Below are 62,572 nucleotides of genomic sequence, written 5' to 3' on the forward strand. Positions count from 1 at the left end.
CATCTACCTTCTCGAACGAAAAGCTCCCGCTTTTGTTGCCATGGCCACGCCAGCTGTGGATGAAAGGGGTAAGACTAAGGCAGCGTACACATGTGCCGACGTTTTTTTTTTTTTAAGGGCAACTGCCTTTCGAACTTTGCCTCTACAAATATTCATCAACATGTCATAGGACAAGGTGTGCAATTTTGCAGCTAAATTCAAATTTTCGCTTCTACCACAATATTTCAGGAACGCGTACGAAGCGAAAATTAAGACGGAAGAATTTGCTTAAAAGTTTTCCAATACAAAACACTCATTACAATGTTTCGAGTGTATGTTTGAGCAGGCGCTACGCGCGCAGGATTCTGCAGCGCATGCCTGTGGTTGGGCACCACCCACATTGAACACCGCGTTCGCGCAGCAAGTTACACGTCTCTGAAGCCGATATTCTTACAAAACTACAGTGTAAGCAGGGTGTGAGAACCGAAGTAATCAGGCGAGCAGTAAGCCTTTCCGTGCCGTGCTTAAAGCTTTGCTGCCTTGCGGACAACTCAGCGCTGTTTTTCCACCTGATGAAGCAGGTGTGCCTCCTGCCTTCCCAGGCTATTCAGTGGCTAATATGCAATGGCTGTGGAAAATTTTTTTTTCTCGCACACCAAAAACTTTCGTTGCAGACAGTACAAATTACTTGTGCAAGGATGCCATATCAAAGCAACTAAAGCATACGCCTCATGTTCGGCAGCGGAGAGCATCGATCGAGTGCGCCGCTTCGTTTCGCAGTGCTAAGGACGTTCGCTGTTTGGGCATGTAACAAAATGACAGACTTACCACGAGGTACACGTCGTAAACGATGTGATCGCTCACAAAGAGTGCCTTGCGACTGATGACTGATTTGATACGTCGACGCTTCTCTGTAAAGGAGACGAAATGTACTTGTGGAGCACCCTTACCGCATGATAGCGCGCACCCTCCGGAAACCACGTGGGCCAAGGGCAGCCATATGACCTCGCAGGACCCACTTTTGATATAACCCGAATGCGATTAGTGTGGACAAAATGGAAGAGGACGTACGCAGACAACTCCGTGTTTCTGTCCACACGGAACGCATTATCCAAGTTGGATCGAGAGTGCAGTGCCAACTATACACATCCACGCGAAACAGCCCACCAGCATAAGAACTAGTAAAGAACAGACGAGCTATGCCCAGATATGTCAAACCAACTTGCTCATTAGTTAAGCAGACAGGGGAAGGGAAATAAGGGGCTAGTTTTTGACATATGTAAAAAAGAAGCCAACTGTCACCGAAACCAAGGAGCGTAAGGAAATGTTTTGATCTTATTCTTTTTTGATTTCTTGTTTTTGTCAATAGGTAATTCATTCTGCAATACTTTTATCTAACTAATTGCTTAGAAAATAGAAAAGAAAACAACCACATGCCGCCGGTTTGATTGGAGCCCAGGACCTCAAAACTTCGCGTCCAGTGCTCCACCAACTCTGCCCATCTATCAGTTTGCCTCGCCTAACTAGTCCCATACCTTGCACTGCGCTTTCGCGCGATCGCCAATGCCCCAGGCCACCTGCCTACTATCCTCTCCGCCCAACTGGTGAACGTGGCAAGTTTTGGGTCGCGATAATCTCTGCAACGTTGTACATCACACATTCTTGTGTGTAGCCATTGGTGGAGTTTCAAAAGGGTGGGTGGTGCACTATGAGCCTAGTGGCCGGAGGAGAGCAGAAAGTTTGTGGGGACAAGGTGGCCGCAGCTCGCACAGGACAGGGTTAATTGGAGGTCACTAGGCCTTTCTCCTGTAGAGTAGCTAGCAAGGTTGTTAATGTTGATGATAATGGATGACGAATAGACACATGATACTAATTTTGAAACAGTGCTCGGAGGCGAAACGCAAAGGCGCCCGTGTACTGTGCGATGTCAGTGCACGTTAGAGATCACCAGGTGGTTAAAATTATTCCGGAGACGTCCACTACAGCACCTCTTTCTTCCTTTCTTCTGCCAGTTCCTCCTTTATCTCTTCTCTTAAAGCGCGGTTCGGGTGTCCGCCGAAATTCGAGACGGATACTGCGCCATTTCCGTTCCTCAAAAGCCAATTTTCAATTTTTTCAGTGCTCGATTCCAAGCGAGTGAACTCTGTGCGATTACTAGAAACGTGTGTTCCTGAAAGTGTTACGCAAGTGAAGTATGACAAATATTAAGTGCTGCCTTCCATAGACGGTGTTCTACTCGATATTAAGGTCTCTGAAACAAAGAGGTACACCGGACTCTTGACAGCCCAGATCTGAACAAGGGAAGGGAAGGAAGCCTCATTCCCTCGACCGACGCCTGGACAACAGAACTTGCCCGGAAGAACACATGTGCAGCCATTAAACGTCGGTCACCGTGTAGAGGTTTTCCTTCCACCCTTAGCCGAACTTTATGCCTCAACGGATAGGTGTGGTCTTGAGCAAGCAGCTGTTCCCTGATGACAGCAGGAATGCCATCCGCGGACATATTTCTATGCCGCATCTTCTCACTTGGAGCTACGGACGCTTTGGACGAATTATTTAAACCGGCTAGGGTGCCTGATTCGGCTTCCCGCTCAAAGTGCGCGAGCATGTTTGTATATTTTGGGTTGTTTCAGTGGAAGTCTGACCAGCGATCTTCATTGAAAAATTGGATCGTGGGTAGGACGCCGTACCCTCAAACACTTGTGGCATATCATGTGGCTATGTATGCCGTTGAAAAAAAAACCTTCACCGCATGCGTAAGAGCAGCATTTTGTGATTGAATCTTAAACAAATCTCAGAGTACTCATTGCACAATTCGCAACCCCACGATCAATAGAGTTTTTGGTGGGAATTTAAGGCAAGGACATGGTTCTGTGAGCTGTTTCTTCGTTCATAAATATGCTGTTCGGTAAACTTTGAACGCTTTATAGCCAACTAACTCTGAAACTATTTAGGGTACTTGTAATAATTTTTTCAGCCGTTGCAACCCACTGTGTGTCTTTGGTCTAAGGGAAAAAATTGGCCACATCACTCGTGCGTCAATTCTAGTGGCGTGATGAAACGCTTCGCATTACCGTTCTTCCATCCAATTTGCCGCGATTGTGCTCGTTGATAACTCCGTCACCAAAAAAAGGAACATTCACTGAAGAAAATTAATCGCGAGTCTGGGCTTGCTGAAGAGCTCAGACGTGGAAACTAGAGAGAAAATTTGAAAGACTGTGAATAGATCTCCGCAGCACCTAACAACAGAGAAGAAAGTGGATGAGCGGGAAGTAGATCATCCAGGCATGACATGTTGAACGGCCACGAGATTCACTAAAGCCGTGGAAGCGCAAACGAGCAGAAAATGTAGAGGAACGTAGCCTTAGGCGCCCCGTCGAATCATTTACAAGCAGGTACTGACCAAATTCTGGTCTTTATTACTGCATTTTGCTGGAACGTTAAAGATCCTAAAGAAAGGGACTTTTGAAGTCAAGTGCGGACAATTTAAAGAGCACTTACTAGCCCACCTCTCTTGTTTAGTAAAGTTCCGTACAGGTCGTATTTTGGGCTCCGTTCTTACTTATTTTCTTATGTTCACTCTTCAACGGCTCCAGCAGATCTCGTCGCTGCCACTCTTGTTGAGCGGAAAACAGAATGCTTTATTTTCCGCTCAGTAAATCGTTTGATCGAGCGCTGGCCTTGTGGAACCCCTTCTTAATACCCCTTGTGTTCTTCGCTTTATCTCTGTCGTTACCTTTCTACCCCGAAGCGTAGAGTAAAAAAATAGCAAAGTTTTTGCTCTTCTTCGAGTGATAAATAGGGAAAGAGGTACCTTTAATGAACCCTACATTATGCCTTCCTGAGTGCCCTAACTAGCATGCACTCAAATTACCACGAATGAAGACGCTCGTGCCACTATTCCTGTAAAAGGTACTCTTTGTCTTAATAATGAGAAATCGTTAAATAGGTCATGGAGACGAAAATCTGGTGTCGCCTAAAATGGGAAGGCGTTACAAAACTCGCGATTGGTCGAAAAGGTCTGACCTCATCAAATGCGGGAAAGTACAGAACGTTAACCAGGAATAATCAGTAATAGTACTTAAAACTGCACCAAATAGAAAATAGAATATCATTGGGATAGAATGGGAATAGAATTGGAATGTTTTCACATTACCCACGCGTAGCTTCTTCAAGTTCGCCCAGTAATCTTGTTCGACCGTTTCTTCGTATGTTTTTCTGTGTTTTTTCTTTTTACAGCAATCAAAATACCGAACGCACCGCATCAGTTCCGGCGCCTCTGCAGTGCGGTTCGACAGCAGCCTTTATGAAAATATTGTGATCCTGCTTTGGCGCGCAAGCGTCGACAAAGTCCCAGGCTCTGCTTCCAAAGTCTGGGCAGAAGCGAGAGGCACAGGGGCTCCGCAATCACCCTTTCCCGCCTCCTACTCGTTATAGAGGAAGATATTTCCTCCGATTTTTCCGAGGTAGCTAGGAAGGAAGCCACCGAAACTAAGGAGCGTAGGGGCATGTTTACATCTTTTTTTCTTTAATTGATTTTGTTGATCAATGGGAAATTAATACGTTATTATTTTATCGCTGAAATATAACTGATTAGAAAGTAGAAGAGAAAAACGGCCTCATGCCGCCGATGGAATCCGAACCGATTACCTCTGAATTTCGCGTCTGAGGCTCTGCCAACAGAGCTTCGGCGGCGGCTGTCCAGTGCTCCACTTTCGATATCATTTACATCGCGTGTAACCTAGCTTTGAGAGTGTTCACCAGCGCAACCCTCGCCCATAGCAGCGGACGTAGTGCGTCCATTATTTCTGAAGGTGTCACGTGTACCGTGATGATTAATTATGCAGGCACTCTTTGAGTTGCATAGTCGGTGAAGTGCTTTTGCCAAAAGTGTATCGCTTCTTGGGGGCGTAACATAGATACCTTTGTCTAATTCCCAAGTGACGCGCGAAGCATGCTCATCATTTATCTCGGAACAGTTGTCCCCTCAAAATTGCGATGGCAAGAGACTATGCACCGCGCTGCAAGACCAGCCTTCCAGGAACTTAAAGCAACCTATCTATTGTGTCGTGCAACACGACGCTTGTTCAAGAGCACACAGCCAACCTGGAGCGGTGGAGATTCTTTATCGAGGACAATAAGGAGCACAATTTCCACGAACGCCGTCGTACGAAGCAGAAACGAAACAAATGCCGCGTGAAGTGCGAATGATAAGGAAATCAGACGACGCTTTCGACATACGCGCTGCAAAAAGGCATTTCGCAACGAAGTGTGTCGCAATAAGCAAGTACTTACGCTTTTTGAAAAAAAAAGTAAAAGCACTTTCATCACAAGCACCCACATAATAAACTGCTGATGAATGCCTCTCTGCTTCTTTTTCGTTCTCTTGAAATCTACTTGTCACGTTCAAGGTGTTTTTTTTTCAAGCTATGTTTATTGCCTCAGGGCATAAAGGTTATTAAATGAGAGATAAGGAGGATGCTTAAATAAAAGAAAAAGGTAGGTTGATGTAATGAAATCAAGTAGTGAACAAGGCCGTTTTTGTTCATTGATTGCGAATACTGTCGGTCGATAAAGGATGTTGCATGATGGAGGGAAGAGGCGATTTTTACACTTTGTACGTACAAAAACTAAACTTTCTACAAAAAAATGCACAAAGACAACATTATAAGCACAATACTAAGAGTACAAGGTTACAACGCGTACAATGTTATTCCACAAATTATGTTTAGTCCTAAATTCAATCGATGGCAATGTGTTAAATTCTGGAAAAGCAGCTGGTAAAAAATTCCGCTGTAATAGAATTTTGGGAGGAAGTTTGTAGGTGTACGAGGGAATTTGTGATTCTGGAGCGGGGTATTATCATCAATCCTACCCCACAAATTCTTGGAATTTCTTGCAACTAATGTGTATATTCAATACTGAAGATGTTATTGGATAATAAAAAAAAATCAAGTTTGTACCCAACCGATTTCCGGCGATAGTCGAAACTGAAGGTAAACTAGTGAATTGAACATCTCCGTGAGGAATCCCGTCATGAATATTTTGATGACAGTGGTGGTCCACTGCATCCAGGATGCCCAGCACAGGGGCCACTCACTTTGTTTCACAGTTGCGCATTTTGTACTCATGGTAATCCTAAGTAAGTAGCTAGAAACTTTCGTAGGTGCACCAGTTGTAGTTTCCTAAAAGGGCATCTTTTTGTTTCATGCAATATGTGGGCGTCTCATTTCCTCACGACCAACATAAGATATATAGAGCAGTGAAATAACTTGTGGAGTTTTCCTTCCTGTATGCCTTTTTTGGGCTTGTTCTACTCTAATGACATTGGTCAAAATCCATTAAAATTACAGGCATTAAAATTACCTAGTGCCCAGTTTGTTACTCCATATTGTGAAGTCGTGCACACCGGTTATGATTTCTTCTCTGCCCTTCTTGTCCAAATCACGAATCTGGCTGCTCCGCACTGCAATATCTTGAGTCTTCGAACTAATACGACCTCAAACGGCCACCAGACAACGCTGGCATAGTCTAATGCGGATCTCGGATTTTTTAAGTCAGCAGAAAATTTATTAGTGTTTGATCATCATTATCAGCCTGCTTAGGCTTACTGCAGGGCAAAGGCCTCTCCCATGTCTCTCTAATCAACCCTCTTCTTAGCCAGCCACAGCCACCATATCACCGCAGACTTCTTAATCTTATCTGCCCACCTAACTTCTGCTGCCCCCTGCAACGCTCGCCCACTCTTGAAATCCACTCCATTGCTCTTAAGGAGCAGCTGTTATCGCATTACATACCATGTGCAAGTCCACTTCTTCCTCTTGATTTCGACCCGGATGTCATTAACCCGCGTTTGCTCTCTCACCCAGTCTGGCCGCTTCCTTTCTCTTCACGTTACACCTACCATTTTCTTTCCATAGCTCGCTGCCTTGTCCTCATTTAAGCCGAATCATTTTCGTTAGCCTCCACGTTTCGGCCCCATGGGTGAGCACCGGTGAGGTACAGGCGTTGTATAATTTTCTATTGAGGGATATTGGTAAACTGCCATTCAAGATCTGAGAGAACCTGCCGCATGCACCCCACCCCACCCCATAATCGTCGCTTCGAAGTTCTGACGTAGGAACCGAAGTTTCTTTCTTGCAGTTCAAGAAATCTCATTTATGTTGGTGCGCCAAATTTAGTTATTTCGTATCGTTACTCATAAATCTGTGGCTGTGTGAACTTAATTATTACGGTAGAGCCCTCCATATAACTACCGTCCAGTACATGCTTAGTCTTGTTAGAAATCTTTGGACACCAGTTCTTTACTGGTTGATATTCATTTTCCACTTTTCATACGAGTTTTTCACCGCAACCGCAGCGTCGCTTATCAAGTTTTAGCCATGTTTGGTTTGTATTTTTTATAACGTAACCAATCATAGGCAAAATGGTCGCACGGTAACATCTGTACAAATATTAGCAGCGACGTCGCTAATAGCAATTTAAAATAAAATTGATCCCGTGACAGATCCTTCAGGGATGCCCCCAAGTTATGCCTATGCATTCTGACATACAAGCACTATTCTCGGCGTACTGAGGTCTACTTGGCAAGTGTGGCCTTATAAAGTCTATTAAATCACCACTACCAAACTGACTACATCCACTGCAGGACAACGGCCTTTCCCATATCTCTCCAATTAATTGTGTCCTGTGCCCGCTGCTGACCTCTTACCTTGCAAACTTCTCCGCCCCCCTAACATTCTGCCGCCCCTGCTACGCTTGTCTTCTCTTGATTGGTATCAAGTCTGTTACCCCTATGGGCCATCAGTTAACTTGCCTTCACATTACATGCCCTGCCCAAGCTCATTTCTTATAATCTATTACATTGCGACAGGTCCTTTCTAGTGTTACTTTTTCAGAGGTCAGGATGAGATATGATTTCAAAGGCCTTAGATAAGTCGAGACAAATTGCATCATCCTGTCCCTGGTTATCCAGTGCCCTGACTACGTCTCAGGTGGTTTCTTAAAGTTGTGTTATCGCGGAAAGTTTTTCACTGGATACGTGCTGCTTTGAAAAAAAAAATCATCGTTTTTCTGATAAGAGTAAATTGATTTAGACATTACATACTCCCAAAGCTTGCAAATGACGCATGTTAATTAGACTTGCCGGTAAGTTTTAATATTCTGATGTTTTTCCTGCTCTTTTTTTGCATTTCCTTAGCTTCACGCCGATTAGTTGAGCGAGGTGTTCGGAATAATCAGCACATACTGAGCAGTCCAATACACGTGCTTCTACAGAAATGCATTTGGTATCGCCGCATCTGTACTGGCGATATAAAATTTGATGATAATGAATGATTATTTTTTTAATATTGCAGAGAATAAAACATGCTCCCTCGCACGTCAATTATATGTCGGGCATTGCGGAATGCCCCTTTGCGGACGGCGACAACACAGTCGAGATTTTTTGCTGGCGCAGGAAATAAGCATTTAAAGAACTGATTGTAGGACGACGCTACAGGTGAACTATTAGTTATTGATTCATTGGTTAAAAGATTCTACGCGGACCAGGAACAGGCAAGAACAGGTGACGACAGAACTGAAGAGGAGAGGTATTCGTAAAGCTTGTTAATGTTTCGTCTCAATATTCTCTTTTAGTCTACTGGCTGACTACGCGGGAGACTCAAACAAAGCGGTAAGAAGAGAGGGATCTTTTGTTACATCTTTTTCACCGGCGACTTCATTTCAGTTCGACAGATGATCCCTCGATTAAATCACGGATTAGTGGGATTTATTTTTCTTAACGGCATAAATGTGTCAGTACAGTGGAAAATAACATTCTTGAAACGCATTCACAAAGCACTGACCCAACTCTCGCTACCGAATCCTTCGAGTGAAAATGGCAGCCACTGATGCATGCGCCATCGGCTCTATCAAAGCTTGCAACAAATAGAATACTTTGGTTTAAGCGCTGAAGTGTGGTTTTTTTTTGTATCAAGAAAACACAAATACGTGATCTTACAAGCCACGTTCAACTTTTACTTTATAGCTTTCTATTCGCCCGCCGATCAGCACTAGATCCAGCGAGAAATATTTTTTTCTTTTCTGATATCCGGGTGCTTTCGTTAACAATCTGCTTTAGGTCGCGCTTAAGGCAATGTGAAGAAACAACTTACAGTCGTGTATTTGTTGATTCAATTGTGAGATAATTCCAGTCAGTGCATGAGAGGTTAGAGTCCCCCGCAATGATTAGGTGACGCTGTCTCGTTCTAGTTTGATTTAGACAATGGTTCATGTCCTTGAAATATGCAACGAGAGAATTTGGTGTCCCGCATGCGAAGTAGCAAAAATAATGCCGTTATTTCTGCTACAATCTTGTCTTGCATACTAGCTAGTTTTACGGCGACAGCTCTTAAGTCTCTTCCTGGGGTTAAGCTTCGTTGTCGAAGTAGTAGAAGTAGTTTTAATAGGCGTAAGCGGAGGGTGTAAACACCTAGGAATGATGAGGACGGGGTTATCGTGGAGGGAGGTGGGTTTGGTGCGAGTGGAATAATGCGCAACCGGTCGTTGGTTTCCACGGGAAGGACCTGCTATTTGGTTGCCGTTGAAGGAATAAAAGTTGTACGTTGTGTCTGCGGCGGCTACTGCGAAACGCACCGCCCGAGAACAGGCTCAGGGGTGGTGGCGCCGAGTAATTTGAGTGGCGGACTGGAGAGGAGTGCTAGTCCAGGAACAGTTATGAGTGGAAAACTAAAAAAAGTGCTCCCTAAATACATATAAATGCATGTCACTCTGAAATTATTTGCCTCAGTATAATTCGAGTTGAAAGGCGTCAACAGCTTTCATTGAATTTCGCGTTACACAGTGGTAACCATCTTGCGTGCGTATCTAAAGTGGGGGGAGGGGGTGGGGGGAATTTAGTGTTGTTTTGGAAGAACGGTGTCAAAGACTTTCACTTTTTGACTTTGTATAAGTTCGATAATGCCCTACGTTTGGTGTTTAATGCTTTTTGCGGCATTTTCGACTTATCTAGGCCTCTCTGCTAGTTCTTATAAATCTGCTTGAATTCCGCTTTGGCCATCCCATAGTTTCTTCAAGAGCGCCTTCATGCTCTCCATTTCTGTCGCCCTCAGTCCTGAGTTCAACTCTACTTCCCTTGACAACAACAAACGCAGAGATGAAAACTGAAAAAAAAAAATGCGTTTGGGCGCGGCAGCACGACAGCAAATCATTCCTATTTTTTTTTTGTGACCACAATACGAGTGGTAACGAACCTGCTCGAAAACTAGCAGTCGGATGTTAGGCCACGTTGCTGCGGCGCTGCTGCCGTACCCACGTGCAGGCATCCTGGAACAGCTGTACGTCTACCGATTCGCTCAATCAGCGAACGTGACGATCAGGCCTAGAGCGCGGCCTTCCCTAAATTAGCGGCCAATCTCTCCACACCAGGTTTAAAGACAGGAGCGTACGCCTCTACTTTTATTTTTTCCTTCGGGCCAAATTCCAAACAAAAACACAAAAAGAACGAAAGAGAACGCGAAAGCATTGGAAGAAAGCCAGGGAGGCTAACGCGATTTCCAAAGGCGGTACACGCAGTATAACAAAGATTACTATAGGTGCAAACTCTTTTACTCTTGTAAAAATTCCAGCAAAGCCTACCGCATGTATTTTCAGGATACTCATCTGCTATGGCCGCATGAATTATGCCAGACATAACACGCCGACAGTAACATCTGCCCACATCCTGCGCTACCCATATGACGCCAATCTGTTTCGCAATTGGGCAGTGATGCGCAGCCAGGGGCACGAAAGAACAGCACACGACAAAGCAGCATGCGACAAAACAGTGCACACAAAACAGCACAGCAAAAGACAGCACAAGGAAATAATGGTACAGCGACAAAACAGCACAGGAAAAAAACAGCATGTCGCCAAATAGCACAAGGATAAAAGTGTACGCGTCAAAAAAGCATGCCGGAGAAAACGGCACAGCGACAGAACAGCACAGCGAAGCAACAGCACGATGACAGAAGAGCTCCGAGAAAAAATAACACGACGACAACAAAGCGCAGCGCAGTACGGTGCAGCGCTGCACAGGCTGCTACAGTGGTCGAGTGCTCCAAGGCAGCGGGAAGTGTAGCTGTTTTGCGCGTCTCTGTTTCAATTTGAGCATTTTTTCTACTTCATACTGTTCTGACGCAAAAGTTCGGAACATCAGAGGTGAGCATATGTCATGCGGCATGCGGCAGTTTCTATAAGGCTTCTCAAGCAACCTTTTGTTTTAAGCGAGAAAATAATTATTTTTCATGTTAAGGCCCCCTCTGAGGGGCATCTCCCGCTTCTTTCTTGAGTTCTATCCGACTATAGCCACGATGTTATCGTGCGTGCTTAAGAAAGAGGTAAGGTTCTACGCGCGCATTTGAGCTGTAAATTGCAATTAGACGATATCGGCTCTAAGCCCCTCTTCCTGTCAGGGACGGTCATTATTAAGCAGCCACCAAATGAGCTCATAATTTGCCCAGTTGTACCGAAATGCATAGCAAAGAACATGTAATAAATAGCTTGAGCCTAAAAAAAAAGTGTCATATGATCATTTGAAGACACGTGGAGGCTTGATGCGAAGTACTATATATCGCACTAAGCTTTAAGTACTCAAGAATACATTTATTACTAATTATTATGAATTATAAATATAAAATATTATTAATACAAGCGGAATTTAAGAACGACGCCTATGACAAAATTTCGCACAATGCTTTCGCAATTTCGCACAGGCTACGAGGATAATGCAATGCTGTTTTTCTGATCTTATTTTGAATGCAGGCAAAAAGAAATACAACATTGCTTGTCCACCATTTCTGCCATCCCTCTTTATGCACTGCAGAATTTGAAAGGTCAGCACTGCCTTTAATAGCATCGATGACGAGGACGATTCAAAGGCAACGGAGGATTTCCAAGGCGCTGCCATCCACGCCTCAGTCCATAGAGAACTCGTGCAGTTGGCTACAGGAGACGGTTTTCTGCTGTTCGATGCTCGGCCGGGAGACGCAGAGAGACTCATTCTTCTTGGAACGAAGGCAAATCTGGACAACCTTGCCTTCTGTCTGCACTGGTTCGCCGATAGAACATTTTCAGTGGCGCCAGCTGTGTTTTATTAGCTGCACACCGTTCACACCCTGCAGTCTGACACGGTGCTGCCAATGGTGTATTGTCTGGTAAAGAGGAAAACGACAGCAACCTATGCACTGGCGTTCAAGAAAATGACGGAACTCGAGCCGGCTCGGTCCCCAATGGTCCCCAATGAGTTTGCTCACAGATTTCGAGCAGGCAGCCATCCAAGCCTTTCGCGCGGTGTTTCCAGCCGCAACCCCTTCCACATGTTTTTTTTTTTTCATTTGATGCAGTCTGTCCGAAGGAAGGACCAATATCGGCCTTATCAGAACGTACGCTACCGACTCCTACTTCCGTGAACCAGAGCAGCTACTTCCGGCGTTGAGTTTTCTGGTTCCGGAAGACGTTGCCGAATGTGAGTTGGGCTCTTGCAGCCCATGTTTCTTTCGACTATTTGCTTTGAAGTTGAGGTAATTGCTTCCCAGCTCCAATGCACACGCGTTAGACGTACGAAAAGTTTCGCTAAAACGCCGACTTGGCGTGTGTGAAAGAAGGCAGTTCTGCTTTCATACGCTTAAAATGTGCTTAAGGAGATGCATTTAGAACAATTTAAAAAAATAAGTGAACGGAATGTCTCCTGTAAGTGCAGTTGTAGTGTGTGCGTTTGTTTTCTTTTTAATGGGCTTCCGATTTTTTCTGGCTATGAAAAGCTACAGGACCATGTGGAAGTCCTGGAGCATCAAGAGTGAGAAGTCTTTGACTATTTTGAGCGGACATACATGGGTGTCCCATTTGGAAGAAATCGAACGCGGAAGGACACCCCGTTTCCGCCCACACTTTGGAGCTGCCACGACCGCTTGCTGGATGGTCTGCCGCAGACCAACAGCGTTGAAGCAAGGCACAACCGCCTGCAGCAATCACTAGGTTTCCGCCGCCCATACCCCTACGGCCTCATCGCGGCCCTGAAGCAGGAGCAGTCACTAACCGAGCAAATGCAGGCGGGGGCTAGACGTAGGATTTCAGTTCCCCAAAGGGCAGCCTATGCTAAAATGCTGAGCGCTTGCAAGGCGTCTTGGCAAACGACTCAACGACGCCTTTTGTAGATGGTATGCTAGGCTGCCGGTTTGCTTACGAGTTGTAAACCTCTACACTGTGAGCTTCTCGCGAAATAAATGTTTTCTGCAAGCGTCTACTTCTAGTAGCCGTCGTGTTGGTTTCCCGCAGCAGTCCTGAAGCATGCGGCGGTTTTGACACGCAGTTATTTATATCATCATTTTTCTGGATTCTGCTCTCTCTATCTCTCTCTCTTTTATCCGTACGCTTCAGTAATAGTGGCCGAGTTGGTGCCGCTTGACAGGCTCATGCCCATTCTTCTTTATAAACCCACTTACTAGTACGACTAGTCTATATGCGGCAACCTGTCTTGCCTTTCCCGATACAGCTGCCCACTAGGTCACACTACGGCTACAAATGAAGACAAAGAACAAATTAAAAATGAGCACCCTCGTCTGGCGTGTCTTGTAGCCCACAATGTCACTTTGGCACGTAGAGGAATTCATCAGTAAATCAGCAGCGTACGTAGACGGATATTGTAGTAAAGCATTGTGCGAAATTTTGTCATAGGCGTCGTTCTTAAATTCCGCTTGTATTAATACTATTTTATATTTATAACTCATAATAATCAGTAATAAATGTATTCTTGAGTACTTAAAGCTCAGTGCGATATATAGTACTTCGCATCAAGCCTCCACGTGTCTTCAAATGATCATATGACACTCTTTTTTTAGGCTCAAGCTTTTTTTTACATGTTCTTTGCTATGCATTTCGGTACAACTGGGCAAATTATGAGCTCATTTGGTGGCTGCTTAATAATGACCGTCCCTGACAGGAGGAGGGGCTTAGAGCCGATATCGTCTAATTGCAATTTACAGCTCAAATGCGCGCGTAGAACCTTACCTCTTTCTTAAGCACGCACGATAACATCGTGGCTATAGTCGGATAGAACTCAAGAAAGAAGCGGGAGATGCCCCTCAGAGGGGGCCTTAACTTGAAAAATAATTATTTTCTCGCTTAAAACAAAAGGTTGCGTGAGAAGCCTTATAGAAACTGCCGCATGCCGCATGACGTATGCTCACCTCTGATGTTCCGAACTTTTGCGTCAGAACAGTATGAAGTAGAAAAAATGCTCAAATTGAAACAGAGACGCGCAAAACAGCTACACTTCCCGCTGCCTTGGAGCACTCGACCACTGTAGCAGCCTGTGCAGCGCTGCACCGTACTACGCTGCGCTTTGTTGTCGTCGTGTTATTTTTTCTCGGAGCTCTTCTGTCATCGTGCTGTTGTTTCGCTGTGCTGTTCTGTCGCTGTGCCGTTTTCTCCGGCATGCTTTTTTGACGCGTACACTTTTATCCTTGTGCTATTTGGCGACATGCTGTTTTTTTCCTGTGCTGTTTTGTCGCTGTACCATTATTTCCTTGTGCTGTCTTTTGCTGTGCTGTTTTGTGTGCACTGTTTTGTCGCATGCTGCTTTGTCGTGTGCTGTTCTTTCGTGTCCCTGGCTGCGCATCACTGCCCAATTGCGAAACAGATTGGCGTCATATGGGTAGCGCAGGATGTGGGCAGATGTTACTGTCGGCGTGTTATGTCTGGCATAATTCATGCGGCCATAGCAGATGAGTATCCTGAAAATACATGCGGTAGGCTTTGCTGGAATTTTACAAGAGTAAAAGAGTTTGCACCTATTGTAATCTTTGTTATACTGCGTGTACCGCCTTTGGAAATTGCGTTAGCCTCCCTGGCTTTCTTCCAATGCTTTCGCGTTCTCTTTCGTTCTTTTTGTGTTTTTGTTTGGAATTTGGCCCGAAGGAAAAAATAAAAGTAGAGGCGTACGCTCCTGTCTTTAAACCTGGTGTGGAGAGATTGGCCGCTAATTTAGGGAAGGCCGCGCTCTAGGCCTGATCGTAACGTTCGCTGATTGGGCGAATCGGTAGACGTACAGCTGTTCCAGGATGCCTGCACGTGGGTACGGCAGCAACGCCGCAGCAACGTGGCCTAACATCCGACTGCTATTTTTCGAGCAGGTTCGTTACCACTCGTATTGTGGTCACAAAAAAAATAGGAATGATTTGCTGTCGTGCTGCCGCGCCCAAACGCATTTTTTTTTCTGTTTTCATCTCTGCGTTTGTTGTTGTCAAATGAAGTAGAGTTGAACTCAGGACTGAGGGCGACAGAAATGGAGAGCATAAAGGCGCTCTTGAAGAAACTATGGGATGGCCAAAGCGGAATTCAAGCAGATTTATAAGAACTAGCAGAGAGGCCAAGAGAAGTCGAAAATGCTGCAAAAAGCATTAAACAGCAAACATAGGGCATTATCGAACTTATACAAAGTCAAAAAGTGAAAGTCTTTGACACCGTTCTTCCAAAACAACACTAAATTCCCCCCACCCCCTCCCCCCACTTTAGATACGCACGCAAGAGGTTACCACTGTGTAACGCGAGATTCAATGAAAGCTGTTGACGCCTTTCAACTCGAATTATACTGAGGCAAATAATTTCAGAGTGACATGCATTTATATGTATTTAGGGAGCACTTTTTTTAGTTTTCCACTCATAACTGTTCCTGGACTAGCACTCCTCTCCAGTCCGCCACTCAAATTACGCGGCGCCACCACCCCTGAGCCTCTTCTCGGGCGGTGCGTTTCGCAGTAGCCGCCGCAGACACAACGTACAACTTTTATTCCTTCAACGGCAACCAAATAGCAGGTCCTTCCCGTGGAAACCAACGACCGGTTGCGCATTATTCCACTCGCACCAAACCCACCTCCCTCCACGATAACCCCGTCCTCATCATTCCTAGGTGTTTACACCCTCCACTTACGCCGATTAAAACTACTTCTACTACTTCGACAACGAAGCTTAACCCCAGGAAGAGACTTAAGAGCTGTCGCTGTAAAACTAGCTAGTATGCAAGACAAGATTGTAGCAGAAATAACGGTATTATTTTTTGCTACTTCGCATGCGGGACACCAAATTCTCTCGTTGCATATTTCAAGGACATGAACCATTGTCTAAATCAAACTAGAACGAGACAGCGTCACCTAATCATTGCGGGGGACTGTAACCTCTCATGCACTGACTGGAATTATCTCACAATTGAAGCAACAAAAACACGACTGTAAGTTGTTTCTTCACATTGCCTTAAGGGCGACCTAAAGCAGATTGTTAACGAAAGCACCCGGATATCAGAAAAAAAAATATTTCTCGCTGGATCTAGTGCTGATCGGCGGGCGAATAGAAAGCTATAAAGTAAAAGTTGAACGTGGCTTGTAAGATCACGTATTTGTGTTTTCTTGATACAAAAAAACCACACTTCAGCGCTTAAACCAAAGTATTCCATTTGTTGCAAGCTTTGATAGAGCCGATGGCGCATGCATCAGTGGCTGCCATTTCCACTCGAAGGATTCGGTAGCGAGAGTTGGGTCAATGCTCTGTGAATGCGTTTCAAGAATGTTATTTTCCACTGTACTGACATATTTATGCCGTTAAGAAAAATAAATCCCACTAATCCGTGATTTAATCGAGGGATCATCTGTCGAACTGAAATGAAGTCGCCGGTGAAAAAGATGTAACAAAAGATCCCTCTCTTCTTACCGCTTTGTTTGAGTCTCCTGCGTAGTAAGCCAGTAGACTAAAAGAGAATATTGAGACGAAACATTAACAAGCTTTACGAATACCTCTCCTCTTCAGTTCTGGCGTCACCTGTTCTTGCCTGTTCCTGGTCCGCGTAGAATCTTTTAAACAATGAATCAGTAACTAATAGTTCACCTGTAGCGTCGTCCTACAATCAGTTCTTTAAATGCTTATTTCCGGCGCCAGCAAAAAATCTCGACTGTGTTGTCGCCGTCCGCAAAGGGGCATTCCGCAATGCACGACATATAATTGACGTGCGAGGGAGCATGTTTTATTCTCCGCAGTATTAAAAAAATAATCATTCATTATCATCAAATTTTATATCGCCAGTACAGATGCGCCGATACCAAATGCATTTCTGTGGAAGCACGTGTATTGGACTGCTCAATATGTGCTGATTATTCCGAACACCTCGCTCAACTAATCGGCGTGAAGCTAAGAAAATGCAAATAAAGAGCAGGAAAAACATCAGAACATTAAAACTTACCGGCAAGTCTAATTAACATGCGTCATTTGCAAGCTTTGGGAATATGTAATGTCTAAATAAATTTACTCTTATCAGAAAAAATGATGATTTTTTTTTCAAAGCAGCACGTATACAGTGAAAAACTTTCCGCGATAACACAACTTTAAGAAACCACCTGAGACGTAGTCAGGGCACTAGATAACCAGGGACAGGATGATGCAATTTGTCTCGACTTATCTAAGGCCTTTGAAAGCATATCTCATCCTGACCTCTGAAAAAGTAACACTAGAAAGGACCTGTCGCAATGTAATAGATTATAAGAAATGAGCTTGGCCAGGGCATGTAATGTGAAGGCAAGATAACTGATGGCCCATAAGGGTAACAGACTTGATACCAATCAAGAGAAGACAAGCGTAGCAGGGGCGGCAGAATGTTAGGGGGGCGGAGAAGTTTGCAAGGTAAGAGGTCAGCAGCGGGCACAGGACACAATTAATTGGAGAGATATGGGAAAGGCCGTTGTCCTGCAGTGGATGTAGTCAGTTTGGTAGTGGTGATTTAATAGATTATATAAGGCCACACTTGCCAAGTAGACCTTAGTGCGCCGAGAATAGTGCTTGTATGTCAGAATGCATAGGCATAACTTGGGGCATCCCTGAAGGATCTGTCACGGGATCAATTTTATTTTAAATTGCTATTAGCGACGTCGCTGCTAATATTTGTACAGATGTTACCGTGCGACCTTTTTGCCTATGATTGGTTACGTTATGAAAAATACAAACCAAACATGGCTAAAACTTGATAAGCGACGCTGCGGTTGCGGTGAAAAACTCGTATGAAAAGTGGAAAATGAATATCAACCAGAAAAGAACTGGTGTCCAAAGATTTCTAACAAGACGAAGCATGTACTGGACGATAGTTATATGGAGGGTTTGGTTTGGTTTATGGGGGTTTAACGTCCCAAAGCGACTCAGGCTATGAGAGACGCCGTAGTGAAGGGCTCCGGAAATTTCGACCACCTGGGGTTCTTTAACGTGCACTGACATCGCACAGTACACGGGCCTCTAGAATTTCGCCTCCATCGAAATTCGACCGCCGCGGCCGGGATCGAACCCGCGTCTTTCGGGCCGGCAGCCGAACGCTGTAACCACTCAGCCACCGCGGCGGCTAGTTATATGGAGGGCTCTACCGTAATAATTAAGTTCACACAGCCACAGATTTATGAGTAACGATACGAAATAACTAAATTTGGCGGACCAACATGAATGAGATTTCTTGAACTGCAAGAAAGAAACTTCGGTTCCTACGTCAGAACTTAAAACTCGTTTCAGACACTTCGAAGCGACGATTATGGGGTGGGGTGGGGTGCATGCGGCAGGTTCTTTCAGATCATGAATGGCAGTTTACCAATATCCCTCAATAGAAAATTATACAACACCTGTACCTCACCGGTGCTCACCCATGGGGCCGAAACGTGGAGGCTAACGAAAATGATTCGGCTTAAATGAGGACAAGGCAGCGAGCTATGGAAAGAAAATGGTAGGCGTAACGTGAAGAGAAAGGAAGCGGCCAGACTGGGTGAGAGAGCAAACGCGGGTTAATGACATCCGGGTCGAAATCAAGAGGAAGAAGTGGACTTGCACATGGTATGTAATGCGATAACAGCTGCCCCTTAAGAGCAATGGAGTGGATTTCAAGAGTGGGCGAGCGTTGCAGGGGGCAGCAGAAGTTAGGTGGGCAGATAAGATTAAGAAGTCTGCGGTGATATGGTGGCTGTGGCTGGCTAAGAAGAGGGTTGATTAGAGAGACATGGGAGAGGCCTTTGCCCTGCAGTAAGCCTAAGCAGGCTGATAATGATGATCAAACACTAATAAATTTTCTGCTGACTTAAAAAATCCGAGATCCGCATTAGACTATGCCAGCGTTGTCTGGTGGCCGTTTGAGGTCGTATTAGTTCGAAGACTCAAGATATTGCAGTGCGGAGCAGCCAGATTCGTGATTTGGACAAGAAGGGCAGAGAAGAAATCATAACCGGTGTGCACGACTTCACAATATGGAGTAACAAACTGGGCACTAGGTAATTTTAATGCCTGTAATTTTAATGGATTTTGACCAATGTCATTAGAGTAGAACAAGCCCAAAAAAGGCATACAGGAAGGAAAACTCCACAAGTTATTTCACTGCTCTATATATCTTATGTTGGTCGTGAGGAAATGAGACGCCCACATATTGCATGAAACAAAAAGATGCCCTTTTAGGAAACTACAACTGGTGCACCTACGAAAGTTTCTAGCTACTTACTTAGGATTACCATGAGTACAAAATGCGCAACTGTGAAACAAAGTGAGTGGCCCCTGTGCTGGGCATCCTGGATGCAGTGGACCACCACTGTCATCAAAATATTCATGACGGGATTCCTCACGGAGATGTTCAATTCACTAGTTTACCTTCAGTTTCGACTATCGCCGGAAATCGGTTGGGTACAAACTTGATTTTTTTTTATTATCCAATAACATCTTCAGTATTGAATATACACATTAGTTGCAAGAAATTCCAAGAATTTGTGGGGTAGGATTGATGATAATACCCCGCTCCAGAATCACAAATTCCCTCGTACACCTACAAACTTCCTCCCAAAATTCTATTACAGCGGAATTTTTTACCAGCTGCTTTTCCAGAATTTAACACATTGCCATCGATTGAATTTAGGACTAAACATAATTTGTGGAATAACATTGTATGCGTTGTCACCTTGTACTCCTAGTATTATGCTTATAATGTTGTCTTTGTGCATTGTTTTGTAGAAAGTTTCGTTTTTGTACGTACAAAGCGTAAAAATCGTCTCTTCAATCCATCATGCAACATCCTTTATCGACCGACAGTATTCGCAATCAATGAACAAAAATGGCCTTGTTCACTACTTGATTTCATTACATCAACCCACCTTTTTCATTTATTTAAGCATCCTCCTTATCTCTCATTTAATAACCTTTATGCCCTGAGGCAATAAACATAGCTTGAAAAAAAAAACACCTTGAACGTGACAAGTAGATTTCAAGAGAACGAAAAAGAAGCAGAGAGGCATTCATCAGCAGTTTATTATGTGGGTGCTTGTGATGAAAGTGCTTTTACTTTTTTTTTCAAAAAGCGTAAGTACTTGCTTATTGCGACACACTTCGTTGCGAAATGCCTTTTTGCAGCGCGTATGTCGAAAGCGTCGTCTGATTTCCTTATCATTCGCACTTCACGCGGCATTTGTTTCGTTTCTGCTTCGTACGACGGCGTTCGTGGAAATTGTGCTCCTTATTGTCCTCGATAAAGAATCTCCACCGCTCCAGGTTGGCTGTGTGCTCTTGAACAAGCGTCGTGTTGCACGACACAATAGATAGGTTGCTTTAAGTTCCTGGAAGGCTGGTCTTGCAGCGCAGTGCATAGTCTCTTGCCATCGCAATTTTGAGGGGACAACTGTTCCGAGATAAATGATGAGCATGCTTCGCGCGTCACTTGGGAATTAGACAAAGGTATCTATGTTACGCCCCCAAGAGGCGATACACTTTTGGCAAAAGCACTTCACCGACTATGCAACTCAAAGAGTGCCTGCATAATTAATCATCACGGTACACGTGACACCTTCAGAAATAATGGACGCACTACGTCCGCTGCTATATGCGAAGGTGGCGCCGGTGAACACTCTCAAAGCTAGGTTAACCGCGACGTAAATGATATCGAAAGTGGAGCACTGGACAGCCGCCGCTGAAGCTCTGTTGGCAGAGCCTCAGACGCGAAATTCAGAGGTAATCGGTTCGGATTCCATCGGCGGCATGAGGCCGTTTTTCTCTTCTACTTTCTAATCAGTTATATTTCAGCGATAAAATAATAACGTATTAATTTCACATTGATCAACAAAATCAATTAAAGAAAAAAAGATGTAAACATGCCCCTACGCTCCTTAGTTTCGGTGGCTTCCTTCCTAGCTACCTCGGAAAAATCGGAGGAAATATCTTCCTCTATAACGAGTAGGAGGCGGGAAAGGGTGATTGCGGAGCCCCTGTGCCTCTCGCTTCTGCCCAGACTTTGGAAGCAGAGCCTGGGACTTTGTCGACGCTCGCGCGCCAAAGCAGGATCACAATATTTTCATAAAGGCTGCTGTCGAACCGCACTGCAGAGGCGCCGGAACTGATGCGGTGCGTTCGGTATTTTGATTGCTGTAAAAAGAAAAAACACAGAAAAACATACGAAGAAACGGTCGAACAAGATTACTGGGCGAACTTGAAGAAGCTACGCGTGGGTAATGTGAAAACATTCCAATTCTATTCCCATTCTATCCCAATGATATTCTATTTTCTATTTGGTGCAGTTTTAAGTACTATTACTGATTATTCCTGGTTAACGTTCTGTACTTTCCCGCATTTGATGAGGTCAGACCTTTTCGACCAATCGCGAGTTTTGTAACGCCTTCCCATTTTAGGCGACACCAGATTTTCGTCTCCATGACCTATTTAACGATTTCTCATTATTAAGACAAAGAGTACCTTTTACAGGAATAGTGGCACGAGCGTCTTCATTCGTGGTAATTTGAGTTCATGCTAGTTAGGGCACTCAGGAAGGCATAATGTAGGGTTCATTAAAGGCACCTCTTTCCCTATTTATCACTCGAAGAAGAGCAAAAACTTTGCTATTTTTTTACTCTAGGCTTCGGGGTAGAAAGGTAACGACAGAGATAAAGCGAAGAACACAAGGGGTATTAAGAAGGGGTTCCACAAGGCCAGCGCTCGATCAAACGATTTACTGAGCGGAAAATAAAGCATTCGGTTTTCCGCACAACAAGAGTGGCAGCGACGAGATCTGCTGGAGCCGTTGGAGAGTGAACATGAGAAAATAAGTAAGAACGGAGCCCAAAATACGACCTGTACGGAACTTTACTAAACAAGAGAGGTGGGCTAGTAAGTGCTCTTTAGATTGTCCTCACTTGACTTCAAAAGTCCCGTTCTTTAAGAGCTTTAACGTTACAGCAAAATGCAGTAATAAAGACCACAATTTGGTCAGTACGTGCTTGTAAATGATTCGACGGGGCGCCTAAGGCTACGTTCCTCTACCTTTTCTGCTCGTTTGCGCTTCCACGGCTTTAGTGAATCTCGTGGCCGTTCAACATGTCATGCCTGGATGATCTACTTCCCGCTCATCCACTTTCTTCTCTGTTGTTAGGTGCTGCGGAGATCTATTCACAGTCTTTCAAATTTTCTCTCTAGTTTCCACGTCTGAGCTCTTCAGCAAGCCCAGACTCGCGATTAATTTTCTTCAGTGAATGTTCCTTTTTTTTGGTGACGGAGTTATCAACGAGCACAATCGCGGCAAATTGGATGGAAGAACGGTAATGCGAAGCGTTTCATCACGCCACTAGAAGTGACGCGCGAGTGATGTGGCCAATTTTTTCCCTTAGACCAAAGACACACAGTGGGTTGCAACTGCTTAAAAAATTATTACAAGTACCCTAAATAGTTTCAGAGTTAGTTGGCTATAAAGCGTTCAACATTTACCGAACAGCATATTTATGAACGAATAAACAGCTCACAGAACCATGTCCTTGCCTTAAATTCTCACCAAAAACTCTATTGATCGTGGGGTTGCGAATTGTGCAATGAGTACTCTGAGATTTGTTTAAGATTCAATCACAAAATGCTGCTCTTACGCATGCGGTGAAGGTTTTTTTTTCAACGGCATACATAGCCACATGATATGCCACAAGTGTTTGAGGGTACGGCGTCCTACCCACGATCCAATTTTTCAATGAAGATCGCTGGTCAGACTTCCACTGAAACAACCCAAAATATACAAACATGCTCGCGCACTTTGAGCGGGAAGCCGAATCAGGCACCCTAGCCGGTTTAAATAATTCGTCCAAAGCGTCCGTAGCTCAAAGTGAGAAGATGCGGCATAGAAATATGTCCGCGGATGGCATTCCTGCTGTCATCAGGGAACAGCTGCTTGCTCAAGACCACACCTATCCGTTGAGGCATAAAGTTCGGCTAAGGGTGGAAGGAAAACCTCTACACGGTGACCGATGTTTAATGGCTGCACGTGTGTTCTTCCGGGCAAGTTCTGTTGTCCAGGCGTCGGTCGAGGGAATGAGGCTTCCTTCCCTTCCCTTGTTCAGATCTGGGCTGTCAAGAGTCCGGTGTACCTCTTTGTTTCAGAGACCTTAATATCGAGTAGAACACCGTCTATGGAAGGCAACACTTAATATTTGTCATACTTCACTTGCGTAACACTTTCAGGAACACACGTTTCTAGTAATCGCACAGAGTTCACTCGCTTGGAATCGAGCACTGAAAAAATTGAAAATTGGCTTTTGAGGAACGGAAATGGCGCAGTATCCGTCTCGAATTTCGGCGGACACCCGAACCGCGCTTTAAGAGAAGAGATAAAGGAGGAACTGGCAGAAGAAAGGAAGAAAGAGGTGCTGTAGTGGACGTCTCCGGAATAATTTTAACCACCTGGGGATCTCTAACGTGCACTGACATCGCACAGTACACGGGCGCTTTTGCGTTTCGCCTCCGAGCACTGTTTCAAAATTAGTATCATGTCTCTATTCCTCATTCATTATCATCAACATTAACAACCTAGCTAGCTACTCTACAGGAGAAAGGCCTAGTGACCTCCAATTAACCCTGTCCTGTGCGAGATGCGGCCAACTTGTCCCCACAAACTTTCTGCTCTCCTCCGGCCACTAGGCTCATAGTGCACCACCCACCCTGTTGAAACTCCACCAATGGCTACACACAAGAATGTGCGGATGAACAACGTTGCAGAGATTATCGCGACCCAAAACTTGCCAGGTTCACCAGTTGGGCGGAGAGGATAGTAGGCAGGTGGCCTGGGGCATTGGCGATCGCGCTAAAGCGCAGTGCAAGGTATGGGACTAGTTAGGCGAGGCAAACTGATTGATGGGCAGAGTTGGTAGAGCACTGGACGCGAAGTTTTGAGGTCCTGGGCTCCAATCAAACCGGCGGCATGTGGTTGTTTTCTTTTCTATTTTCTAAGCAATTAGTTAGATAAAAGTATTACAGAATGAATTACCTATTGACAAAAACAAGAAATCAAGAAAGAATAAGATCAAAACATTTCCTTACGCTCCTTGGTTTCGGTGACAGTTGGCTTCTTTTTTACATATGTCAAAAACTAGCCCCTTATTTCCCTTCCCCTGTCTGCTTAACTAATGAGCAAGTTGGTTTGACATATCTGGGCATAGCTCGTCTGTTCTTTACTAGTTCTTATGCTGGTGGGCTGTTTCGCGTGGATGTGTATAGTTGGCACTGCACTCTCGATCCAACTTGGATAATGCGTTCCGTGTGGACAGAAACACGGAGTTGTCTGCGTACGTCCTCTTCCATTTTGTCCACACTAATCGCATTCGGGTTATATCAAAAGTGGGTCCTGCGAGGTCATATGGCTGCCCTTGGCCCACGTGGTTTCCGGAGGGTGCGCGCTATCATGCGGTAAGGGTGCTCCACAAGTACATTTCGTCTCCTTTACAGAGAAGCGTCGACGTATCAAATCAGTCATCAGTCGCAAGGCACTCTTTGTGAGCGATCACATCGTTTACGACGTGAACCTCGTGGTAAGTCTGTCATTTTGTTACATGCCCAAACACCGAACGTCCTTAGCACTGCGAAACGAAGTGGCGCACTCGATCGATGCTCTCCGCTGCCGAACATGAGGCGTATGCTTTAGTTGCTTTGATATGGCATCCTTGCACAAGTAATTTGTACTGTCTGCAACGAAAGTTTTTGGTGTGCGAGAAAAAAAAAATTTCCACAGCCATTGCGTATTAGCCACTGAATAGCCTAGGAAGGCAGGAGGCACACCTGCTTCATCAGGTGGAAAAACAGCGCTGAGTTGTCCGCAAGGCAGCAAAGCTTTAAGCACGGCACGGAAAGGCTTACTGCTCGCCTGATTACTTCGGTTCTCACACCCTGCTTACACTGTAGTTTTGTATGAATATCGGCTTCAGAGACGTTTAACTTGCTGCGCGAACGCGGTGTTCAATGTGGGTGGTGCCCGACCACAGGCATGCGCTGCAGAATCCTGCGCGCGTAGCGCCTGCTTAAACATACACTCGAAACATTGTAATGAGTGTTTTGTATTAGAAAACTTTTAAGCAAATTCTTCCGTCTTAATTTTCGCTTCGTACGCGTTCCTGAAATATTGTGGTAGAAGCGAAAATTTGAATTTAGCTGCAAAATTGCACACCTTGTCCTATGACATGTTGATGAATATTTGTAGAGGCAAAGTTCGAAAGGCAGTTGCCCTTAAAAAAAAAAAAAACGTCGGCACATGTGTACGCTGCCTCAGTCTTACCCCTTTCATCCACAGCTGGCGTGGCCATGGCAACAAAAGCGGGAGCTTTTCGTTCGAGAAGGTAGATGCACTTGCGAAGCTGGCATTAAAGCTGGCTGCAAGAAATGATCACGAAGCAAAATCATGCACCAGTTAGCTGCAGAAATGGGGCAAGCCAAGTGGGACAGAAGAGGCGCCTGTAACAGCATGTCTGTAGTACATCCTGTTACAACTTAACAGGTCTATCATGTCTCTCGGTTTTCTTTGCGTTGTTGTGGCAGCCCATGACGCAGCCCGCTTTTGTTATTGCGAAAATACCGTTTCGCTAAACGCGCCAGTGTGGAGTTAGCGCACGCAGCTAGCGGAGCGGCATCCCCTCCTGTGCTCCGGCCGGACTCAGGAGCGGGTGGGCGTCGCCTCGAAAGGGGCAGCCCCGGTAGCGCGCATTCCCATTCTCAGTAGGCTACAGCTCGCCACCAGGGGAGGGGTGCGGCGCTGTCATCGCGCAACCGAACTTCAATCAATCAATCAATCAATCAATCAATAAACAAATTGTTATTCACATACCCTGGAGTTAGCCGGCGCAGACAAAAAGCTCGCCCTGGAGCTTGATTTAGCGCTTGCGGCCCCGTAAAGATTACAAATGGTGTTAAATTTAATGTATTGGCAACAACAACACACAAACTGCATTTGAGGAAAGATAAGACGCAGACAGGCTACACGAGAAAAAATTGAAAACAATAAAAATGCAAATTATAAATGAAAAGTTAATGAGACTAACTTATGAGAGAATTTGAATTCCATAATTGGTTCGTATCTGTGGAATGAACCCCTCATCGTGATTTCGTATGGCATAGGTGTGTTCTCTGCGTTTCAGGTGAGACTTATTGGCTTTATTCGGTTCCTCATAAAGCACTCCTTGTAACGCTGCCAAAACCAGATAAAAAGCCGCCGCGGTGGCTCAGTGGTTATGGCGCTCGGTTGCTGACCCGAAAGACACGTGTTCAATCCCGGCCGCGGCGGTCGAATTTCGATGGAGGCGAAATTCTAGAGGCCCGTGTACTGTGCGATGTCAGCGCACGTTAAAGAACCCCAGGTGGTCGAAATTTCCGGAGCCCTTCACTACGGTGTCCCTCACAACCTGAGTCGCTTTGGGACGTTAAACCCACATAAGACCAAAACCAAAAACCAGAGAAACGATTGTCGCACTTCCTTGCGTGATAGCAACATTCAAACGAAATGCAGCAGCTGCAAAATCAGAATAGGTATATGCTAGTGCTGCTCATCCACATAATTACGGGTGTAATCACCGTTTTATCTTTAATATTGGTGTAGTTGAACCGGTTCGTTTATGTATTTGGCGGAAATTAGCTCGTGAGCCAAACTTCTCCCACCAGTCAGCCAAACAATTAGCTGTTTGGATTGTTGCCATTTCTAAGAGATGCCATGGGAGAAACGCCGCGCTTTTGAAATTTTGCTTGCTTGTTTAGGGTCGGCGCTGAAGGAAAGCACACAGTGTGTGGTGGTTGAGCGGTGTGTTTCAGGTCCCGTCTTGTGCTTGTCGGATAAGTAATTCTTGCTCCCTGGTGGGGGATTTGTCAAAATCATCATCAGCCTAACTTCGTCAGCTGAAGGACAAAGTCCTGCTCCATACTTTTCCAATTAACCATCTCCTGTGCCAGCTGCGGACACTTTAGCTCTGATTGGATTGGATTGGAGCAAACTTTATTTGTGCCTGCAGTTGGGCGATCGCGCGCCCCGACGATGGCCTACGTCGTCTACGAGGTTGCCGTTATTGGTGCGCTTGCCTTCTCTAGATATCCAGGCCATTACCCTTCACGGCCATCGGTTACCTCGCCTTCGCATTACGCTTCATGCCCAGTACTTCTTGATTTCAAGTAGGGCTAGTGATGTGTGTGGAAAGGCAAATGAGTAGCAGAGAGATTTTATCGTTTTGAATATGTTGCGCTCCTGATCACGCTGCGTCTGATTTTGGTAACTGGAAATGCATAAAAAATAGTGATGAAAATATACACATAAAAGAAGGAGAACAAGACTAAGCAGTGAGTGGACGAAGTTTTTTTTTTTTGAATTCACGCGAAACGAGTAACCACCGTACCTTCCTGAACACGGTAGAGGAGCCGACAAGCAGCGGATTTCTCCGATTCTTGGCGCGAAAGGGTGACAGTGATTGGTAGTGCACTCTGCCCACTCCCGCATCCACTCGTGTATCATTCGTATGAGCCTGCTGGACAACGCCGTTGTGTTTTTTGTTGCTCCATTTCTCAGTTGTGACGTCAGTTGCTCCAGAGAAAATGCGGTTCGGAGCTGTTGCTCCTATACAATCGCAAGATGACAAGACGTGATCATTACAAAGGGTTTCGATTTCGCTCCCGACGCGATTACGGGGACCCCTCAGAAACAAATAATTAGTTCATTGTTACCCCCTTAACACCGAAGTCATGAATGTATCAAAGCAAATAGTATTTCCTCCATATTATGCCAGCTAGTGTAGCCCAATTGTAATGCCAATACAAAAATTTGTTAGCGCCGCTAAAATTTCAAAAGTTGGCATGTCGCTAATTAGCAAAAATTAGCAGTCGCTTCAATTTTTGACGCTAGTGCGCGTTGTTTGAAAGACCAAATTGGAATCCTCGCAGTGACTTACAAGCCTAGAGGCATTGAAAAAAGTTTTTAAATCAACAAATGTCGTCCTTTTTTCGTAGCGAAGTTTCCCTGAAATTGAGAAAAAGAGGAATTGTTGGACGCTACACTTTAAACACGGGTACAGCCACGTCCAGTTAATATCGACAATTTCGTTCCCGAGTAAAAGTGTCCATAAAGCGAGTCGTCTGCAATAAGGAATACGGAGAAACCGAAATATTCTGAAATAAAAGCACTTTATAATTATACTGACTGTTTCTGTGCATTGTGGAGGAGCAATGAAGTGGAAAGCGGCCATCTCGGTTGCCCCAGGTGCATTAGTTTGTCGCCATTATCTTCAAAATCATGCAGTGTTGTTCATCGTGTTCTTCATCGTTGTTGTTGTTGCCTTATTTTTTTTTTCTCTGTTCCCTTTTATTAACCAAATTCCATAGTGTTCCTTGTATTTCTGCCCCTCCCCTCTACAATGCTTCTGTAAGCCCTGAGGGTAAAATAAATAAATAAAGAAATACATAAGCTGAAGCACGTTTGAAGTGCTTAGTGGTCCATGAAAGGCGTGATGGCATCTCTTGGCGTGATTAGGTATCTCCTACTACGGCTGTTCGCGTCCCAAGAACGCTGTACGCATTCAGCTGACAGCTGCTAAATGTAGTTTTGAGTGCAGCGTACAAAGATAATTTTCTTTGGAACCGTTCATGCAATGCGGGGAATGGTAAGCTGCGTCAACAGGGCGCCTTTCCACTTTGAAGTATGAAACCACACACAAACACAAAGGCCATTGCTGTGACATTTGCACTGCCTTTCGCTGGTGTTCTGCACTAAAAATATAATCGGGATTTTGGTCTCATCGCTTTCAACATTAACAGCACGAAAATACATGTGTCAAAAGGGGCTCCGTGCTTTCTCATCCAATCCATTGTCTGGACAGCGAGATGCCATATTGTCACGTAGAGGTGACGACAGTCGAAGCAGAGATGAAGACGGACAAAGAAGCATTCTAAAAGAAAACTGTTTATTGGGCTGACTTGCACCCAAAATGGACTGAATCACTTGGCGGCGGTGAAGCGACAAGCGTGCTCGGCGGTCGTCGAACAGAATGCCCGCCGCTGTCGGCCGGGCTCAATTTAAAGCTGATAGCGAACTTTCGAGATAAAGCGTGCAAAGTTACTAGAACATTCCGGAACAACGTAGAATCAGCTCTGCCTGGCAGCGATCAATCGAGATAAATCTAGTCGCGTCTTGCGTCGCGAACAAAGCGATAAGGTGGTGTGGCGGCAGATTTGAAAAACGGAAAAACACTGCAAATATTCGCGGCATTACTCCCCTCTCAAAGAAGCATCGACCCGATGCATTAAAACAAATAATGCGACTAGTAAGAGAAATTAAAACCGATCTTGCGTAAATAGAGCATGGAAATGCAGCGGCCTTTAGTGCGCATAATACGGCTTTAGACGTACTACATGGACAACTTCTGGTCGCACGCGGCGTCGCTGGGATGCAGTCATTGCGTCAGGGATGATTTCATAATCCAGTTCACCTAGCCGACGAAGAACCTTGTACGGGCCGAAATAGCGGCGCAAAAGCTTTTCGCTCAATCCACGGCGGCGAATGGACGTCCACACCCAGACTTGGTCTCCTGGCTTGTATTCCGCGTTGCGTCTTCGTACGTTGTAGCGTCTGGCGTCGGGCCGCTGCTGATATTTTATCCGTAATCGGGCAAGCCTTCGAACTTCTTCTGCGCGTTGAAGGTAGGCGGCAACGTCGACGTTCCCTTCTTCTGTAACGTTGGGCAGCATGGCGTCTAGCGTGGTGGTTGCCTCCCTGCCATGGACGAGCCTAAAATGCGTCATCTGGGTGGTCTCCTGCACTGCGGTGTTGTAGGCGAAGACGACGTAAGGCAGGATGACATCCAAGGTTTTGTGTTCGGCACCTACATACATGGCGAGCATATCGGCGATGATTTTGTTCAGGCGCTCGGTCAGTCCGTTGGTCTGCGGATGGTATTCAGTTGTCCTCCGGTGGCTGGTTTGGCTATAGCGCAGGATGGCTTGCGTTAGTTCCGCCGTGAATGCTGTTCCTCTGTCCGTGATGAGCACATCGGGGGCGCCATGTCGAAGAAGAATGCACTCCACGAAAAATTTGGCGACTTCTGCTGCTGTTCCGTTCGGTAGGGCTTTAGCCTTGGCGTAGCGGGTCAGGTAGTCGGTCGCTGTGATGATCCACTTATTTCCAGATGTTGGCGTTGGAAAAGGGCCAAGCAAGTCCATGCCAATTTGCTGAAAGGGCCTTGAGGGAGGCTCAATGGGGTTCAGAAATCCTGCTGGTCGTGTGGGAGGGGTCTTTCGTCGCTGACAATCTCGGCAGGTTTTCACATAGGGAATGCTTTATTTTTAATTTGCGGTATTTATGAATTGGAAGTAATAGTGTAATTATTGTTTTGGCTGAAAAATAATAACACTTGTTTTGCATAAATTTTTTGGAAAAACGTCCAAGGTATTTTTTTACGTTTTTTCAGAAAAATCTATTTAAGATATTGCTTATCTCTCAGCTAAAAAATAATTACACTATTACTTCTCAATCATGAAGACCCCAAAATTAAAAATAAAGCATTCTCTGTGCTTTCTTTAGTTGCAAGCTATACTCGCCGCAGTGGCTCAGTGGTTAGGGCGCTCGGCTACTGATCCGGAGTTCCCGGGATAGAACCCGACCGCGGCGGCTGCGTTTCGATGGAGGCGAAACGCTAAGGCACTCGTGTGCTGTGCGATGTCAGCGCACGTTAACGATCCCCAGGTGGTCGAAATTATTCCGGAGCCCCCCATTACGGCACCTGTTTCTTCCTTTCTTCTTTCACTCCATCCTTTATTTCTTGCCTTACGGCGTGGTTCAGGTGTACGCCGATATGTTAGACACATAATGCGCCATCTCCTTTCCCCAAAACCATTTTTTTTTTCAAGCTATAGCAGTCATACACCGTGGTTAAAGCACCTGCACCAGCAGACCAATTGTTCTCCCGCCGGCGAAGATGCCTTCACCCACAGACAAACGAGACCCTTTTCTAGGTCGGTAGAGGAACGGCTGGGTGCGTCCTGCGCAATCACGTGAACGAATTGTGGCGCGCCCATGCTCGAACAAGTTTACATGCCTCATCGGGCGGGCGAGTGCGCAGTACAACTATTGCTGTCCATTATTTGTGCCGCAAGTGGGACAGAATTTGAAATGTTTTGCAGCGATAGCTGTTAAGGGCACGTTTCCCGATTTTGAGGCGTCGGCGTAACACTACGCTACGGTTGAGAATGTAATTTGCATTGACGTCACGCGCGACGTCACTACAAAACGACAGTCTGATTAGGCCAGAGTGACATCACGAGTGACAATGCGAGAGAATGAGACGAATAGCAGCGAATAAAAAATTGGAGAAAGCACTTAAGCTCCGCCTTATGGGTACGAGGCGGCCGCCTTAATGCGTTAATGCCCGCACATGCGGAATTGGTCATTCCCTTTTAACATTCGGAGATCACAGGGAGTGGTATACCACCCCTGGCGCAGTGGTGTAGCGGTTAAGCGATGCGCCACTGACCTGCGATGGCAGGTGGTGCCACCGGTGAGGCTTACGCGACCCAGGTTGCTCTTCCCGAGGAACCTCTCGCGACCAATCATTAATTTCACTGCCACCTGCCACGGTGGGCAGTTTTTTTTTTCAGAATCCGATGTTGCAGGTTGTGATGGCGCCACAACGTCAAATGACTTAAGTTGCCCAACTGCCCCCTAGGTTGCTTCTCTGGGAATTTTTCGTAGGTTTTCTCCATGATCGCCTGTGAGGCTTCAAACTGTCGTCAACGCCAACGCCAGACAATTCTTTTTCGATATGGGGTACTAACGTCTCACATTTCCGCTTCTACAGAAAGCTGTCGCTGAATGCTGTGTTAAGCAGTAGTAACCGTACTGTGAAGTTTATTCATCAACCTAGAGAAGTCACAGGGCCCTTCTGAGTACTTTCAGCGAAGCTCACGATGCTCAAAGCATCGCGAAGCATTCACCACTCACGGCGTTATGTGACCCTGTCTAACTATGCTGCAATCTCTGGGAGATTCTCTTCACGCGACTGGAACGCTGAACGATTTTCTTCATTTTGCACCCCACCGTGGTAGCTGTTCCATCCAACATGCTGACATGGCCTTTGAGAGTGTTGATCATTCTGGCCCTCAGTGTTTGCTTTAGAAGCGGAATAATGAAAACATATTTTCACACCTGGAATAATGGTTGGCCAGTATGGTAGCCCAGCATCCTTCGGCAGAAAACCCCAGCTGTAAAACGTAGATGAAAAAGTGGTATCAGAAGATGATTACATCATCATTCACAATTCCCGGCATCAGATTGTAGTAAAAATAGCATTCTGTGTTCTTTTCCAAGCCAGAAATGTAACTGACACCATTTATGCCAGCTCGTAGAGATTTCTGTACATGGACTTTAACGTTCCGACGTTGCACCTGCATCATGAGGTATGCTGTGCAGTGCAGAGCTGTGGATTAATTGAGTCCGTTTGAGCTTCTTTAACGTGCACTTACATCACGGAGCACACAGCCGTCTTTTGCTTTCCGCGTGTATCTAAATGAGACCGTCGCAACCGGGAGTCGATCTCGCTACATTAGAATCGGCAACCGAACGTCAAACCCACTCAGCCACCTGCGGGTCACGTATAAATGAGATCGCGCTCCCAGAGCGTGGCGTGTCAATCGTTGACAAAGATACGCAAGGTAAACTTGTGCAGCTTCACATCGTTTTGCACGCTGTGTTGTTTCGCCGCGCCATGTCCCGCCTCGGAAAGTGTCCCGGTAACGCACATGAGCGTCTCGTATGTTTCAGGCCGTAGATATTATGCAGCCAACATGCGCGAAGTTGTCAGCACTCAGACGGCGACTAATTCACAAGAAAACCAACTTCGCTTCCAAAATGCACAGCAAGGCTCCTTAACGGATCGCTCCACTGTCATTGCAGGCTAGCCCCTTACAGGTTTCTTTAGACAGTAGGAAGACTTTCAATTACTTTTTTCAATAAAGTCTATAGACAAACTTCTTAGGCCAGTCTACAATCAATACAAATGTTATAGACAGTGTATGCACATTCTCTTGAGTTATGGTAATACACTTTAGAGGTCTTTTCTCCATAGACTGTGAACAGAAAGAAGGAAATATTAATACAAAGGCAATATACTTTATAAGAAGTCTAGAGCAAGTCTATAGACCATTTTTATAAGGGAGTGCATCGCTCACTTACACTCCTCGATCATGGGCTTCGAAATATGCGCGAGCCATGATCGATCGTAACTTTCGAACACATCAAACCAGGCGATTTGTAGAAAATTTCAGGGTGTGCATAGCCAAAGAGCTGCAGTGTGAAAAGTTAGTGGAAGAAAAGGTTTCATTTGTCCCATTTCTATGTCGGTAAAACGTTTCTGTCAGAATCACTGCAAAATTTAGCCCTTTCCTATGCATACTTATTTGCAGCATCGCAGTAAAAGCATCACGCCGCTCAGGCTGCGAGAAGGACTCGTTTTGCAAAAACATGCAGAGCCACTTAAAATACTGCTTATGTGTGAGAATGCGGAAGCGTTAAAGTGCGGAGAAATACTATAGGTCATCACTGCTAGGCATAACTATGCATATTTTGTACAAATTCTATGCACTTTACATACCTTACTTGTAAGTGCTGAGTCGTAATGTGTTACAGAATCATGACTTTCATAGGTTACAATAGGTTACAATATGTCTCCTCATTTATGTCTGCATATGTACGCTTATGTGTTACATCGTACATTTGCGTTCTAATATCCTCCGAATTTCGTGCCGTTGACGGCGGACGGCGGACGCTGGCTTTCGTGCTAATGTGACATATAAAGATTTCGCATTAATAACGCTTCTACTTTATAGCTCATCATCATCATTATGAGCCTGACTACGCCAACTGCAGGCCAAAGGCATCTCCAATGTCTCTGCAATTAACCCTGTCCTTTGTCAGCTGCGGCCAACGTATCCCCGCAAACTTCTTAATCTCATCCGCCTACCTAACCTTCTGCCGCCCCCTAATACGCTTGCCTTCTTTTGGTATCCACTCCGTTACCCTTAAGGACCAGCGATTATCCTGCTTTCGCATTACATGACCTGCCCAAGCCCATTTCTTCCTCTTGACTTCGACTAGGATGTCATCAGCCCGAGTTTGTTCCTTCACCCACTCTGCCCGCTTCCGGTCTCTTAACGTTACACCTGTCATTTTTCGTTCCGTAGCTCGCTGCGTTGTCCTTAAGCTAAACGCTTTTCGTTAGCCTCAACGTTCCTGCTCCATAGGTTAGTGCCGGTAAGATACAGCTTTATAACTCAAGGCAGCGCAAAACAGGCACCACTGCCACAACTCTGAATGAACCTTGGTACTCATATGGGACCTCGACAATTTCATTGCATAAGAACTCTAGTCCCGCTTATGAATAGAAAAGTAAAAGCGTCCGCTTTTTGCAGTTCTCCGGAGACAAGGATTGCACTCACTTGGGTCAGGGAGTCTCCAAGCAGCCAGATGCGGGGGTAATCGACGCGCGCCGTATCGATAACCGTACCATTGATATCCGATGTGCTTCCAAGGTCAAGGACATTCAAGACTAGACAGGAAAAAAGGACACAGTGTGCTTTGGCCATTCTCGCTTCGTAGCGCAGCCTGCGAGTGGGTCTTAAAGAAATCCTTCTGCTGCTTCGCGATGGAACCAACACAGCGCTCCTCAACGTCTAAGCACGCGTGCGTGGTTGAGTAAAGGTGATAGCAGAAGCTCGCGATAAAAGTGGTTTGCGGCTCTTTGTTCGGCCTGATAAGAAGTGCCGGTAGAGAAGAATGAACGTGATATGAACAGGTGATCAGGCAGAGCGAAGGCTGACTGCTTCCACATCTTTGTTCGCCCAATCAGTCTCAGTCCCGGCAGTCACCTGCCCATCCAAGTTTTTGAACTGTATAGCAACCTTATTAACAGCGAACATACACGTAATTAATGTGTTTTATTTCGTGTACTTAATTTGTTTAACTTATGTCACCTACCCCTTAAGTAGTAAAGTGAACTGAATTGAAGTAAAGGAATAAAACCGCGGTTCATAATGTATACAAGGCGACAATTCTAGTGCTCGAACGATGCTATAAAAAGACAAGAAATAAGTGGGCGTGAAGTTTAGATTGTTTGCGTCATTCGCACTTTTACAGGCTTTTATACCGATTAATAAAAAGGCTCATTTTATAACTCACACTGTGGGAGACTATGTCCGGGTTACTTGCTCCGCAGACATTAAGGTTTGTGTAATTGTAATGCTCGTGTTGCCGATTTGAATGAAATTGATGATCATTCTGATTATTATTAACCTTTATGGAACCAGGGCCGCTTTGGCCAAAGGGTGCCGTGGCTCAAGGTAGTTTTCATTACACAAGGACGCTTCATTACACAGTGGAAACCGGCGGGTAGCCGGCGGCACTTGGGATCGAACCCCGCCCCTCCAGCATGCAGTTGACTAAAATTAGTTGAGCTAAACTTTGCCCAAGTGTGAAGCACACACAGGTCTGAAGATAGGCAGAGGTTTGGCATATCGGCGTAGATTCGTGCCCTGTTAAAATGGACGACTCGCATTATGGACAATTTTTCTGGGGAGTGAACTTTTTAAATGCATTTATGCCTCGTTAATATTGCCGCGAATATTTGCAGCGTTTGTCCGTTTTTCAAATCTGCCACCACACCACCTTAACGCTTTGTTTGCGACGCAAGACGCGACTAGATTTATCTCGATTGATCGCCGCCAGGCAGGGCTGATGCTACGTTGTTCCGGAATGTCCGCCGAGCACGCTTGTCGCTTCGCCGCCGCCGAGTGATTCAGTCCATTTTGGGTGCAAGTCAGCCCAACAAACAGTTTTCTTTTAGAAGACCCTTTTGTCCGTCTTCATCGCTGTTTCGACTCCCGTCGCCACTACGTGACATCTGTTGGAGGTGCGTGGTAGCCTTCCATGTTCCGGCCGCCCCCTTCAAGTCGAGAAGCCAGCACTCAGCGCTTCACTCCAGAGGACGAGCCAGCCGACGTCTCCAAGGAGAGGAGCCTGAGTTCGGGAAACTGCCGCACCGCACCTGACAGCGAAAAGACGCTGCTACGAGCACCGCAACCTCGCCGAAGCTGTCGACATCGATCATACTGCAGCAGCCGCGGGGGCTGCCAACTTTCAATGGATCCCTAGGCGAAGACCCTGAAGAATGGTTGGACCAATTTGAGCGCGTGGCGTCATTCAACAAGTGGGATGATGCGGAAAAAATTGAACACTTGTTTTTCTCATTGGATGGCTCCGCACGCACGGGGTACGAAAACTACGAGTCGTCCCTTACCACATGAGAGCTATTCAAGAGAGAACTATTGGAGGTATTCACCAGTGTCGTAAGAAAAGAAAGAGCAGAACGACTCCTCGAGTCCAGGATCCAGCTTCCGAATGAGCCCGTCCAGGGTTACGTCGAGGAGAGGAAGCGCCTATTTCGCCGCGCCGACCCCGAGATGACCTAGGAAAAGAAAGTTCAGTTTTAATGCGCAGTGTAAAAGAACAACTCTTTGGCACCCTCGTCCGCCAGCCGCCAAAAACAGTACAGGAATTCATGCGACAAGCCTGCACGACTGAGAAGACCCTCGACGTCCGAGCTCGACAGTACAATCGCCCTTCCTCTGCCTGTGCAATCCGTTCGGACACGCCGGCAAACAGCAGCTACAGCTTGCAGGAAGTTATCCGCAAAATCGTCCGAGAGGAGCAACGCCGATTGCCTCTCACGAGCCCCTGTAGATACACCGCCGCCGGACGACGATGAGGACGCCTTCCTGGGAACCATCAGACCCAGCTCTTTTGCCCAGCAGCAACGCTCGGACCCCGACCTAAAACGCCTCATCGAGTACCTGGAAGGCAAGGCTTCTTCACCCCCCGCTTCATTCAAGCGAGGACTGTCTTCCTTCTGTGTGCAGAATCGGGTCCTCATGAAGAACTTTGCAGCGAGCAAAACAGCCTAACTCCTTGTTGTACCTGCTTGTCTCCGCGAAGAAGTTCTACAGGCTTCACACGACGAGCCGACCGCTGAACATCTCGGGTTTACTCGCACCCTCCGCCGCATTCAAGACATTACTGGCCCCTACGGTCTGCCGATGTCGCACACTATGTGAAAACCTGCCGAGATTGTCAGCGACGAAAGACGCCTCCCACACGACCAGCAGGATTTCTGAACCCCATTGAGCCTCCCTCAAGGCCCTTTCAGCAAATTGGCATGGACTTGCTTGGCCCTTTTCCAACGCCAACATCTGGAAATAAGTGGATCATCACAGCGACCGACTACCTGACCCGCTACGCCAAGGCTAAAGCCCTACCGAACGGAACAGCAGCAGAAGTCGCCAAATTTTTCGTGGAGTGCATTCTTCTTCGACATGGCGCCCCCGATGTGCTCATCACGGACAGAGGAACAGCATTCACGGCGGAACTAACGCAAGCCATCCTGCGCTACAGCCAAACCAGCCACCGGAGGACAACTGAATACCATCCGCAGACCAACTGACTGACCGAGCGCCTGAACAAAATCATCGCCGATATGTTTGCCATGTATGTAGGTGCCGAACACAAAACCTGTGATGTCATCCTGCCTTACGTCGTCTTCGCCTACAACACCGCAGTGCAGGAGACCACCCAGATGACGCATTTTAGACTCGTCCATGGCAGGGAGGCAACGACCACGCTAGACGCCATGCTGCCCAACGTTACAGAAGAAGGGAACGTCGACGTTGCCGCCTACCTTCAACGCGCAGAAGAAGCTCGAAGGCTTGCCCGATTACGGATAAAATATCAGCAGCGGCCCGACGCCACACGCTACAACCTACGAAGACGCAACGCGGAATACAAGCCAGGAGACCAAGTCTGGGTGTGGACGTCCATTCGCCGCCGTGGATTGAGCGAAAAGCTTTTGCGCCGCTATTTCGGCCCGTACAAGGTTCTTCGTCGGCTAGGTGAACTGGATTATGAAATCATCCCTGACGCAATGACTGCATCCCAGCGACGCCGCGTGCGACCAGAAGTTGTCCATGTAGTACGACTAAAGCCGTATTATGCGCACTAAAGGCCGCTGCATTTCCATGCTCTATTTACGCAAGATCCGTTTTTATTTCTCTTACTAGTCGCAATATTTGTTTTAATGCATCGGGTCGATGCTTCTTTGAGAGGGGAGTAATGCCGCGAATATTTGCAGTGTTTTTCCGTTTTTCAAATCTGCCGCCACACCACCTTATCGCTTTGTTCGCGACGCAAGACGCGACTAGATTTATCTCGATTGATCGCAGCCAGGCAGAGCTGATTCTACGTTGTTCCGGAATGTTCTAGTAACTTTGCACGCTTTATCTCGAAAGTTCGCTATCAGCTTTAAATTGAGCCCGGCCGACAGCGGCGGGCATTCTGTTCGACGACCGCCGAGCACGCTTGTCGCTTCGCCGCCGCCAAGTGATTCAGTACATTTTGGGTGCAAGTCAGCCCAATAAACAGTTTTCTTTTAAAATGCCCTTTTGTCCGTCTTCTCTGCTTCGACTGCCGTCACCACTACGTGACAATATGGCAACTCGCTGTCCAGACAATGGATTGGATGAGAATGCACGGAGCCCCTTTTGACACATGTATTTTCGTGCTGTTAATGTTGAAAGCGATGAGACCAAAATCCCGATTATATTTTTAGTGCAGAACACCAGCGAAAGGCAGTGCAAATGTCACAGCAATGGCCTTTGTGTTTGTGTGTGGTTTCATACTTCAAAGTGGAAAGGCGCCCTGTTGACGCAGCTTACCATTCCCCGCATTGCATGAACGGTTCCAAAGAAAATTATCTTTGTACGCTGCACTCAAAACTACATTTAGCAGCTGTCAGCTGAATGCGTACAGCGTTCTTGGGACGCGAACAGCCGTAGTAGGAGATACCTAATCACGCCAAGAGGTGCCATCACGCCTTTCATGGACCACTAAGCACTTCAAACGTGCTTCAGCTTATTTATTTATTTATTTATTTATTTATTTATTTTACCCTCAGGGCTTACAGAAGCATTGTAGAGGGGAGGGGCAGAAATACAAGGAACACTATGCAATTTGGTTAATAAAAGGGAACAGAGAAAAAAAATAAGGCAACAACAACAACGATGAACAACGCGATGAACAACACTGCATGATTTTGAAGATAATGGCGACAAACTAATGCACCTAGGGCAACCGAGATGGCCGCTTTCCACTTCATTGCTCCTCCACAATGCACAGAAACAGTCAGTATAATTATAAAGTGCTTTTATTTCAGAATATTTCGGTTTCTCCGTATTCCTTATTGCAGACGACTCGCTTTATGGACACTTTTACTCGGGAACGATATTGTCGATATTAACTGGACGTGGCTGTACCCGTGTTTAAAGTGTAGCGTCCAACAATTCCTCTTTTTCTCAATTTCAGGGAAACTTCGCTACGAAAACAGGACAAAATTTGTTGATTTAAAAAATTTTTTCAATGCCTCTAGGCTTGTAAGTCACTGCGAGGCTTCCAATTTGGTCTTTCAAACAACGCGCACTAGCGTCAAAAATTGAAGCGACTGCTAATTTTTGCTAATTAGCGACATGCCAACTTTTGAAATTTTAGCGGCGCTAACAAATTTTTGTATTGGCATTACAATTGGGCTACACTAGCTGGCATAATATGGAGGAAATACTATTTGCTTTGATACATCCATGACTTCGGTGTTAAGGGGGTAACAATGAACTAATTATTTGTTTTTGAGGGGTCCCCGTAATCGCGTCGGGAGCGAAATCGAAACCCTTTGTAATGATCACGTCTCGTCATCTTGCGATTGTATAGGAGCAACAGCTCCGAACCGCGTTTTCTCTGGAGCAACTGACGTCACAACTGAGAAATGGAGCAACAAAAAACACAACGGCGTTGTCCAGCAGGCTCATACGAATGATACACGAGTGGATGCGGGAATGGGCAGAGTGCACCACCAATCACTGTCACCCTTTCGCGCCAAGAATCTGAGAAATCCGCTGCTTGTCGGCTCCTCTACCGTGTTCAGGAAGGTACGGTGGTTAGTCGTTTCGCGTGAATTCAAAAAAAAAAAAAACTTCGTCCACTTACTGCTTAGTCTTGTTCTCCTTCTTTTATGTGTATATTTTCATCACTATTTTTTATGCATTTCCAGTTACCATAATCAGACGCAGCGTGATCAGGAGCGCAACATATTCAAAACGATAAAATCTCTCTGCTACTTATTTGCCTTTCCACACACATCACTAGCCCTACTTGAAATCAAGAAGTACTGGGCAGGAAGCGTAATGCGAAGGCGAGGTAACCGATGGCCGTGAAGGGTAATGGCCTGGATATCTAGAGAAGGCAAGCGCACCAATAACGGCAACCTCGTAGACGACGTAGGCCATCGTCGGGGCGCGCGATCGCCCAACTGCAGGCACAAATAAAGTTTGCTCCAATCCAATCCAATCAGAGCTAAAGTGTCCGCAGCTGGCACAGGAGATGGTTAATTGGAAAAGTACGGAGCAGGACTTTGTCCTTCAGCTGACGAAGTTAGGCTGATGATGATTTTGACAAATCCCCCACCAGTGAGCAAGAATTACTTATCCGACAAGCACAAGACGGGACCTGAAACACACCGCTCAACCACCACACACTTTGTGCTTTCCTTCAGCGCCGACCCTCAACAAGCAAGCAAAATTTCAAAAGCGCGGCGTTTCTCCCATGGCATCTCTTAGAAATGGCAACAATCCAAACAGCTAATTGTGTGGCTGACTGGTGGGAGAAGTTTGGCTCACGAGCTAATTTCCGCCAAATACATAAACGAACCGGTACAACTACACCAATATTAAAGATAAAACGGTGATTACACCCGTAATTATGTGGATGAGCAGCACTAGCATATGCCTATTCTGATTTTGCAGCTGCTGCATTTCGTTTGAATGTTGCTATCACGCATGGAAGTGCGACAATCGTTTCTCTGGTTTTTGGTTTTGGTCTTATGTGGGTTTAACGTCCCAAAGCGACTCAGGTTGTGAGGGACGCCGTAGTGAAGGGCTCCGGAAATTTCGACCACCTGGGGTTCTTTAACGTGCGCTGACATCGCACAGTACACGGGCCTCTAGAATTTCGCCTCCATCGAAATTCGACCGCCGCGGCCGGGATTGAACACGTGTCTTTCGGGTCAGCAACCGAGCGCCATAACCACTGAGCCACCGCGGCGGCTTTTTATCTGGTTTTGGCAGCGTTACAAGGTGTGCTTTATGAGGAACCGAATAAAGCCAATAAGTCTCACCTGAAACGCAGAGAACACACCTATGCCGTACCAAATCACGATGAGGGGTTCATTCCACAGATACGAACCAATTATGGAATTCAAATTCTCTCATAAGTTAGTCTCATTAACTTTTCATTTATAATTTGCATTTTTATTGTTTTCATTTTTTTCTCGTGTAGCCTGTCTGCGTCTTATCTTTCCTCAAATGCAATTTGTGTGTTGTTGTTGCCAATACATTATATTTAACACCATTTGTAATCTTTACGGGGCCGCAGGCGCGAAATCAAGCTCCAGGGCGAGCTTCTTGTCTGCGCCGGCTAACTCCAGGATATGTGAATAACAATTTGTTTATTGATTGATTGATTGATTGATTGATTGATTGATTGATTGATTGATTGATTGATTGATTGATTGATTGATTGATTGAAGTTCGGTTGCGCGATGACAGCGCCGCACCCCTCCCCTGGTGGCGAGCCGTAGCCTACTGTGAATGGGAATGCGCGCTACCGGGGCTGCCCCTTTCGAGGCGACGCCCACCCGCTCCTGAGTCCGGCCGGAGCACAGGAGGGGATGCCGCTCCGCTAGCTGCGTGCGCTAACTCCACACTGGCGCGTTTAGCGAAACGGTATTTTCGCAATAACAAAAGCGGGCTGCGTCATGGGCTGCCACAACAACGCAAAGAAAACCGAGAGACATGATAGACCTGTTAAGTTGTAACAGGATGTACTACAGACATGCTGTTACAGGCGCCTCTTCTGTCCCACTTGGCTTGCCCCATTTCTGCAGATAACTGGTGCATGATTTTGCTTCGTGATCATTTCTTGCAGCCAGCTTTAATGCCAGCTTCGCAAGTGCATCTACCTTCTCGAACGAAAAGCTCCCGCTTTTGTTGCCATGGCCACGCCAGCTGTGGATGAAAGGGGTAAGACTGAGGCAGCGTACACATGTGCCGAGGTTTTTTTTTTTTTTTAAGGGCAACTGCCTTTCGAACTTTGCCTCTACAAATATTCGTCAACATGTCATAGGACAAGGTGTGCAATTTTGCAGCTAAATTCAAATTTTCGCTTCTACCACAATATTTCAGGAACGCGTACGAAGCGAAAATTAAGACGGAAGAATTTGCTTAAAAGTTTTCTAATACAAAACACTCATTACAATGTTTCGAGTGTATGTTTAAGCAGGCGCTACGCGCGCAGGATTCTGCAGCGCATGCCTGTGGTTGGGCACCACCCACATTGAACACCGCGTTCGCGCAGCAAGTTACACGTCTCTGAAGCCGATATTCTTACAAAACTACAGTGTAAGCAGGGTGTGAGAACCGAAGTAATCAGGCGAGCAGTAAGCCTTTCCGTGCCGTGCTTAAAGCTTTGCTGCCTTGCGGACAACTCAGCGCTGTTTTTCCACCTGATGAAGCAGGTGTGCCTCCTGCCTTCCCAGGCTATTCAGTGGCTAATATACAATGGCTGTGGAAAATTTTTTTTTCTCGCACACCAAAAACTTTTGTTGCAGACAGTACAAATTACTTGTGCAAGGATGCCATATCAAAGCAACTAAAGCATACGCCTCATGTTCGGCAGCGGAGAGCATCGATCGAGTGCGCCGCTTCGTTTCGCAGTGCTAAGGACGTTCGCTGTTTGGGCATGTAACAAAATGACAGACTTACCACGAGGTACACGTCGTAAACGATGTGATCGCTCACAAAGAGTGCCTTGCGACTGATGACTGATTTGATACGTCGACGCTTCACTGTAAAGGAGACGAAATGTACTTGTGGAGCACCCTTACCGCATGATAGCGCGCACCCTCCGGAAACCACGTGGGCCAAGGGCAGCCATATGACCTCGCAGGACCCACTTTTGATATAACCCGAATGCGATTAGTGTGGACAAAATGGAAGAGGACGTACGCAGACAACTCCGTGTTTCTGTCCACACGGAACGCATTATCCAAGTTGGATCGAGAGTGCAGTGCCAACTATACACATCCACGCGAAACAGCCCACCAGCATAAGAACTAGTAAAGAACAGACGAGCTATGCCCAGATATGTCAAACCAACTTGCTCATCAGTTAAGCAGACAGGGGAAGGGAAATAAGGGGCTAGTTTTTGACATATGTAAAAAAGAAGCCAACTGTCACCGAAACCAAGGAGCGTAAGGAAATGTTTTTATCTTATTCTTTTTTGATTTCTTGTTTTTGTCAATAGGTAATTCATTCTGTAATACTTTTATCTAACTAATTGCTTAGAAAATAGAAAAGAAAACAACCACATGCCGCTGGTTTGATTGGAGCCCAGGACCTCAAAACTTCGCGTCCAGTGCTCTACCAACTCTTCCCATCAATCAGTTTGCCTCGCCTCACTAGTCCCATACCTTGCACTGCGCTTTCGCGCGATCGCCAATGCCCCAGGCCACCTGCCTACTATCCTCTCCGCCCAACTGGTGAACGTGGCAAGTTTTGGGTCGCGATAATCTCTGCAACGTTGTTCATCCGCACATTCTTGTGTGTAGCCATTGGTGGAGTTTCAACAGGGTGGGTGGTGCACTATGAGCCTAGTGGCAGGAGGAGAGCACAAAGTTTGTGGGGACAAGGTGGCCGCAGCTCGCACAGGACAGGGTTAATTGGAGGTCACTAGGCCTTTCTCCTGTAGAGTAGCTAGCTAAGTTGTTAATGTTGATGATAATGGATGACGAATAGACACATGATACTAATTTTGAAACAGTGCTCGGAGGCGAAACGCAAAGGCGCCCGTGTACTGTGCGATGTCAGTGCACGTTAGAGATCCCCAGGTGGTTAAAATTATTCCGGAGACGTCCAATACAGCACCTCTTTCTTCCTTTCTTCTGCCAGTTCCTCCTTTATCTCTTCTCTTAAAGCGCGGTTCGGGTGTCCGCCGAAATTCGAGACGGATACTGCGCCATTTCCGTTCCTCAAAAGCCAATTTTCAATTTTTGCAGTGCTCGATTCCAAGCGAGTGAACTCTGTGCGATTACTAGAAACGTGTGTTCCTGAAAGTGTTACGCAAGTGAAGTATGACAAATATTAAGTGCTGCCTTCCATAGACGGTGTTCTACTCGATATTAATGTCTCTGAAACAAAGAGGTACACCGGACTCTTGACAGCCCAGATCTGAACAAGGGAAGGGAAGGAAGCCTCATTCCCTCGACCGACGCCTGGACAACAGAACTTGCCCGGAAGAACACATGTGCAGCCATTAAACATCGGTCACCGTGTAGAGGTTTTCCTTCCACCCTTAGCCGAACTTTATGCCTCAACGGATAGGTGTGGTCTTGAGCAAGCAGCTGTTCCCTGATGACAGCAGGAATGCCATCCGCGGACATATTTCTATGCCGCATCTTCTCACTTTGAGCTACGGACGCTTTGGACGAATTATTTAAACCGGCTAGGGTGCGTGATTCGGCTTTCCGCTCAAAGTGCGCGAGCATGTTTGTATATTTTGGGTTGTTTCAGTGGAAGTCTGACCAGCGATCTTCATTGAAAAATTGGATCGTGGGTAGGACGCCGTACCGTCAAACACTTGTGGCATATCATGTGGCTATGTATGCCGTTGAAAAAAAAACCTTCACCGCATCCGTAAGAGCAGCATTTTGTGATTGAATCTTAAACAAATCTCAGAGTACTCATTGCACAATTCGCAACCCCACGATCAATAGAGTTTTTGGTGGGAATTTAAGGCAAGGACATGGTTCTGTGAGCTGTTTCTTCGTTCATAAATATGCTGTTCGGTAAACTTTGAACGCTTTATAGCCAACTAACTCTGAAACTATTTAGGGTACTTGTAATAATTTTTTCAGCAGTTGCAACCCACTGTGTGTCTTTGGTTTAAGGGAAAAAATTGGCCACATCACTCGCGCGTCACTTCTAGTGGCGTGATGAAACGCTTCGCATTACCGTTCTTCCATCCAATTTGCCGCGATTGTGCTCGTTGATAACTCCGTCACCAAAAAAAGGAACATTCACTGAAGAAAATTAATCGCGAGCCTGGGCTTGCTGAAGCGCTCAGACGTGGAAACTAGAGAGAAAATTTGAAAGACTGTGAATAGATCTCCGCAGCACCTAACAACAGAGAAGAAAGTGGATGAGCGGGAAGTAGATCATCCAGGCATTACATGTTGAACGGCCACGAGATTCACTAAAGCCGTGGAAGCGCAAACGAGCAGAAAAGGTAGAGGAAGGTAGCCTTAGGAGCCCCGTCGAATCATTTACAAGCACGTACTGACCAAATTCTGGTCTTTATTACTGCATTTTGCTGGAACGTTAAAGCTCTTAAAGAACGGGACTTTTGAAGTCAAGTTAGGACAATTTAAAGAGCACTTACTAGCCCACCTCTCTTGTTTAGTAAAGTTCCGTACAGGTCGTATTTTGGGCTCCGTTCTTACTTATTTTTTCATGTTCACTCTTCAACGGCTCCAGCAGATCTCGTCGCTGCCGCTCTTGTTGAGCGGAAAACAGAATGCTTTATTTTCCGCTCAGTAAATCGTTTGATCGAGCGCTGGCCTTGTGGAACCCCTTCTTAATACCCCTTGTGTTCTTCGCTTTATCTCTGTCGTTACCTTTCTACCGCGAAGCCTAGAGTAAAAAAAGAGCAAAGTTTTTGCTCTTCTTCGAGTGATAAATAGGGAAAGAGGTACCTTTAATGAACCCTACATTATGCCTTCCTGAGTGCCCTAACTAGCATGCACTCAAATTACCACGAATGAAGACGCTCGTGCCACTATTCCTGTAAAAGGTACTCTTTGTCTTAATAATGAGAAATCGTTAAATAGGTCTTGGTGACGAAAATCTGGTGTCGCCTAAAATGGGAAGGCGTTACAAAACTCGCGATTGGTCGAAAAGGTCTGACCTCACCAAATGCGGGAAAGTACAGAACGTTAACCAGGAATAATCAGTAATAGTACTTAAAACTGCACCAAATAGAAAATAGAATATCATTGGCATAGAATGGGAATAGAATTGGAATGTTTTCACATTACCCACGCGTAGCTTCTTCAAGTTCGCCCAGTAATCTTGTTCGACCGTTTCTTCGTATGTTTTTCTGTGTTTTTTCTTTTTACAGCAATCAAAATACCGAACGCACCGCATCAGTTCCGGCGCCTCTGCAGTGCGGTTCGACAGCAGCCTTTATGAAAATATTGTGATCCTGCTTTGGCGCGCAAGCGTCGACAAAGTCCCAGGCTCTGCTTCCAAAGTCTGGGCAGAAGCGAGAGGCACAGGGGCTCCGCAATCAACCTTTCCCGCCTCCTACTCGTTATAGAGGAAGATATTTCCTCCAATTTTTCCGAGGTAGCTAGGAAGGAAGCCACCGAAACTAAGGAGAGTAGGGGCATATTTACATCTTTTTTTCTTTAATTGATTTTGTTGATCAATGGTAAATTAATACGTTATTATTTTATCGCTGAAATATAACTGATTAGAAAGTAGAAGAGAAAAACGGCCTCATGCCGCCGATGGAATCCGAACCGATTACCTCTGAATTTCGCGTCTGTGGCTCTGCCAACAGAGCTTCGGCGGCGGCTGTCCAGTGCTCCACTTTCGATATCATTTACGTCGCGTGTAACCTAGCTTTGAGAGTGTCCACCAGCGCCACCCTCGCCCATAGCAGCGGACGTAGTACGTCCATTATTTCTGAAGGTGTCACGTGTACCGTGATGAATAATTATGCAGGCACTCTTTGAGTTGCATAGTCGGTGAAGTGCTTTTGCCAAAAGTGTATCGCCTCTAGGGGGCGTAACATAGATACCTTTGTCTAATTCCCAAGTGACGCGCGAAGCATGCTCATCATTTATCTCGGAACAGTTGTCCCCTCAAAATTGCGATGGCAAGAGACTATGCACTGCGCTGCAAGACCAGCCTTCCAGGAACTTAAAGCAGCCTATCTATTGTGTCGTGCAGCACGACGCTTGTTCAAGAGCACACAGCCAACCTGGAGCGGTGGAGATTCTTTATCGAGGACAATAAGGAGCACAATTTCCACGAACGCCGTCGTACGAAGCAGAAACGAAACAAATGCCGCGTGAAGTGCGAATGATAAGGAAATCAGACGACGCTTTCGACATACGCGCTGCACAAAGGCATTTCGCAACGAACTGTGTCGCAATAAGCAAGTACTTACGCTTTTTGAAAAAAAAAAGCAAAAGCACTTTCATCACAAGCACCCACATAATAAACTGCTGATGAATGCCTCTCTGCTTCTTTTTCGTTCCCTTGAAATCTACTTGTCACGTTCAAGGTGTTTTTTTTTCAAGCTATGTTTATTGCCTCAGGGCATAAAGGTTATTAAATGAGAGATAAGGAGGATGCTTAAATAAATGAAAAAGGTAGGTTGATGTAATGAAATCAAGTAGTGAACAAGGCCGTTTTTGTTCATTGATTGCGAATACTGTCGGTCGATAAAGGATGTTGCATGATGGAGGGAAGAGGCGATTTTTACACTTTGTATGTACAAAAACTAAACTTTCTACAAAAAAATGCACAAAGACAACATTATAAGCACAATACTAAGAGTACAAGGTTACAACGCGTACAATGTTATTCCACAAATTCTGTTTAGTCCTAAATTCAATCGATGGCAATGTGTTAAATTCTGGAAAAGCAGCTGGTAAAAAATTCCGCTGTAATAGAATTTTGGGAGGAAGTTTGTAGGTGTACGAGGGAATTTGTGATTTTGGAGCGGGGTAATATCATCATGCCTACCCCACAAATTCTTGGAATTTCTTGCAACTAATGTGTATAATCAATACTGAAGATGATATTGGATAATAAAAAAAATCAAGTTTGTACCCAACAGATTTCCGGCGATAGTCGAAACTGAAGGTAAACTAGTGAATTGAACATCTCCGTGAGGAATCCCGTCATGAATATTTTGATGACAGTGGTGGTACACTGCATCCAGGATGCCCAGCACAGGGGCCACTCACTTTGTTTCACAGTTGCGCATTTTGTACTCATGGTAATCCTCAGTAAGTAGCTAGAGACTTTCGTAGGTGCACCAGTTGTAGTTTTCTCAAAGGGCATCTTTTTGTTTCATGCAATATGTGGGCGTCTCATTTCCTCACGACCAACATAAGATATATAGAGCAGTGAAATAACTTGTGGAGTTTTCCTTCCTGTATGCCTTTTTTAAGCTTGTTCTACTCTAATGACATTGGTCAAAATCCATTAAAATTACAGGCATTAAAATTACCTAGTGCCCAGTTTGTTACTCCATATTGTGAAGTCGTGAACACCGGTTATGATTTCTTCTCTGCCCTTCTTGTCCAAATCACGAATCTGGCTGCTCCGCACTGCAATATCTTGAGTCTTCGAACTAATACGACCTCAAACGGCCACCAGACAACGCTTGCATAGTCTAATGCGGATCTCGGATTTTTTCAGTCAGCAGAAAATTTATTAGTGTTTGATCATCATTATCAGCCTGCTTAGGCTTACTGCAGGGCAAAGGCCTCTCCCATGTCTCTCTAATCAACCCTCTTCTTAGCCAGCCACGGCCACCATATCACCGCAGACTTCTTAATCTTATCTCCCACCTAACTTCTGCTGCCCCTGCTACGCTCGCCCACTCTTAAAATCTACTCCATTGCTCTTAAGGGGCAGCTGTTATCGCATTACATACCAAGTGCAAGTCCACTTCTTCCTCTTGATTTCGACCCGGATGTCATTAACCCGCGTTTGCTCTCTCACCCAGTCTGGCCGCTTCCTTTCTCTTCACGTTACACCTACCATTTTCTTTCCATAGCTCGCTGCCTTGTCCTCAATTTAAGCCGAATCATTTTCGTTAGCCTCCACGTTTCGGCCCCATGGGTGAGCACCGGTGAGGTACAGGCGTTGTATAATTTTCTATTGAGGGATATTGGTAAACTGCCATTCATGATCTGAGAGAACCTGCCGCATGCACCCCACCCCACCCCATAATCGTCGCTTCGAAGTGTCTGAAACGAGTTTTAAGTTCTGACGTAGGAACCGAAGTTTCTTTCTTGCAGTTCAAGAAATCTCATTCATGTTGGTCCGCCAAATTTAGTTATTTCGTATCGTTACTCATAAATCTGTGGCTGTGTGAACTTAATTATTACGGTAGAGCCCTCCATATAACTATCGTCCAGTACATGCTTAGTCTTGTTAGAAATCTTTGGACACCAGTTCTTTACTGGTTGATATTCATTTTCCACTTTTCATACGAGTTTTTCACCGCAACCGCAGCGTCGCTTATCAAGTTTTAGCCATGTTTGGTTTGTATTTTTCATAACGTAACCAATCATCGGCAAAAAGGTCGCACGGTAACATCTGTACAAATATTAGCAGCGACGTCGCTAATAGCAATTTAAAATAAAATTGATCCCGTGACAGATCCTTCAGGGATGCCCCAAGTTATGCCTATGCATTCTGACATACAAGCACTATTCTCGGCGTACTAAGGTCTACTTGGCAAGTGTGGCCTTATATAATCTATTAAATCACCACTACCAAACTGACTACATCCACTGCAGGACAACGGCCTTTCCCATATCTCTCCAATTAATTGTGTCCTGTGCCCGCTGCTGACCTCTTACCTTGCAAACTTCTCCGCCCCCCTAACATTCTGCCGCCCCTGCTACGCTTGTCTTCTCTTGATTGGTATCAAGTCTGTTACCCTTATGGACCATCAGTTATCTTGCCTTCACATTACATGCCCTGCCCAAGCTCATTTCTTATAATCTATTACATTGCGACAGGTCCTTTCTAGTGTTACTTTTTCAGAGGTCAGGATGAGATATGCTTTCAAAGGCCTTAGATAAGTCGAGACAAATTGCATCATCCTGTCCCTGGTTATCCAGTGCCCTGACTACGTCTCAGGTGGTTTCTTAAAGTTGTGTTATCGCGGAAAGTTTTTCACTGGATACGTGCTGCTTTGAAAAAAAAATCATCGTTTTTCTGATAAGAGTAAATTGATTTAGACATTACATACTCCCAAAGCTTGCAAATGACGCATGTTAATTAGACTTGACGGTAAGTTTTAATATTCTGATGTTTTTCTTGCTCTTTATTTGCATTTCCTTAGCTTCACGCCGATTAGTTGAGCGAGGTGTTCGGAATAATCAGCACATATTGAGCAGTCCAATACACGTGCTTCTACAGAAATGCATTTGGTATCGCCGCATCTGTACTGGCGATATAAAATTTGATGATAATGAATGATTATTTTTTTAATACTGCGGAGAATAAAACATGCTCCCTCGCACGTCAATTATATGTCGGGCATTGCGGAATGCCCCTTTGCGGACGGCGACAACACAGTCGAGATTTTTTGCTGGCGCAGGAAATAAGCATTTAAAGAACTGATTGTAGGACGACGCTACAGGTGAACTATTAATTATTGATTCATTGTTTAAAAGATTCTACGCGGACCAGGAACAGGCAAGAACAGGTGACGCCAGAACTGAAGAGGAGAGGTATTCGTAAAGCTTGTTAATGTTTCGTCTCAATATTCTCTTTTAGTCTACTTGCTTACTACGCAGGAGACTCAAACAAAGCGGTAAGAAGAGAGGGATCTTTTGTTACATCTTTTTCACCGGCGACTTCATTTCAGTTCGACAGATTATCCCTCGATTAAATCACGGATTAGTGGGATTTATTTTTTTTAACGGCATAAATGTGTCAGTACAGTGGAAAATAACATTCTTGAAACGCATTCACAGAGCACTGACCCAACTCTCGCTACCGAATCCTTCGAGTGAAAATGGCAGCCACTGATGCATGCGCCATCGGCTCTATCAAAGCTTGCAACAAATAGAATACTTTGGTTTAAGCGCTGAAGTGTGGTTTTTTTTTTGTATCAAGAAAACACAAATACGTGATCTTACAAGCCACGTTCAACTTTTACTTTATAGCTTTCTATTCGCCCGCCCATCTGCACTAGATCCAACGAGAAATATTTTTTCTTTTCTGATATCCGGGTGCTTTCGTTAACAATCTGCTTTAGGTCGCGCTTAAGGCAATGTGAAGAAACAACTTACAGTCGTGTTTTTGTTGATTCAATTGTGAGATAATTCCAGTCAGTGCATGAGAGGTTAGAGTCCCCCGCAATGATTAGGTGACGCTGTCTCGTTCTAGTTTGATTTAGACAATGGTTCATGTCCTTGAAATATGCAACGAGAGAATTTGGTGTCCCACATGCGAAGTAGCAAAAATAATACCGTTATTTCTGCTACAATCTTGTCTTGCATACTAGCTAGTTTTACAGCGACAGCTCTTAAGTCTCTTCCTGGGGTTAAGCTTCGTTGTCGAAGTAGTAGAAGTAGTTTTAATCGGCGTAAGCGGAGGGTGTAAACACCTAGGAATGATGAGGACGGGGTTATCGTGGAGGGAGGTGGGTTTGGTGCGAGTGGAATAATGCGCAACCGGTCGTTGGTGTCCACGGGAAGGACCTGCTATTTGGTTGCCGTTGAAGGAATAAAAGTTGTACGTTGTGTCTGCGGCGGCTACTGCGAAACGCACCGCCCGAGAAGAGGCTCAGGGGTGGTGGCGCCGCGTAATTTGAGTGGCGGACTGGAGAGGAGTGCTAGTCCAGGAACAGTTATGAGTGGAAAACTAAAAAAAGTGCTCCCTAAATACATATAAATGCATGTCACTCTGAAATTATTTGCCTCAGTATAATTCGAGTTGAAAGGCGTCAACAGCTTTCATTGAATCTCCCGTTACACAGTGGTAACCATCTTGCGTGCGTATCTAAAGTGGGGGGAGGAGGTGGGGGGAATTTAGTGTTGTTTTGGAAGAACGGTGTCAAAGACTTTCACTTTTTGACTTTGTATAAGTTCGATAATACCCTACGTTTGATGTTTAATGCTTTTTGCGGCATTTTCGACTTCTCTAGGCCTCTCTGCTAGTTCTTATAAATCTGCTTGAATTCCGCTTTGGCCATCCCATAGTTTCTTCAAGAGCGCCTTCATGCTCTCCATTTCTGTCGCCCTCAGTCCTGAGTTCAACTCTACTTCCCTTGACAACAACAAACGCAGAGATGAAAACTGAAAAAAAAAATGCGTTTGGGCGCGGCAGCACGACAGCAAATCATTCCTATTTTTTTTTTGTGACCACAATACGAGTGGTAACGAACCTGCTCGAAAAATAGCAGTCGGATGTTAGGCCACGTTGCTGCGGCGTTGCTGCCGTACCCACGTGCAGGCATCCTGGAACAGCTGTACGTCTACCGATTCGCGCAATCAGCGAACGTGACGATCAGGCCTAGAGCGCGGCCTTCCCTAAATTAGCGGCCAATCTCTCCACACCAGGTTTAAAGACAGGAGCGCACGCCTCTACTTTTATTTTTACCTTCGGGCCAAATTCCAAACAAAAACACAAAAAGAACGAAAGAGAACGCGAAAGCATTGGAAGAAAGCCAGGGAGGCTAACGCGATTTCCAAAGGCGGTACACGCAGTATAACAAAGATTACAATAGGTGTAAACTCTTTTACTCTTGTAAAAATTCCAGCAAAGCCTACCGCATGTATATTCAGGATACTCATCTGCTATGGCCGCATGAATTATGCCAGACATAACACGCCGACAGTAACATCTGCCCACATCCTGCGCTACCCATATGACGCCAATCTGTTTCGCAATTGAGCAGTGATGCGCAGCCAGGGACACGAAAGAACAGCACACGACAAAGCAGCATGCGACAAAACAGTGCACACAAAACAGCACAGCAAATGACAGCACAAGGAAATAATGGTACAGCGACAAAACAGCACAGGAAAAAAACAGCATGTCGCCAAATAGCACAAGGATAAAAGTGTACGCGTCAAAAAAGCATGCCGGAGAAGACGGCACAGCCACAGAACAGCACAGCGAAGCAACAGCACGATGACAGAAGAGCTTCGAGAAAAAATAACAGGACGACAACAAAGCGCAGCGCAGTACGGTGCAGCGCTGCACAGGCTGCTACAGTGGTCGAGTGCTCCAAGGCAGCGGGAAGTGTAGCTGTTTTGCGCGTCTCTGTTTCAATTTGAGCATTTTTTCTTCTTCATACTGTTCTGACGCAAAAGTTCGGAACATCAGAGGTGAGCATATGTCATGCGGCATGCGGCAGTTTCTATAAGGCTTCTCACGCAACCTTTTGTTTTAAGCGAGAAAATAATTATTTTTCAAGTTAAGGCCCCCTCTGAGGGGCATCTCCCGCTTCTTTCTTGAGTTCTATCCGACTATAGCCACGATGTTATCGTGCGTGCTTAAGAAAGAGGTAAGGTTCTACGCGCGCATTTGAGCTGTAAATTGCAATTAGACGATATCGGCTCTAAGCCCCTCTTCCTGTCAGGGACGGTCATTATTAAGCAGCCACCAAATGAGCTCATAATTTGCCCAGTTGTACCGAAATGCATAGCAAAGAACATGTAATAAATAGCTTGAGCCTAAAAAAATAGTGTCATATGATCATTTGAAGACACGTCGAGGCTTGATGCGAAGTACTATATATCGCACTAAGCTTTAAGTACTCAAGAATACATTTATTACTAATTATTATGAATTATAAATATAAAATATTATTAATACAAGCGGAATTTAAGAACGACGCCTATGACAAAATTTCGCACTATGCTTTCGCAATTTCGCACAGGCTACGAGGTTAATGCAATGCTGTTTTTCTGATCTTATTTTGAATGCAGGCAAAAAGAAATACAACCTTGCTTGTCCACCATTTCTGCCATCCCTCTTTATGCACTGCAGAATTTGAAAGGTCAGCACTGCCTTTAATAGCATCGATGACGAGGACGATTCAAAGGCAACGGAGGATTTCCAAGGCGCTGCCATCCACGCCTCAGTCTATAGAGAACTCGTGCAGTTGGCTACAGGAGACGATTTTCTGCTGTTCGATGCTCGGCCGGGAGACGCAGAGAGACTCATTCTTCTTGGAACGAAGGCAAACCTGGACAACCTTGCCTTCTGTCTGCACTGGTTCGCCGATAGAACATTTTCAGTGGCGCCAGCTGTGTTTTATTAGCTGCACACCGTTCACACCCTGCAGTCTGACACGGTGCTGCCAATGGTGTATTGTCTGGTAAAGAGGAAAACGACAGCAACCTATGCACTGGCGTTCAAGAAAATGACGGAACTCGAGCCGGCTCGGTCCCCAATGGTCCCCAATGAGTTTGCTCACAGATTTCGAGCAGGCAGCCATCCAAGCCTTTCGCGTGGTGTTTCCAGCCGCAACCCCTTCCAAATGTTTTTTTTTTTCATTTGAAGCAGTCTGTCCGAAGGAAGGACCAATATCGGCCTTATCAGAACGTACGCTACCGACTCCTACTTCCGGGAACCAGAGCAGCTACTTCCGGCGTTGAGTTTTCTGGGACCGGAAGACGTTGCCAAATGTGAGTTGGGCTCTTGCAGCCCATGTTTCTTTCGACTATTTGCTTTGAAGTTGAAATAATTGCTTCCCAGCTCCAATGCACACGCGTTAGACGTACGAAAAGTTTCACTAAAACGCCGACTTGGCGTGTGTGAAAGAAGGCAGTTCTGCTTTCATACGCTTAAAATGTGCTTAAGGAGATGCATTTAGAACAATTTAAAAAAATAAGTGAACGGAATGTCTCCTGTAAGTGCAGTTGCAGTGTGTGCGTTTGTTTTCTTTTTAATGGGCTTCCGATTTTTTCTGGCTATGAAAAGCTACAGGACCATGTGGAAGTCCTGGAGCATCAAGAGTGAGAAGTTTTTGACTATTTTGAGCGGACATACATGGGTGTCCCATTTGGAAGAAATCGAACGCGGAAGGACACCCCGTTTCCGCCCACACTTTGGAGCTGCCACGACCGCTTGCTGGATGGTCTGCCGCAGACCAACAGCGTTGAAGCAAGGCACAACCGCCTGCAGTAATCACTAGGTTTCCGCCGCCCATACCCCTACCGCCTCATCGCGGCCCTGAAGCAGGAGCAGTCACTAACCGAGCAAATGCAGGCGGAGGCTAGACGTAGGATTTCAGTTCCCCAAAGGGCAGCCTATGCTAAAAATGCTGAGCGCTTGCAAGGCGTCTTGGCAAACGACTCAACGACGCCTTTTGTAGATGGTATGCTAGGCTGCCGGTTTGCTTACGAGTTGTAAACCTCTACAGTGTGAGCTTCTCGCGAAATAAATGTTTTCTGCAAGCGTCTACTTCTAGTAGCCGTCGTGTTGGTTTCCCGCAGCAGTCCTGAAGCATGCGGCGGTTTTGACACGCAGTTATTTATATCATCATTTTTCTGGATTCTGCTCTCTCTATCTCTCTCTCTTTTATCCGTACGCTTCAGTAATAGTGGCCGAGTTGGTGCCGCTTGACCGGCTCATGCCCATTCTTCTTTATAAACCCACTCACTAGTACGATTAGTCTATTTGCGGCAACCTGTCTTGCCTTTCCCGATACAGCTGCCCACTAGGTCACACTACGGCTACAAATGAAGACAAAGAACTAATTAAAAATGAGCACCCTCGTCTGGCGTGTCTTGTAGCCCACAATGTCACTTTGGCACGTAGAGGAATTCATCAGTAAATCAGCAGCGTACGTAGACGGATATTGTAGTAAAGCATTGTGCGAAATTTTGTCATAGGCGTCGTTCTTAAATTCCGCTTGTATTAATACTATTTTATATTTATAATTCATAATAATTAGTAATAAATGTATTCTTGAGTACTTAAAGCTCAGTGCGATATATAGTACTTCGCATCAAGCCTCCACGTGTCTTCAAATGATCATATGACACTATTTTTTTAGGCTCAAGCTATTTATTACATGTTCTTTGCTATGCATTTCGGTACAACTGGGCAAAGTATGAGCTCATTTGGTGGCTGCTTAATAATGACCGTCCCTGACAGGAAGAGGGGCTTAGAGCCGATATCGTCTAATTGCAATTTACAGCTCAAATGCGCGCGTAGAACCTTACCTCTTTCTTAAGCACGCACGATAACATCGTGGCTATAGTCGGATAGAACTCAAGAAAGAAGCGGGAGATGCCCCTCAGAAGGGGCCTTAACTTGAAAAATAATTATTTTCTCGCTTAAAACAAAAGGTTGCGTGAGAAGCCTTATAGAAACTGCCGCATGCCGCATGACGTATGCTCACCTCTGATGTTCCGAACTTTTGCGTCAGAACAGTATGAAGTAGAAAAAATGCTCAAATTGAAACAGAGACGCGCAAAACAGCTACACTTCCCGCTGCCTTGGAGCACTCGACCACTGTAGCAGCCTGTGCAGCGCTGCACCGTACTACGCTGCGCTTTGTTGTCGTCGTGTTATTTTTTCTCGGAGCTCTTCTGTCATCGTGCTGTTGTTTCGCTGTGCTGTTCTGTCGCTGTGCCGTTTTCTCCGGCATGCTTTTTTGACGCGTACACTTTTATCGTTGTGCTATTTGGCGACATGCTGTTTTTTTCCTGTGCTGTTTTGTCGCTGTACCATTATTTCCTTGTGCTGTCTTTTGCTGTGCTGTTTTGTGTGCACTGTTTTGTCGCATGCTGCTTTGTCGTGTGCTGTTCTTTCGTGTCCCTGGCTGCGCATCACTGCCCAATTGCGAAACAGATTGGCGTCATATGGGTAGCGCAGGATGTGGGCAGATGTTACTGTCGGCGTGTTATGTCTGGCATAATTCATGCGGCCATAGCAGATGAGTATCCTGAAAATACATGCGGTAGGCTTTGCTGGAATTTTTACAAGAGTAAAAGAGTTTGCACCTATTGTAATCTTTGTTATACTGCGTGTACCGCCTTTGGAAATCGCGTTAGCCTCCCTGGCTTTCTTCCAATGCTTTCGCGTTCTCTTTCGTTCTTTTTGTGTTTTTGTTTGGAATTTGGCCCGAAAGAAAAAATAAAAGTAGAGGCGTACGCTCCTGTCTTTAAACCTGGTGTGGAGAGATTGGCCGCTAATTTAGGGAAGGCCGCGCTCTAGGCCTGATCGTCACGTTCGCTGATTGGGCGAATCGGTAGACGTACAGCTGTTCCAGGATGCCTGCACGTGGGTACGGCAGCAACGCCGCAGCAACGTGGCCTAACATCCGACTGCTATTTTTCGAGCAGGTTCGTTACCACTCGTATTGTGGTCACAAAAAAAAATAGGAATGATTTGCTGTCGTGCTGCCGCGCCCAAACGCATTTTTTTTTCAGTTTTCATCTCTGCGTTTGTTGTTGTCAAGGGAAGTAGAGTTTAACTCAGGACTGAGGGCGACAGAAATGGAGAGCATGAAGGCGCTCTTGAAGAAACTATGGGATGGCCAAAGCGGAATTCAAGCAGATTTATAAGAACTAGCAGAGAGGCCTAGAGAAGTCGAAAATGCCGCAAAAAGCATTAAACAACAAACGTAGGGTATTATCGAACTTATACAAAGTCAAAAAGTGAAAGTCTTTGACACCGTTCTTCCAAAACAACACTAAATTCCCCCCACCCCCTCCCCCCACTTTAGATACGCACGCAAGAGGTTACCACTGTGTAACACGAGATTCAATGAAAGCTGTTGACGCCTTTCAACTCGAATTATACTGAGGCAAATAATTTCAGAGTGACATGCATTTATATGTATTTAGGGAGCACTTTTTTTAGTTTTCCACTCATAACTGTTCCTGGACTAGCACTCCTCTCCAGTCCGCCACTCAAATTACGCGGCGCCACCACCCCTGAGCCTCTTCTCGGGCGGTGCGTTTCGCAGTAGCCGCCGCAGACACAACGTACAACTTTTATTCCTTCAACGGCAACCAAATAGCAGGTCCTTCCTGTGGAAACCAACGCCCGGTTGCGCATTATTCCACTCGCACCAAACCCACCTCCCTCCACGATAACCCCGTCCTCATCATTCCTAGGTGTTTACACCCTCCACTTACGTCGATTAAAACTACTTCTACTACTTCGACAACGAAACATAACCCCAGGAAGAGACTTAAGAGCTGTCGCTGTAAAACTAGCTAGTATGCAAGACAAGATTGTAGCAGAAATAACGGTATTATTTTTTGCTACTTCGCATGCGGGACACCAAATTCTCTCGTTGCATATTTCAAGGACATGAACCATTGTCTAAATCAAACTAGAACGAGACAGCGTCACCTAATCATTGCGGGGGACTCTAACCTCTCATGCACTGACTGGAATTATCTCACAATTGAAGCAACAGAAACACGACTGTAAGTTGTTTCTTCACATTGCCTTAAGCGCGACCTAAAGCAGATTGTTAACGAAAGCACCCGGATATCAGAAAAAAAAAAATTTCTCGCTGGATCTTGTGCTGATCGGCGGGCGAATAGAAAGCTATAAAGTAAAAGTTGAACGTGGCTTGTAAGATCACATATTTGTGTTTTCTTGATACAAAAAAAACCACACTTCAGCGCTTAAACCAAAGTATTCCAATTGTTGCAAGCTTTGATAGAGCCGATGGCGCATGCATCAGTGGCTGCCATTTCCACTCGAAGGATTCGCTAGCGAGAGTTGGGTCAGTGCTCTGTGAATGCGTTTCAAGAATGTTATTTTCCACTGTACTGACACATTTATGCCGTTAAGAAAAATAAATCCCATTAATCCGTGATTTAATCGAGGGATCATCTGTCGAACTGAAATGAAGTCGCCGGTGAAAAAGATGTAACAAAAGATCCCTCTCTTCTTACCGCTTTGTTTGGGTCTCCTGCGTAGTAAGCAAGTAGACTAAAAGAAAATATTGAGACGAAACATTAACAAGCTTTACGAATACCTCTGCTCTTCAGTTCTGACGTCACCTGTTCTTGCCTGTTCCTGGTCCGCGTAGAATCTTTTAAACAATGAATCAATAACTAATAGTTCACCGGTAGCTTCGTCCTACAATCAGTTCTTTAAATGCTTATTTCCTGTGCCAGCAAAAAATCTCGACTGTGTTGTCGCCGTCCGCAAAGGGGCATTCCGCAATGCCCGACATATAATTGACGTGCGAGGGAGCATGTTTTATTCTCCGCAGTATTAAAAAAATAATCATTCATTATCATCAAATTTTATATCGCCAGTACAGATGCGGCGATACCAAATGCATTTTTGTAGAAGCAGGTGTATTGGACTGCTCAATATGTGCTGATTATTCCGAACACCTCGCTCAACTAATCGGCGTGAAGCTAAGGAAATGCAAATAAAGAGCAGGAAAAACATCAGAATAATAAAACTTACCGGCAAGTCTAATTAACATGCGTCATTTGCAAGCTTTGGGAGTATGTAATGTCTAAATAAATTTACTCTTATCAGAAAAAACGATGATTTTTTTTTTCAAAGCAGCACGTATCCAGTGAAAAACTTTCCGCGATAACACAACTTTAAGAAACCACCTGAGACGTAGTCAGGGCACTGGATAACCAGGGACAGGATGATGCAATTTGTCTCGACTTATCTAAGGCCTTTGAAAGCATATCTCATCCTGACCTCTGAAAAAGTAACACTAGAAAGGACCTGTCGCAATGTAATAGATTATAAGAAATGAGCTTGGGCAGGGCATGTAATGTGAAGGCAAGATAACTGATGGTCCATAAGGGTAACAGACTTGATACCGATCAAGAGAAGACAAGCGTAGCAGGGGCGGCAGAATGTTAGGGGGGCGGAGAAGTTTGCAAGGTAAGAGGTCAGCAGCGGGCACAGGACACAATTAATTGGAGAGATATGGGAAAGGCCGTTGTCCTGCAGTGGATGTAGTCAGTTTGGTAGTGGTGATTTAATAGATTATATAAGGCCACACTTGCCAAGTAGACCTTAGTACGCCGAGAATAGTGCTTGTATGTCAGAATGCATAGGCATAACTTGGGGCATCCTTGAAGGATCTGTCACGGGATCAATTTTATTTTAAATTGCTATTAGCGACGTCGCTGCTAATATTTGTACAGATGTTACCGTGCGACCTTTTTGCCGATGATTGGTTACGTTATGAAAATTACAAACCAAACATGGCTAAAACTTGATAAGCGACGCTGCGGTTGCGGTGAAAAACTCGTATGAAAAGTGGAAAATGAATATCAACCAGTAAAGAACTGGTGTCCAAAGATTTCTAACAAGACTAAGCATGTACTGGACGATAGTTATATGGAGGGCTCTACCGTAATAATTAAGTTCACACAGCCACAGATTTATGAGTAACGATACGAAATAACTAAATTTGGCGGACCAACATGAATGAGATTTCTTGAACTGCAAGAAAGAAACTTCGGTTCCTACGTCAGAACTTAAAACTCATTTCAGACACTTCGAAGCGACGATTATGGGGTGGGGTGGGGTGCATGCGGCAGGTTCTTTCAGATCATGAATGGCAGTTTACCAATATCCCTCAATAGAAAATTATACAACACCTGTACCTCACCGGTGCTCACCCATGGGGCCGAAACGTGGAGGCTAACGAAAATGATTCGGCTTAAATGAGGACAAGGCAGCGAGCTATGGAAAGAAAATGGTAGGTGTAACGTGAAGAGAAAGAAAGCGGCCAGACTGGGTGAGAGAGCAAACGCGGGTTAATGACATCCGGGTCGAAATCAAGAGGAAGAAGTGGGCTTGCACTTGGTATGTAATGCGATAACAGCTGCCCCTGAAGAGCAATGGAGTGGAATTCAAGAGTGGGCGAGCGTAGCAGGGGGCAGCAGAAGTTAGGTGGGCAGATAAGATTAAGAAGTCTGCGGTGATATGGTGGCTGTGGCTGGCTAAGAAGAGGGTTGATTAGAGAGACATGGGAGAGGCCTTTGCCCTGCAGTAAGCCTAGTCAGGCTGATAATGATGATCAAACACTAATAAATTTTCTGCTGACTTAAAAAATCCGAGATCCGCATTAGACTATGCAAGCGTTGTCTGGTGGCCGTTTGAGGTCGTATTAGTTCGAAGACTCAAGATATTGCAGTGCGGAGCAGCCAGATTCGTGATTTGGACAAGAAGGGCAGAGAAGAAATCATAACCGGTGTTCACGACTTCACAATATGGAGTAACAAACTGGGCACTAGGTAATTTTAATGCCTGTAATTTTAATGGATTTTGACCAATGTCATTAGAGTAGAACAAGCTTAAAAAAGGCATACAGGAAGGAAAACTCCACAAGTTATTTCACTGCTCTATATATCTTATGTTGGTCGTGAGGAAATGGGACGCCCACATATTGCATGAAACAAAAAGATGCCCTTTGAGGAAACTACAACTGGTGCACCTACGAAAGTCTCTAGCTACTTACTGAGGATTACCATGAGTACAAAATGCGCAACTGTGAAACAAAGTGAGTGGCCCCTGTGCTGGGCATCCTGGATGCAGTGGACCACCACTGTCATCAAAATATTCATGACGGGATTCCTCACGGAGATGTTCAATTCACTAGTTTACCTACAGTTTCGACTATCGCCGGAAATCGGTTGGGTACAAACTTGATTTTTTTTATTATCCAATAACATCTTCAGTATTGATTATACACATTAGTTGCAAGAAATTTCAAGAACTTGTGGGGTAGGATTGATGATATTACCCCGCTCCAGAATCACAAATTCCCTCGTACACCTACAAACTTCCTCCCAGAATTCTATTACAGCGGAATTTTTTACCAGCTGCTTTTCCAGAATTTAACACATTGCCATCGATTGAATTTAGGAATAAACATAATTTGTGGAATAACATTGTATGCGTTGTCACCTTGTACTCCTAGTATTGTGCTTATAATGTTGTCTTTGTGCATTTTTTTGTAGGAAGTTTCGTTTTTGTACGTACAAAGTGTAAAAATCGTCTCTTCAATCCATCATGCAACATCCTTTATCGACCGACAGTATTCGCAATCAATGAACAAAAACGGCCTTGTTCACTACTTGATTTCATTACATCAACCCACCTTTTTCATTTATTTAAGCATCCTCCTTATCTCTCATTTAATAACCTTTATGCCCTGAGGCAATAAACATAGCTTGAAAAAAAAGAACACCTTGAACGTGACAAGTAGATTTCAAGAAAACGAAAAAGAAGCAGAGAGGCATTCATCAGCAGATTATTATGTGGGTGCTTGTGATGAAAGTGCTTTTACTTTTTTTTTTCAAAAAGCGTAAGT

General features: G+C 45.3%; 1 protein-coding gene and 1 pseudogene across 3 annotated transcripts; one reads left to right on the forward strand and one right to left on the reverse strand.

Annotated features, from left to right (window-relative positions):
- Positions 1 to 20,908: 20,908 nt before the first annotated feature.
- Positions 20,909 to 35,002, reverse strand: LOC144108035 (uncharacterized). Of its 3 annotated transcripts, none has more exons than XM_077641315.1 (4): positions 34,759 to 35,002; positions 32,471 to 32,526; positions 25,580 to 25,670; positions 20,909 to 21,426 (listed from the first exon to the last, which is right to left on the reverse strand). In XM_077641315.1, the coding sequence occupies exons 1-4, from the start codon at positions 34,903 to 34,905 to the stop codon at positions 21,229 to 21,231; spliced, it is 492 nt and encodes a 163-aa protein (XP_077497441.1). In that variant the 5' UTR covers positions 34,906 to 35,002; the 3' UTR covers positions 20,909 to 21,228. The 3 variants fall into 3 exon arrangements, with proteins under 3 accessions (XP_077497441.1, XP_077497443.1, XP_077497442.1); XM_077641317.1 differs by having other exon boundaries at positions 20,910 to 21,426; positions 25,580 to 25,674; XM_077641316.1 differs by lacking the exon at positions 25,580 to 25,670 and having other exon boundaries at positions 20,913 to 21,426.
- Positions 35,003 to 49,385: 14,383 nt separating this feature from the next.
- Positions 49,386 to 55,964, forward strand: LOC144108537 (uncharacterized; annotated as a pseudogene).
- The last annotated feature ends 6,608 nt before the right edge of the window (positions 55,965 to 62,572 follow it).

This window comes from Amblyomma americanum, chromosome 10, assembly GCF_052857255.1.
Source record: "Amblyomma americanum isolate KBUSLIRL-KWMA chromosome 10, ASM5285725v1, whole genome shotgun sequence".
Lineage (NCBI taxonomy): Eukaryota > Metazoa > Arthropoda > Arachnida > Ixodida > Ixodidae > Amblyomma > Amblyomma americanum.

Bases quoted from the DNA above. Each gene is read 5' to 3' on its own strand.
- LOC144108035 (XM_077641315.1), bottom strand. From the start codon at position 34,905: ATGGCCAAAGCACACTGTGTCCTTTTTTCCTGTCTAGTCTTGAATGTC. The intron at 32,527-34,758 runs GTGAGTGCAATC...TACGTTTTACAG, and splicing joins TTGGAGACTCCCTGACCCAA to CTGGGGTTTTCTGCCGAAGG. The intron at 25,671-32,470 runs GTGTGAAAATAT...TCTTGCAGCCAG, and splicing joins CTGGCCAACCATTATTCCAG to CTTTAATGCCAGCTTCGCAA.